Source organism: Eleutherodactylus coqui, chromosome 6 (genome assembly GCF_035609145.1).
Source record: "Eleutherodactylus coqui strain aEleCoq1 chromosome 6, aEleCoq1.hap1, whole genome shotgun sequence".
NCBI classification, from domain to species: Eukaryota; Metazoa; Chordata; class Amphibia; order Anura; family Eleutherodactylidae; genus Eleutherodactylus; species Eleutherodactylus coqui.
Window position 1 is genome coordinate 46,021,049 of NC_089842.1, and position 72,089 is coordinate 46,093,137.

Consider the following 72,089-nt stretch of genomic DNA (forward strand, 5'->3'; position numbering starts at 1 on the left):
CTGCCCTGCCGCTAGCATCTTATCAGAGAGGGTGTTTAGTGCTGCTGGGGGGATCATCACGGATAAGCATACCCGCCTGTCAACTGACAGTGCCGACAGGCTTACACTTATTAAGATGAACAAAGGCTGGATTTCCACAGACTTCTCTTCTCCACCGGTGGAAAGCAGCGGAACATAAAGATTCTTTCAACAGGAACAGGAGAACAATGCATCCTCTATCACCCCAAAAAAGTGGAGAAGTTGCTTGGTCTATCCCTCTCTGATTTTCCTCCTCCTCCTTCTAAACCAGAATGTCATCACGCTGAACAGCCAATTTTTCAGAAGGCCAAAAGGCTCTGTTATAACTAATTTTTTCGAAGGGCTGCCTCCAGGCTCTGTTAGCAAATTAAGCAACTACGAGCTCTATCTTTAAAAAATGTTTCTGGGTTTCACCTGCACTGTGGGTAAACCAATTTTTTAGGGGTACTCCTGTACTCTTGGTACACACATATTTGCATGCTTGCCTATACTCAGAGCAAACCAATTTTTCCGTGTTTCATCCAAACTCATAGCAAACAAATTTTTTGGGCTTCTCCTATAGTCACAGCAAACCAATTTTTCAGGACTTCACCTATACTCATAGCAAACCAATTTTTCCCGACTTCGCCTATACTCTTAGTAAATAAATGTTTGAGGTACCTATACTCTTGGTACACCAATTTTTCCGGGAGTCAGCTATACTCTTTGTACTGAAATGTTTCAGGGGTTCGCCTATACTCTTGTTACAGAAAGGTTTCAGGGGTTCACCTGTACTCTTGGTCAACAAATGTTTCACGGGTTCACCTATACTCTTGCTACAGAAAGGTTTCAGGGGTTCGCCTATACTCTTGCTACAGAGAGGTTTCAGGGGTTCACCTATACTCTTGCTACAAAAAGGTTTCAGGCGTTCACCTACAATCGGTGTTCAGCTATCTGACACATACACAGAATGAATTGTCCTGCTTTGCCCACACCAATTTCTTCACGGTTCATGCAGCCTTTGGAGCAATCAAAGGAATCGTAACTGCTTTAATGAGACTTTCACGGGGTCACTGTGTTGGTGTGGTGACAACTTTGGGAACACCTCCTGCCTAAAAGAAATCTTCCATTTTAGAAAGGGTTGCTAAATTTTGCTGATGCTTGGAAGTACCAGCATCCGAGTCCGCTTTATACCCACGATTGTTGAGGGTGTGGGCAGAGGCCAAGGTCCTGGGCGGGGTGCAACTGTGCCTGGTTTGTCCAGTGGAATTTCTTTGTGGTTCATCCAGTCTTTGAAACGATAAAAGGAACCATAGCCGATGGCACATTGGGTGAACCAGGTGGAGGCTGGGACCGAGTTTGACCATGGGCCTGCTCACGTGCTTCCCACACAGAGGATTGTGGGTCCTACCTCGGTCACGGTTTCTCTGGCTTATTATGCCACCTTCTCCTCCTTGGGGTCTGGGGTCAGCGCTGGCCAGCATGTATTTGTTCTTGTGTTATCACAGTTATCGGAGACACTGGTTTGGACCAATCAAAAGAAGCGTAACTGATTTAATGAGACGTTCACAGCAGTACTAGCATCTGAGTCCGTTTTATGGCCACGTTTGTTGTGCCTAGTAATGCGCACAAGGCTTTCGCGAGCATCCCGGCTGTATAACAGGTCAACTCATTGTACACTGCCTGTTTTTGGATGTCTGCTGACGTATAATGCCCTGAGTGGTAAACAGCCAAATTGGTTTAGGTGTGATAAACGCACACATCCCTGGGGGTCTGAGCTGGTCGGCATGTATTATCTCTCATGTTACATCTTACCACAGTTATCCGAGATAGTGGATTGGAGGGTTCACAGGAAGCATTACTGATTTAATGAGACTTTCACAGGGTCACTGTATACCTGTGGTGGCTACTTTTGCAACACCTCCTGCTTCAAACCAATCTTTGGTGTTATTATGCGCTGCTGCATTGTGGAGATGTGTAGAAGTACTGAATCCCCTTTATGTCCACGTTTGCAGCTCCTGACAATTTTTTGACAGAGGTGGCACGGGATTGGAATTATAATCGTACGTTAATTTATCATCAATTCTCATCAGCATTGTGGGCTATCGCCCACAATTTCAAGGAGGGTCGCTTCCAGGCCCTGCCAAACCTCTGCAGTGTGTGTCTGCGGTTCCTCCTCATCCAAGACGCACTAATAAATAGACTTGAGGGTGGTGTGGCTATCAAGCCAGCGTGTGGAATGAGGGCAGCTGAACGCTGCGCAAGGAAAATTTTGTGTGCGCTGGGGACGCAGGCTCGTACGGGGGATTGGACAGCAATGCCAGCATGTAACCCAGGAGAAGAGGCAATGGTGTCACCCACAGGCTGTGATTGTCCTTTGTTGCACTTAGTGTGGTGCTTAGCTAAAATGTGCCAGTGCGTGTGCCTTGCTGATTATGGTTTGTCCCAAGTAAATTGTTGGGGGGGTGACCGCCAGCCTCTTGCCCCCAATTTGGCTTAAAAGTGCGACCTGGGAGCCTCAGATGCACCCATTCATGCTGCCCCTGCCGTTCCCTATCCGTTTCTGTGGTGTTTCCATGACATTCTGATGTTTTCAGGTGATTCACACAACAACCCCTTTGCGGAGCTTCGGTCAGTTTGAAAATGCTCGAATCTCCCATTAACTTCAATGGGGTTCGTTACTCGAAACGAGCTCTCGAGCATTATGAAAAGTTTGACTCAAGCAACGAGCACCCAAGCATTTTGATGCTCACTCATCTCTAGTGACTATATTTTATGGATCTGTTAGTGTAATGTATTTGAGGCCAAAGACCAGCTATGTTACTGATATGGACATGTTTATCTCACTAATGTATATTATTATTGCACCAATCCTTTTATATGCAGTTTAAGAAATAATGTCAAAACTGCTGTTACAGGCGTCTGTCTATACTGTTACTACAGAAATGTTACTGGGGTCTGCCTATACTTCTGCTACAGAAATGTTACTGGGGTCCACCTATACCTTTGCTACTGAAATGTTACTGGTGTTTGTTTGCCTATACTTCTGCTACAGAAATGTTACAGGGGTCTGCCTATACTTTTACAACAGAAATGTTACAGGGGTCTGTCTATACTGTTACTACAGAAATGTTACTGGGGTCTGCCTATACTTCTGATACAGAAATGTTACTGGGGTCTGCCTATACTTTTGCTACAGAAATGTTACTGGGGTCTGCCTATACTTCTGATACAGAAATGTTACAGGGGTCTGTCTATACTGTTACTTCAGAAATGTTACTGGGGTCTGCCTATACATCTGCTACATAAATGTTACTGCGGTCTGCCTATACTTCTGCTACAAAAATGTTACAGGGGTCTGCCTTTACTTTTACTACAGAAATGTTACTGGGGTCTGTCTACACGTTTACTACAGAAATATTACAGGGGTCTGCCTATACCTTTGCTACAGAAATGTTACAGGGGTCTGTCTATACTGTTACTACAGAAATGTTACTGGGGTCTGCCTATACTTCTGATACAGAAATGTTACTGGGGTCAGCCTATACTTCTGCTACAGAAATGTTACAGGAGTCTGCCTATACTTCTGCTACAGAAATGTTACTGGGGTCTGTCTATACTTTTACTACAGAAATGTTACTGGGGTCTGCCTATACTTCTGCTACAGAAATGTTACAGGGGTCTGCCTATACTTCTGCTACAGAAATGTTACTGGGGTCTGTTTATACCTTTACTACAGAAATGTTACTGGGGTCTGCCTATACTTTTACTACAGAAATGTTACTGGGGTCTGTTTATACTTCTGCTACAGAAATGTTACTGGGGTCGGTCTATACTTCTGCTACAGAAATGTTACTGGGGTCTGTCTATACTTTTACTACAGAAATGTTACTGGGGTCTGCCTATACTTCTACTACAGAAATGTTACTGGGGTCCGCCTATATGTTTGCTACTGAAATGTTACTGGTGTTTGTTTGCCTATACGTTTACTACAGAAATGTTGCAGGGGTCTGCCTATACTTCTGCTACAGAAATGTTACTGGGGTTTGCCTATACTTCTGCTACAGAAATGTTACTGGGGTCCGCCTATATGTTTGCTACTGAAATGTTACTGGTGTTTGCTTGCCTATACTTTTGCTACAGAAATGTTACTGGGGTCAGCCTATACTTTCACTAAAGAAATGTTACTGGGGTCTGTTTATACCTTTGCTACAGGAATGTTACAGGGGTCTGTCTGTAATATGGGTACACTAAGTCTTCCCATCGCTGTGTTTTACCTATCTGGCACAAATACACTGACTTACTAGGGCATGAATTGTGGGCTGAGGCCAAGGTCGTTGGCCGGCTGAAACTCTCCCATGGTTGGGCACTCTGATTTCTTCCTGTGTAATACCATCTTTGTGCACTGACAGCATAGGCGAGCCCAAGGAACTCAAAGACTTCCCCTTGCGGTGTTGAGTTATGTGTGTGGGGACACATGGATTTCCCATTGCTATGTAACTCAGGGCACCTTGGGTCACACAAGTTGGAGGCTGGGACCGAGCCTGACCCTGGGCCCACTCACGTACTTCCCACACAGACTATAGCGGGTCCTGGTCATGATTTCTTGGCCTTGTAATGCCACCTCTTCCTCCAGCTTGGGGTCTGGGGATCAGCACTGGGCAACATGTATTTTCTCTCGTGTTACCACAGTTAAACGCAGCACTAGTTTTGGGCAAAACAAGAGGAGCGTTACTGCATTCATGAGACGTTCACAGCTGAACTAGCATCAAAGTCCGCTTTATGCCCACGATTGCTGAGGGTGTGGGCTGAGGTCCTTGGCAGGGTAAAACTTTGCCATGTTCTGGCGCTGTGATTTCTTTATGCGTAATACCATCCTTAAGTTCCTGGGGCTCGCCTATGCTGTGGGTGCACAAAGACTTCCCATTGCGGTGTTTTACCTGTCTGACACAAACCCACTGACTGACTAGGGCAGAAATGTAGGCCGAGGCCCTTAGCAGGGTGAAAGTCTGCCATGTTTGGGCACTGTAATTGCTTCATGTTTAATACTTTCCTTGCGTTTCTTTGGCTCGTCTATGCTGTGAGTGCACAAAGACTTCCCATAGCGGTGTTTTACCTGTCTAACAAAAATACACTGACTGACTAGGGTAGAAATATGGGCCGAGGTCCTTGGCGGGGTGAAACTCTGATTTCTTCTTGTGTAATACCATCTTTGTGCATTAACAGCATAGGCATGCCCAAGGAACTCAAAGACTTTCCGTTGCGGTGTTGAGCTATCTAACACTGACACAGAATTAATTGTGTGGGGACACATGGATTTCCCATTGCAATGCAACCCGCGGCACCTTGGGTCACACAAGATGGAGGCTGAGACCGAGCCTGACCATGGGCCCGCTCACGTGCTTCCCACACAGAGTATTGCTGCATTGTGGAGATGTGTAGAAGTACTGGCACCTGAGTCCCCTTTATGCCCACGTTTGCGGATCCTGACAATTTTGCGATGGAGGTGGCACGGGATTGGAATGATGATCGAATATCAATTTATCATCAATTCTCGACAGCATGGTGGGCTATCGCCCACACTTTCAGAGAGGGTCACTTCCTGGCCCTGCCAAACCTCTGCAGTGTGTGCCTCCGGTTCCTCCTCATCCACTTTGCGCTTATAAATAGACATGAGGGTGGTGTGGCTATGAAGCGAGCTTGTGGCATGAGGGCAGCTGAACGCTGTGCAGGGACACTTTTGTGTGTGCTGTGGACGCAGGATCGTGCAGGGAAGGGGGGGTTGGACAGCAATGCCAGCATGTAACCCAGGAGAAGAGGCAGCAGTGTGACCCGCAGGCATTGATTGTCCTTGGTTGCAGGTAGTGTGGTGCTTAGCTAAGGTGTGCCTTGCTAATGAGGGTTTGTCCGAAGTAAAAATTGTTAGGGGGGGCAGACTCTTGCTCCCATTTTGGCTTAATAGTGGGACCTGGGAGCCTGAGGTGCAGCCATGCATGTTGCCCCTGCCCTTCCCTATCCATTTCTGTGGTGTTTCCATGACTTTCGGATGTTTTCCAGAGTTTCACAAGTCATGACCTATGCGGAGCATCGGTCCCATGCAAAAATGCTCAAGTCGCCCATTGACTTCAATGGGGCTCGTTACTCGAAACGAGCTCTCGAGTATCGCGGAAAGTTCGACTCGAGCAATGAGCACCCGAGCATTTTGGTGCTCGCTCATCTCTAGTTTCTATGTAACTCCTTCTAGATGCTTGAATTTTTGAACAATGAGTGTATATCATATAGTATGTACAGTTCCATTTTATAACTTTAAAATTCAGGAGGCCACTCAATTATTTTCTGATGCACAGAAATAAGCACTGTCCTCTCCTGAGAGTAATTAACATAACTATTGGTGTCTGCTTGTCTCTATATAATGTACCAGTTTCATTTAAATGGACTTTATTTTCTCTACATCTTAAGGTCAGAAAAATGTTATTGTCTTAATAACAAAATGTTTATCATCCATATTTTTTTTTCATGTAGCAAAAGCCATAGGCAAAGTTGTAAACTTTTTGGGACAAGTACCAGTTGATATGCAAAATGAACCTTCTCTTTCGTGTCAGCTATTGTAGTAACTCGGAAGTTTGAACTCCTGAACAAATTATAAATGAAAGCCACATTGGATTTAACTTGTTCAAAAAGCTTTCATCTACATTTATCAGGATATTGACATCATCAAGACATCAATATTATTAGGATATCAACATGTGAGCGCATAATGCCTGACACCTCCACAAATATTCTGCTTTATTAATCTAACACTATTTTTTGTACTTTTTCACCTTTCTTTTTTTACTTAACTGCAGACTTTCTTCTAGTTAAAATACAGGTCCTCCCAAGTCAGAGAGAGCTGCTGGAAGCTGTAAATCACTTACTATGTACAGAACAGGAGCTTCTTCGGTGTGTCAGAAAAATATAACAAGGCTGCCCTCATCAGGTGTCCAAAGAAGCGGCTCGCCATGTCACAGGTAAAGAGCAGTACAGGACATGCTGTACCACCTTGTACTGTAGATAGGCGTGAATAAGTACGCAGTCAGTGTATGCATTTTTACCAGTAAAAAGCCAGTGCTGATTGGCTGGATTTTCTACCAAACTGCACATGCTAGAGATGCAGATTGCCTGATATTCCATGTTAAATCTGGTTTCAAGTAACAAAGGTCCGAAAAAGACCATTGCTTGTTGAAAATGTTGTATCCTGGATCCATTGTATCTTGAGGGACCTCTTACTGTCACAGAACTTGGGCTTTGATTAATGGTATGGATAAAGGAAATCGTACAACAATGGAATTTATATTTATAGGATTTTCCAATGTCCCGGAATTGCAGTATTTCTTATTTGCTTCATTTCTCTGTATCTATAGTATATCTGTAGCCGCTCATATGTTTTTAATTGTCGTCTATAACCTCAGTTCAAGCCTTCATACCCCTATGTACTTTTTTCTCTCTAACTTCTCATTTTTAGAAGAATGTTACATCTCAACAATTACACCCAACATGTTAAAAAATCTTCTATCAAATCATAAAACCATCACTTTCTATGGCTGTGCCGTGCAAATGTACTGTTTTTTGTTATTGGGATCTACAGAGTGCTACTTGCTGGCAGCCATGGCTTATGACCGATATAACGCCATATGTCATCCATTATTATATAATGTCATAATGAGTAGAAATGCTTGTGTTAAGCTTATCGTGTGCTCATGGCTCATTGGTTTGATAGTTGCCATAATACAGACGTCTCTTACATTCTCCTTACCTTTTTGTGGACCCAATAAAATCAACCATTTCTACTGTGACGTTCCACCTGTAATGGCCTTGGCATGTAGTGACACAAAGTTTAATGAAATTGTCACTTTTATAATTGTTCTACTACTGGTTGTAGGTGCTTTCCTATTAACAATTGTTTCTTATACACGGATCATTTGGACAATTATAAAGTACCATTTCACAGCAGGGATTAAGAAAGCTTTCTCCACCTGCACATCTCACCTCATAGTGGTGACTATATTTTATGGATCCGCTAGTTTAATGTATTTAAGGCCTAAGTCAACTTATGGTACAGATATGGACAAATTTATATCACTCATGTATACTGTTATTGCACCATTGTTAAATCCCTTTATTTACAGTTTAAGAAATAGTGATGTGAAATATGCTGTAAGAAAAATGATGTACAACACAAAAATAGGGCAGCCATAAAATATTATATATTTTTTTCTACATTTCCCACCATTCAGTGTATAATCATTTGTAAGTGTGCTTCCCTTCACAACCACAATTATGTTGATGTGTTAATGCTGCTGCATACATTTTCATACCTCATGGTGATTCTATTTCAATAAAAAAAAAATTAAAATGCCAATGGTCCTGGTCTTGATGGTATGATTCCCACTTCAATAGAAAAGGTAAGACAGTAGAGCGGTTATGCTCTGATAATGATAGGTAAGCTCTAGAAATACTGGCTTTCCGAGTCTTGTGGTCATACATAAAAGCTTCAGAATTTGAGTACGGGGAACCCTCTCCTGGCCCACTGAAGATGGAAACTGCCTCATTTGGAGGTGTTTGTAAAACTCTTTATGGGGTAACTGAAATGAGTTATGTAAATCGATAAATAGCTTTAATCTCTGACTTTCAAGAAGATCTCCCATTTTAGAAATACCTCTCACCCATCAGGCATCAAAGTTTGTATCCAGGATTAGTATTTATATTGCTTCTAGAGTTATTTTAGAAGTCCGTAGATGCAGGAGCCCTATTCATAGAGACATCTATTTCCATATAAATAGGGAGGCCGTTATCATAGGAAATGTTAATGTAGATAATTTTTTAGAGTCTGGAAACCCGCAAGAGGTTAGACAGTTTATGGTATCTAGTAATGCTGGATTCAATCTGAACCCAATGTTTCATGTAGTCTGCCAACAACCAACTTTCCAATTGGTTAAGGAGAGTAGCATAGTAATAGTTCTTTATACAAGGGCACCAATCCACCTTGTGAAGGGTAAAGAAATAACACCATGGATGATATCTGTGCTCTTTGACTCTGCCATTTGAAGCGCATTAATAATCTTTGAATTCTACTCAAAAGATATTAGGCACAAGCACTGGGAGGTTCCGAAATAAATATAGGATTTTAGGTAGTAAAAGCATTTTAGCAATCGCTATACACTAGAGATGAGCGAACGTACTCGTTCGAGCTTGATATTCGTGCGAATATTAGGGTGTTCAGGATGCTCGTTACTCGTAACGAGTACCACGCGGTGTTCCGGTTACTTTCAGTTTCCTCTCTGAGACGTTTGCGCGCTTTTCTGGCCAATTGATAGACAGGGAAGGCATTACAACTTCCCCCTGTGACGTTCAAGCCCTATACCACCCCCCTGCTGTGAGTGGCTGGGGCGATCAGATGTCACCCGAGTATATAAATCGGCCCCTCCCGCGGCTCGCCACACATGCCTTGTGACTTAGCTGAGGGAAAGTGCTGCTGCTGGTGCTGCTGTAGGGAGAGCGTTAGGAGTCAGTGTAGGCTTCAAGAACCCCAACGGCCCTTCTCAGGGCCACATCTACTAGTGTGCAGTACTGTGTTAGCACAGTAATTTTTTTTTTTTTGTCCAAAATTGGATCTGCAGAGCATTGCGCCCAGCAATAGGGACAGAAGTGGGGGTTAGGCAGGGAGAGTGTTAGGAGTTAGTGTAGGCTTCAAGAACCCCAACGGTCCTTTCTAGAGCCACTTCTATCCGTGTGCAGTACTGTCCAGGCTGCTGTTAGCAGTGTTGCATTTTTTTTTTTTTTCTCAAAACCGGCTGTGCAGAGCATTGCACCCTCCATTGATACTACAGGGACAGAATTGTGTAGGCAGGGCCAGAAGACATTTATTATTCATTGAATACACGCAGTGGGGTCTTCCCTTTGCTAAAAAGGAAAAAAATTATATTTGGCCTGCCTGTGTCAGTCCTAAGGTCTGCGTGTACGTGTGTGCTGCGTGTACAACGTACAAAAATCAGACGCAACCAGCTACGCTTTACTGCAGCCTAGCGCCATTGTCTTTCCTGACTGGCAAATACCTGCTCTGCTAGAGTTAATAACTCTGCTACACTATAGTTGTGTGACACTTTTTGAGGGCCACACCACAGATATTAAACTTCTTGTTCATTGAATATACGCAGTGGGTGCTTCCCTTTGCTAAAAAGGAAAAGAAATTATATTTGGCCTGCCCGTGTCAGTCCTAAGGTCTGCGTGTACGTGTGTGCTGCGTGTACAACGTACAAAAATCAGACGCAACCAGCTACGCTTTACTGCAGCCTAGCGCCATTGTCTTTCCTGACTGGCAAATACCTGCTCTGCTAGAGTTAATAACTCTGCTACACTATAGTTGTGTGACACTTTTTGAGGGCCACACCACAGATATTAAACTTCTTGTTCATTGAATATACGCAGTGGGTGCTTCCCTTTGCTAAAAAGGAAAAGAAATTATATTTGGCCTGCCTGTGTCAGCCCTAAGGTCTGCGTGTACGTGTGTGCTGCGTGTGCAACGTACAAAAATCAGACGCAACCAGCTACGCTTTACTGCAGCCTAGCGCCATTGTCTTTCCTGACTGGCAAATACCTGCTCTGCTAGAGTTAATAACTCTGCTACACTATAGTTGTGTGACACTTTTTGAGGGCCACACCACAGATATTAAACTTCTTGTTCATTGAATATACGCAGTGGGGTCTTCCCTAAGCTAAAAAGGAAAAAAATTATATTTGGCCTGCCTGTGTCAGTCCTAAGGTCTCCGTGTACGTGTGTGCTGCGTGGACAACGTACAAAAATCAGACGCAACCAGCTACGGCTGAGTGCAGCCTTGCGCCAATTTCTTTCCTGCCTGGGAAATCAAATCACTGGTAATACAGCATGCTGAGGGGTAGGGGTAGGCCTAGAGGATGTGGACGCGGCCGAGGACGCGGAGGGCCAAGTGAGGGTGTGGGCACAGGCCGAGCCAGTGCGGTGGCCAGGGGTAGAGGCAGGGCCAGACCGAATAATCCACCAACTGTTTCCCAAAGCGCCCCCTCGCGCCATGCCACCCTGCAGAGGTCAAGGTGCTCTACGGTGTGGCAGTTTTTCACAGAGACGCCTGAAAACCGACGAACAGTGGTGTGCAACCTTTGTCGCGCCAAGATCAGCTGGGGAGGCACCACCAACAGCATGCGCAGGCATATGATGGCCAAGCACCCCACAAGGTGGGACGATGCCCGTTCAACGCCTCCGGTTTGCACCACTGCCTCTCCCCCTGTGCCCCAACCTGCCACTGAGATCCAACCCCCCTCTGAGGACACAGGCACTACCGTCTCCTGGCCTGCACCCACACCCTCACCTCCGCTGTCCTCGGCCCCATCCAGCAATGGCTCTCAGCGCAGCGTCCAGACGTCGCTAGTGCCACAGTTTGAGCGCAAGCGCAAGTACGACGCCACGCACCCGCACGCTCAAGCGTTAAACGTGCACATTGCAAAATTGATCAGCCTACAGATGCTGCCGTATAGGCTTGTGGAAACGGAGGCTTTCAAAAGCATGATTGCGGCGGCTGCCCCGCGCTACTCGGTTCCCAGTCGCCACTACTTTTCCCGATGTGCCGTCCCAGGCCTGCACGACCACGTCTCCCGCAACATTGTACGCGCCCTCACCAACGCGGTTACTGCCAAGGTCCACTTAACAACGGACACGTGGATAAGCACAGGCGGGCAGGGCCACTATATCTCCCTGACGGCACATTGGGTGAATTTAGTGGAGGCTGGGACAGAGTCAGAGCCTGGGACCGCTCACGTCCTACCCACCCCCAGAATTGCGGGCCACAGCTCAGTGGTGGTATCTGCGGCGGTGTATGCTTCCTCCACTAAAGCACCTTCCTCCTCCTCCTCCTCCAACGCAATCTCTGTCTCGCAATCAAGATGTGTCAGCAGTACGTTGCCAGCAGTCGGTGTCACGCGGCGTGGCAGCACAGCGGTGGGCAAGCGTCAGCAGGCCGTGCTGAAACTACTCAGCTTAGGAGAGAAGAGGCACACGGCCCACGAACTGCTGCAGGGTCTGACAGAGCAGACCGACCACTGGCTTGCGCCGCTGAGCCTCCAACCGGGCATGGTCGTGTGTGACAACGGCCGTAAGCTGGTGGCGGCTCTGCAGCTCGGCAGCCTCACGCACGTGCCATGCCTGGCCCATGTCTTTAATTTGGTGCTTCAGCGCTTTCTGAAAAGCTACCCCCACTTGTCATACCTGCTCGGAAAGGTGCGCCAGCTCTGCGCACATTTCCGCAAATCCCACAAGCACGCTGCCACCCTGCGGACACTGCAACATAGGTTTAATCTGCCAGTGCACCGACTGCTGTGCGACGTGCCCACACAGTGGAACTCTACGCTCCACATGTTGGCCAGACTCTATGAGCAGCGTAGAGCTATAGTGGAATACCAACTTCAACTTGCGCGGCGCAGTGGGAGTCAGCCTCCTCAATTATTTACAGAAGAGTGGCCCTGGTTGGCAGCCATCTGTCAGGTCCTTGGAACATTTGAGGAGTCTACCCAGGTGGTGAGCGGCGATGCTGCAATCATTAGCGTCACCATTCCTCTGCTATGCATCTTGAGAAGTTCCCTGCAAAGCATAAAGGCAGACGCTTTGCGCTCGGAAACAGAGCCGGGGGAAGACAGTATGTCGCTGGATAGTCAGAGCACCCGCCTGTCTATATCTCAGCGCGTTGAGGAGGAGGAGGAGGAGCATGAGGAGGATGAGGAGGAGGGGGAAGAGACAGCTTGGCCCACTGCTGAGGGTACAGATGCTGCTGGGCTGTCATCCTTTCAGCGTGTATGGCCTGAGGAGGAGGAAGAGGAGGAGGAGGAGGATCCTGAAAGTGATCTTCCTAGTGAGGACAGCCATGTGTTGCGTACAGGTACTCTGGCACACATGGCGGACTTCATGTTAGGATGCCTTTCTCGTGACCCTCGCGTTACACGCATTCTGGCCACTACAGATTACTGGGTGTACACATTGCTCGACCCACGGTATAAGGAGAACTTTTCCACTCTGATTCCCGAAGAGGAAAGGGGTTCGAGAGTGATGCTATACCACAGGGCGCTGGTGGACAAACTGATGTTAAACTTCCCATCCGACAGCGCTAGTGGCAGAAGGCGCAGTTCCGAGGGCCAGGTAGCAGGGGAGGCGCAGAGATCAGGCAGCATGTACAGCGCAGGCAGGGGAACATTCTCCAAGGCCTTTGCCAGCATTATGGCTCCCCAGCAAGACTGTGTCACCGCTCCCCAGTCAAGGCTGAGTCGGCGGGAGCACTGTAAAAGGATGGTGAGGGAGTACGTAGCCGATCGCACGATCGTCCTCCGTGACGCCTCTGCCCCCTACAACTACTGGGTGTCGAGGCTGGACACGTGGCCTGAACTCGCGCTGTATGCCCTGGAGGTGCTTGCTTGTCCTGCGGCTAGCGTCTTGTCAGAGAGTGTGTTTAGTGTGGCTGGGGGAATCATCACGGATAAGCGTACCCACCTGTCAACCGACAGTGCCGACAGGCTTACACTCATCAAGATGAACAAAGCCTGGATTTCCCCAGACTTCTCTTCTCCACCAGCGGACAGCAGCGATACCTAAGCAATACGTAGGCTGCACCCGCGGATGGAAGCTACGTTCTCTCTCACCATCCAAAACGGGGACATTTCTGCTTCATCAATCTGTGTCTAATATTCCTCCTCCTCCTCCTCCTGCTCCTCCTCCTGAAACCTCACGTAATCACGCTGAACGGGCAATTTTTCTTAGGGCCACAAGGCTCACTCATATAATTTTTCTAAACAATTTTAATATGTTTCAATGCTCTTAAAAGCGTTGAAACTTTAACTTGAACCAATTTTTCGTTAAACTGGGCTGCCTCCAGGCCTAGTTACCACTTAAGCCACATTAACCAAAGCGATTAATGGGTTTCACCTGCCCTCTTGGTTGGCCATGGCCAATTTTTTGGATGTACATTAGTACTGTTGATACAGCAATTTTTGTGGGCCCTCGCCTACAGTGTAATCAAATGAATTTTTAGCCCACCTGCATTACAGCTGATGTTACATCCGCTGTGTTGGGCAATGCAATGGGATATTTTTATGTACCGCCGGTGGGTTCCAGGGAGTCACCCATGCTGTAGGTGCACACGGAGTTTAACCTACATCTGTCCACTTGTAAAGAACCCCAGTCTGACTGGGGCATGCAGTGTGGGCCGAAGCCCACCTGCATTAAGCACGACATTACTACCTCAGCTGTGTTGGGCAATGCAATGGGATATTTCTATGTACCGCCGGTGGCTTCCTGGCACCCACCCATGCTGTGGGTCCACAGGGAATTATAAATGCATCTGTTTCCACTTGTAAAGAACCCCAGTCTGACTGGGGCATGCAGTGTGGGCCGAAGCCCACCTGCATTAAACATGACATTACTACCTCAGCTGTGATGGGCAATGCAATGGGATATTTTTATGTTCCGCCGGTGGGTTCCAGGGAGCCACCCATGCTGTCGGTCCACAGGGACTTCACAATAGGGAGTTGTACCTGCTTGTGTCTATGAATTAAAAACCGCGGTCTGACTGGGGCATGCAGACACCTTGACAGAATGAATAGTGTGTGGCACATAGGTTCCCCATTGCTATGCCCACGTGTGCAGCTCCTGATGGCGGTGGCACAGGATTCTATTTCTCATTGCTTCTGTACAGCATTGTGGGCTATCGCCCCGCCCCTTTTAAAGAGGGTCGCTGCCTAGCTGTGCCAACCCTCTGCAGTGTGTGCCTGCGGTTCCTCCTCATGGCAGACGCACTTCTAAATAGACATGAGTGTGGCATGGCATGAGGGCAGCTGAAGGCTGCGCAGGGACACTTTGGTGTGCGCTGTGGGGGGGAGGGGGGGCGGTTGGGCAGCATGTAAGCCAGGAGAAGTGGCAGTGGAGTGTCATGCAGGCAGTGATTGTGCTTTGTTGGAGGTAGTGTGGTGCTTAACTAAGGTATGCCATGCTAATGAGGGCTTTTCAGAAGTAAAAGTTTTTGGGAGGGGGGGGGGCCCACTCTTGCCGCTATTGTGGCTTAATAGTGGGACCTGTGAACTTGAGATGCAGCCCAACATGTAGCCCCTCGCCTGCCCTGTCCATTGCTGTGTCGTTCCCATCACTTTCTTGAATTGCCCAGATTTTCACACAAGGAAACCTTAGCGAGCATCGGCGAAATACAAAAATGCTCGGGTCGCCCATTGACTTCAATGGGGTTCGTTATTCGAAACGAACCCTCGAGCATCGCGAAAAGTTCGTTCCGAGTAACGAGCACCCGAGCATTTTGGTGCTCGCTCATCTCTACTATACACCCAATTCAAGGCACTAGTAAACATTAGTAGTTTTTAATGTCCTTTTCTAAGTTTGATAATAAAATGTTGGTGCGCCCACTAGCTGTTGCCTTGTGGGCGCACCACAAGGTGGAGTCAGAAATTTCTCCACTGTCATTGAGCTAAATAAATTCAAGTAGCGATTGTCATGTTTGCGAAGTGTATTTTGGATGTTGTGAAATATAGTTATTCAGTCTCCATATTCTAGTGGGTGGGTTGTTGAATTATTCCTGAAGCAACATCATTGTCTCAGAACCTCATTTTTGACCATTTCCAGTACCCCATCCCCCCCTAAGTTAGACATTATTCTGCCTGAACCTGTCCTCCATATCACAGAGTTGTCACTTTCTCCATGACGTTTGTGGTATGAACAAGCTCATTATGGGCAGAAGTCAGTTCCTCCATTCTATTTTGCATATGAGATGTATGATTGCTAGAGATGTGCGAGCACTGAAATGCTCAGGTGCTTGGTACTCGAGTCAAACATTTCGTAATGCTCGAGAGCTCGTTCCGAGTAACGAACCCCATTGAAGTCAATGGGGGACTCGAGCATTTTTGCATGGGACCGATACTACGCATGGGGGATGATTTGTGAAACACCTGAAAACATCAGAAAGTGATGGAAACACCACAGAAACAGATAGGGAACAGCAGGGGCAGTGTGCATGGCTGTATCTGAGGCTCCCAGGTCACACTATTAAGCTAAAATGGGGGCAAGAGCCTGGCGGTAACCCCCGCTAACTATAGGGAACAGCACGGGCAGTGTGCATGGCTGTATCTGAGGCTCCCAGGTCACACTATTAAGCTAAAATGGGGGCAAGAGCCTGGCGGTAACCCCCGCTAACTATTTACTTGGGACAGACCCTTATTAGCAAGGCACACGCGCTGGCACATCTTACCCAAGCACCACACTAGCTTCAACCAAGGACAATCACTGCCTCTTCTCTTGGGTTACATGCTGGCATTGCTGTCCAACCTGCTGCACGACCCTGCATCCACAGCGCACACAAAATTTTCCAATGCGCAGCATTCATCTGCCCTCCTGCTACACATTCGCTTCATAGCCACACCACCCTCATGTTGATTTATAAGTGCATCTGTGATGAGGAGGAACCGGAGACACACACTGCAGATGTTGCTTTCATCGCTCCAAAGACTGGATAAACCACAAAGAAGATCCGCAGGCCAAACCTGCTGCAGTTGCATCCCCCCCAGGATTTCGGCCTCTACCCACACCCTCAGTAATCGTGGGCATAAAGCGGATACAGATGCTAGTACAGCTGTGAACGTCTCATTAAATCAGTTACAGTTGTTTTTATCGCTCCAAAGACTGAATGAACAACAAAGAAGTTCCACAGGCCAAACCTGGCGCAGTTGCATCCCCCCCTAGGACTTCGGCCTCTGCCCACACCCTCAGTAATCATGGGCATAATGCGGACTCGGATGCTAGTACAACTGTAAATGTCTCATTAAATCAGTTACGGTTGTTTTCATCCTTCCAAAAACTGGATGAACCACAAAGAAGTTCCCCAGGCCAAAGCGGACTTGGATGATAGTACAGCTGTGAATGTCTCCTTAATTCAGTAACGCTTCTTTTGATTGGTCTAAACCAGTGTCTCAGATAACTGTGGAAACACTAGAGCAAATACATGTCGACCAACGCTAATCCCCAGACCCCGAGCAGGAGGAGTAGGTGGCGCTCTGCACCCTACCCAAGTCAGTCAGTGTATTTTTGCCAGACAGGTAAAACAATGCAATGGGAAGTCTTTCTGCACCCACAGCAGAGGGGGCCCATGAAACTCAAAGACAGTATTACACAGGAAGAAATCAGAGTGCCCAAACATGGCAGACTTTCACCCCGCCAAGGACCTCGGCATCGGCCTACATTTCTGCCCAATTCATTCTTTGTATGTGTCAGATAGCTGAACAACGCAATGGGAAAGCATTTGTGCACCGACAGTATAGGCGGACCCCTGAAAGTTTTCTGTTGCAAGAGTATAGGCAAACCCCTCAAACTATTTAGTAGCAAGTGTATAGGCGAACCCCAGTAACATTTATGTAGCAAGAGTATAGGCGAACCCCTCAAACCTTTTAGTAGCAAGTGTATAGGCGAACCCCAGTAACATTGATGTAGCAAGAGTAAAGGCGGGCCCCAGTAACATTTCTGTAGCAAGAGTATGAGTGAACACCTCAAACCTTCAAGTAGCAAGAGTATAGGTAAACCCCTCAAAGCTTTCAGTAGCAAGTGTATAGCCGGAACCCAGTAATATTTATGCAGCAAGAGTATAGGAGAACCCATGAAACCTTTTAGCAGCAAGTGTATAGGAGAACCCCAGTGACATTGATGTAGCAAGAGTATAGGCGAACCCCTGTAACATTTATGTAGCAGGAGTATAGGCAAACCCCTATAATATTTCTGTGGCAAGAGTATAGGCGAACCCCTTAAACCTTTCAGTAGCAAGTGTATCTGCGGACCCCAGTAACATTTATATAGCAAGAGTATATGCGGACCCTTTAACTCTTTTAGTAGCAAGAGTATAGGCGAACCTCAGTAACATTTATGTAGCAAGAGTATAGACGGACCCCTGCAACATTTCTGTAGCAAGAGTATAGGCGAACCCCTCAAACCTTTTAGTAGCAAGTGTGTAGGCGAACCCCAGTAACATTGATGTAGCAAGAGTATAGGTGGACCCCTTGTGACATTTATGTAGCAAGAGTATAGGCGGACCCCTGTAACATTTCTGTCGCAAGAGTATAGGCAAACCCCTCAAACCTTTCAGTAGCAAGTGTATAGGCGGACCGCAGTAACATTTATGTAGCAAGTGTATAGGCGAACCCCAGTAACATTGATGTGGCAAGAGTATAGGCGGACCCCTGTATCATTTCAATGGCAAGAGTAGAGGCGAACCCCTGGAACCCAGGGACAGTATTAAGCAGGAAGAAAAGTGAGTGCCCAAACATTGCAAACTTTCACCCCGCCAAAGACCTCGGCCTTGGCCCACATTTCAGCTCAATTCATTTTTTGTATGTGTCAGATAGCTGAACAACGCAAGGGGGAAGCCTTTGTGCACCCACAGTATAGGCGAGCCCCTGGAACCAAGGGGCAGTATTAAACAGGAAGAAAAGAGAATGCCCAAAAATGGCAGAGATTCACCCCACCAAGGACCTCGGCCTCGGACCACATTTCTGCCCAATTCATTCTTTGTATGTGTCACATAGCTGAACAACGCGATGGGAAAGGCTTTGTGCACCCACAGCATAGGCGAGCCCCTGAAACTCAAAGACGATATTACAAATAAAGAAATCAGAGTGCCCAAACATGGCAGAGTTTCACCCCGCCCTGGACCTTGGCCCACACTTCTGCCCTAGTCAGTCAGTGTATTTGTGCCAGATAGGTAAAGCAACGCAATTGGAAAGCTGTCTGCACTCTATTCAAGTCAGTCAGTGTATTTCTCAAAGATAGGTAAAACACCGCAATGGGAAATCTTTGTGCACCCACAGCATAGGCGAGCCCATGAACCTCAAAGACGATATTACACATAAAGAAATCAGAGTGCCCACACATGGCAGAGTTTCACCCCGCCAAGGACCTCGGCCTCGACCCACACCCTCAGTAATCGTGGGCATAAAGTGGACTTGGATGCTAGTACAGCTGTGAATGTCTCATTAAATCAGTTATGGTTGCTTTCATTGCTCCAAAGACTGCATGAACCACCAAGAAGTAGCACAGGCCAAACCTGGCACAGTTGATTCTTTCCCCTCCCAGGACCTCGCCCTTTGCCCACACCCTCAATAATCGTGGGCCTAAAGTGATCTCGGATGCCAGTGCAGCTGTGAACGTATCATTAATTCAGTAACGCTCCTTTTGTTTGGCCCAAACACATGTCTCAGATAACTGTGGTAACACAAAAGCAAATAGATGCTGCCCAGTGCTGCTCCCCTGACCCCAAGCAGGAGGAGGAAGTGGCATAATAAGGCCGAGAAACCATGACCGAGGTAGGACCTGCAATACTCTGTGTGGGAAGTATGTAAGCGGGCCCTGGGTAAGGCTCGGTCCCAGCCTCCACCTTGTGTGACCCAAGGTGCCGAGAGCTACATAGCTATGGGAAATCCATTTGTCCCCACACACTTCCTTCTGTGTATGTGTCAGGCAGCTGAACACTGCTATGGGGGACCTTTGTGCACCCACAGTATAGGTGGACCCCTGAAACTTTTCTGTTGCAAGAGTATAGGCGAACCCCTCAAACCTTTTAGTAGCAAGTGTATAGGTGAACCCCAGTAATATTTATGTAGCAAGAGTATAGGCGGGCACCTGCAACATTTCTGTAGCAAGAGTATAATCGAACCCCTGTAACATTTCTGTAGCAAGAGTATAGGCGAACCCCTCAAAGCTTTCAGTAGCAAGTGTATAGGCGGACCGCAGTAACATTTATGTTGCAAAAGTATAGGCGGACCCCTGTAACATTACTGTAGCAAGAGTAGGAGCAAAGCCCTCAAACTTTTTAGTAGAAAGTGTATAGGCGAACCCCAGTAACATTGATGTAGCAAGAGTGTAGGCGGACCCCTGTAACATTTCTGTAGCAAGAGTATAGGTGAACCCCTCAAAGCTTTCAGTAGCAAGTGTATAGGCAGATCCCAGTAACATTTATGTAGCAAGAGTATAGGCGGACCTCAGTAATATTTCTGTAGCAAGAGTGTAAGCGAACCCCTCAAAGCTTTCAGTAGCAAGTGTATAGGCAGATCCCAGTAACATTTATGTAGCAAGAGTATAAGCGGACCCCAGTAACATTTCTGTAGCAAGAGTGTAAGCGAACCCCTCAAAACTTTTAGTAGCAAGTGTATATGCGAAACCCAGTAACATTGATGTAGCAAGAGTATAGGCGGACCACTGTAACATTTCTGCAGCAAGAGTATAGGCAAACCCTACAGGGACAGTATTAAACAGGAAGAAAAGAGAGTGCCCAAACATGGCAGAGTTTCACCCCACCAAGGACCTAGGCCTCAGCCCACATTTTTGCTCAATTCATTCTTTGTATGTGTCAGATAGCTGAACAACGCAATGGGGAAGCCTTTGTGCACCCACAGTATAGGCGTGTCTATGCAACCCAGGCACAGTATTAAACAGGAAGAAAAGAGAGTGTTCAAACATGGCAGAGTTTCACCCCACCAAGTTCCACAGCCTCGGCCCACATTTCTGCTCAATTCATTCTTTGTATGTGTTAGATAGCTAAACAACGCAATGGGGAAGCCTTTGTGCACCCACAGTATAGGTGAGCCCATGAAACTCAAAGACAGTATTACACATAAAGAAATCAGAGTGCCTAAACATTGCAGAGTTTCAACCCACCCAGGACCTCGGCCCACACTTCTGGCCTAGTCAGTCAGTGTATTTGTGCCAGATAGGTAAAACACCACAATGGGAAAGCCTTTCCTCACCAACAGCGTAGGCGACCCCCTGGAACTCAGGGACAATATTAAACAGGAAGAAAAGAGAGTGCCCAAACATGGCAAAGTTTCACCCCGGGACCTCGGCCTCAGCCAACATTTGTGCCAAATTCATTCTTTGTATGTGTCACATAGCTGAAAAATCAATGGGAAAGCCTTTGTGCACCCACAGCATGGGCGAGCCAATGAAACTCAAAGACATATTACACATAAAGAAATCATAACATTTATGTAGCAAGTGTATGGGCAAACCACTGTAACATTTCTGTAGCAAGAGTATAGGCGAACCCTAGTAACATTTCTGTAGCAAGAGTATGAGCGAAACCCTCAAACCTTTTAGTAGCAAGTGTATAGGCGAACCCCAGTAACATTTATGTAGCAAGAGTATAGGCGGACCCCAGTAACATTTCTGTAGCAAGAGTGTAGGCGAACCCCTGAAACATTGGTGTACCAAGATTATAGTGGAACACCTGAATAAATTTGATTACCAAGAGTGTAGGCGAAGGCCAGAAAAATTAGTTAGATAACAGTATATGCAAGGGCCTGAATAAGTGGTGTACCAAGAGTAGAAGTGTACCCCTAAAAAATTGCTCAACCGCGGGGGCAGGTGAAACCCATAAACATTTTTTAAAGATACAGCTCACTGTTGCTTAATTTGTAACAGAGCCTGTAGGTTGCCATCCGAAAAAATTGGTTTCAGTTAAAGCCTTTGTGCACCCACAGTATAGGCGAGACCATGAAACTCAAAGACGGTATTACACATAAGAAATCAGAGTGCCTAAACATGGCAGAGTTTCAACCCACCCAGGACCTCGGCCCACACTTCTGGCCTAGTCAGTCAGTGTATTTGTGCCAGATAGGTAAAACACCACAATGGGAAAGCCTTTCCTCACCAACAGCGTAGGCGACCCCCTGGAACTCAGGGACAATATTAAACAGGAAGAAAAGAGAGTGCCCAAACATGGCAAAGTTTCACCCTACCCGGGACCTCGGCCTCAGCCAACATTTGTGCCAAATTCATTCTTTGTATGTGTCACATAGCTGAAAAATCAATGGGAAAGCCTTTGTGCACCCACAGCATGGGCGAGCCAATGAAACTCAAAGACATATTACACATAAAGAAATCATAACATTTATGTAGCAAGAGTATGAGCGAAACCCTCAAACCTTTTAGTAGCAAGTGTATAGGCGAACCCCAGTAACATTTATGTAGCAAGAGTATAGGCGGACCCCAGTAACATTTCTGTAGCAAGAGTGTAAGCGAACCCCTCAAAACTTTTAGTAGCAAGTGTATATGCGAAACCCAGTAACATTGATGTAGCAAGAGTATAGGCGGACCACTGTAACATTTCTGCAGCAAGAGTATAGGCGAACCCTACAGGGACAGTTTTAAACAGGAAGAAAAGAGAGTGACCAAACATGGCAGAGTTTCACCCCACCAAGGACCTAGGCCTCAGCCCACATTTTTGCTCAATTCATTCTTTGTATGTGTCAGATAGCTGAACAACGCAATGGGGAAGCCTTTGTGCACCCACAGTATAGGCGTGTCTATGCAACCCAGGCACAGTATTAAACAGGAAGAAAAGAGAGTGTTCAAACATGGCAGAGTTTCACCCCACCAAGTTCCACAGCCTCGGCCCACATTTCTGCTCAATTCATTCTTTGTATGTGTTAGATAGCTAAACAACGCAATGGGGAAGCCTTTGTGCACCCACAGTATAGGTGAGCCCATGAAACTCAAAGACAGTATTACACATAAAGAAATCAGAGTGCCTAAACATTGCAGAGTTTCAACCCACCCAGGACCTCGGCCCACACTTCTGGCCTAGTCAGTCAGTGTATTTGTGCCAGATAGGCAAAACACCACAATGGGAAAGCCTTTCCTCACCAACAGCGTAGGCGACCCCCTGGAACTCAGGGACAATATTAAACAGGAAGAAAAGAGAGTGCCCAAACATGGCAAAGTTTCACCCCGGGACCTCGGCCTCAGCCAACATTTGTGCCAAATTCATTCTTTGTATGTGTCACATAGCTGAAAAATCAATGGGAAAGCCTTTGTGCACCCACAGCATGGGCGAGCCAATGAAACTCAAAGACATATTACACATAAAGAAATCATAACATTTATGTAGCAAGTGTATGGGCAAACCACTGTAACATTTCTGTAGCAAGAGTATAGGCGAACCCTAGTAACATTTCTGTAGCAAGAGTATGAGCGAAACCCTCAAACCTTTTAGTAGCAAGTGTATAGGCGAACCCCAGTAACATTTATGTTGCAAGAGTATAGGCGGACCCCAGTAACATTTCTGTAGCAAGAGTGTAGGCGAACCCCTGAAACATTGGTGTACCAAGATTATAGTGGAACACCTGAATAAATTTGATTACCAAGAGTGTAGGCGAAGGCCAGAAAAATTAGTTAGATAACAGTATATGCAAGGGCCTGAAAAATTGGTGTACCAAGAGTAGAAGTGTACCCCTAAAAAATTGCTCAACCGCGGGGGCAGGTGAAACCCATAAACATTTTTTAAAGATACAGCTCACTGTTGCTTAATTTGTAACAGAGCCTGTAGGTTGCCATCCGAAAAAATTGTTTTCAGTTAAAGCCTTTGTGCACCCACAGTATAGGCGAGACCATGAAACTCAAAGACGGTATTACACATAAGAAATCAGAGTGCCTAAACATGGCAGAGTTTCAACCCACCCAGGACCTCGGCCTACACTTCTGGCCTAGTCAGTCAGTGTATTTGTGCCAGATAGGTAAAACACCACGATGGGAAGCCTTTCCTCACCAACAGCATAGGCGAACCCCTGGAACCCAGGAACAGTATTAAACAGGAAGAAAAGAGAGTGCCCAAACATGGCAGAGTTTCACCCTGCCCAGGACCCCGGCCTTAGCCCACATTTCTGCCCAATTCATTCTTTGTATGTGTCACATAGCTGAAAAACGCAATGGGAAAGCCTTTGTGCACCCACAGCATGGGCGAGCCAATGAAACTCAAAGACATATTACACATAAAGAAATCATAACATTTATGTAGCAAGAGTATGGGCAGACCCCTGTAACATTTCTGTAGCAAGAGTATAGGTGAACCCCTCAAACATTTGAGTAGCAAGTGTATAGGTTGACCCCAATAATATTTCTGTAGCAAGCGTATAGGCGGACCCCAGTAACATTTCTGTAGCAAGAGTATGAGCGAAACCCTCAAGCCTTTTAGTAGCAAGTGTATAGGCGAACCCTTAGTACCATTTATGTAGCAAGAGTATAGGCGGACCCTTGTAACATTTCTGTAGCAAAATTATAGGCGGACCCCTGTAACATTTCTGTAGCAAGAGTATAGGCGAACCCCTCAAACCTTTTAGTAGCAAGTGTATAGGCGAACCCCTGTAACATTTATGTAGCAAGAGTATAGGCGGACCCCTCAAACCTTTTAGTAGCAACGGTATAGGCGAACCCCAGTAACATTTCTGTAGCAATAGTATAGGCGGACCCTTGTAACATTTCTGTAGCAAGAGTATAGGCGAACCCCTCAAACCTTTTAGTAGCAAGTGTATAGGCGAACCCCTGTAACATTTATGTAGCAAGAGTATAGGCGGACCCCTCAAACCTTTTAGTAGCAACGGTATAGGCGAACCCCAGTAACATTTCTGTAGCAATAGTATAGGCGAACCCCAGTAACATTTATGTAGCAAGAGTATAGGCGGACCCCAGTAACATTTCTGTAGCAAGAGTGTAGGCGAACCCCTGAAACATTGGTGTACCAAGATTATAGTGGAACACCTGAAAAAATTTAGTTACCAAGAGTGTAGGCGAAGGCTGGAAAAACTAGTCACATAACAGTATAGGCAAGGGCCTGAAAAATTGGTGTACCAAGAGTACAAGTGTACACCTGAAAAATTGCCCAACCGCGAGGGCAGGTAAAATCCATAAACATATTTTAAAGAAACAGCTCGCTGTTGCTTAATTTGTAACAGAGCGTGTAGGCAGCCCTCTGAAAAAATTTGTTTCAGTTAAAGTATAAAAACTTTTGAAACTTTTTTAAAAATTGTAAAAAAAACTTTTAAACAGAGCCTTTTGGGCAGTTCACGTGATGACAAGCTGTTTTAGGAGGAAGAGTTGGAGGAGAAGGAGGAGGAGGAGGAATATTATCAGAGAGTGATTGACAAAGCTAATTTCCCCTTTTTTTGTTGTGATAGAGGATGCATGTTGCTCCTGTTGCAGCAAAAAGAATCATTGGGTTCCGCTGCTCTCCGCCGGTGGAGAAGAGAAGTCTGGGGAAATCCAGCCCTTGTTCATCTTTATGCGTGTAAGCATGTCGGCACTGTCAGTTGACAGGCAGGTACGCTTATCCGTGATGATTCCCCCAGCTGCACTAAACACCATCTCTGACAAGACGCTAGCGGCAGGACAGGCCAGCACCTCCAGGGCCTACCGCACAAGTTCGTGCCACGTGTCCAGATTTGACACCCAATAGTTGTATGCAGCAGAGGCATCACGGAGGACGGTGGTATGATCGGCTACGTACTCCCTCACCATCTTTTTACAGTGCTCTCTCCGACTTAGCCTTGACTGGGGAGTGGTGACACAGTCTTGCTGGGGAGCCATAAAGCTGGCAAAGGCCTTGGAGAGTGTTCCCCTGCCTGCGCTTGACATGCTGCCTGATCCCCGCTCCTTCCCTGCTACTTGGCCCTCCAAACTGCGCCTTCTGCCACTAGCACTGTCAGATGGGAACTTTAGCATCACTTTTTCCACCAGGGCCCTGTGGTATTGCATCACTATTGTACCCCTTTCCTCTTCGGGAATGAGAGTGGAAAGGTTCTCCTTATACCGTGGGTCAAGAAGGGTGTACGCCCAGTAGTCCATGTTGGCTAGAATGCGTCTAACGCGAGGGTCACGAGAAAGGCAGCCTAACATGAAGTCAGCCATGTGTGCCAGGGTACCAGTACGCAACACATCGCTGTTCTCACTAGGAGGATGACCTTCAGGAGACTCCTTCTCCTCCTCTTCAGCCGATACACGCTGAACAGATGAGAGGCAAGCAGCATGGGTACCCTCTGCAGTGTGGTCAGCAGTCTCTCCCCCCCATCTTCCTCCAAAACGGGCTGAGATATAGACATGAGGGTTGTCTGGCTATCAAGCGACATACTGTCATCCCCCATCTCCTGTTCCATCCACAAAGCATCTGCGTTTATGCTTAGCAGCGAACTTCTAGGCAGGCAAAGCAGCGGGATGGTAACGATAATGATGGATGCATTGCCGCTCACCATTTGGGTAGGCTCCTCAAAGTTTCCGAGGACCTGGCAGATGTCTGCCATCCATGCCCACTCCTCAGAAAAGAATTGCGGAGGCTGACTACCACTCCGCCGCCCATGTTGCAGCTGGTATTCCACTATTGCTCTACGATGCTCTTACAGCCTGGCCAACATGTGGAGCGTAGAATTCCAGCGTGTGGGCACTTCGCACAGCAGTCGGTGCTCTGCGAGCTGAAACCAATGTTGCAGGGTCCTCAGGGTGGCAGCGCCTGTGGTGGACTTGCGAAAATGTGTGCAGACGTGGCGTACCTTGCCGAGCAGGTCAGACAAGTGGGGGTAGTTTTTCAGAAACTGCTGAACCACCAGATTGAAGACGTGGGCCAGGCATGGCACGTGTGTGAGGCTGCTGAGCTGCAGAGCCACCACCAGCTTACGGCCGTTGTCGCACACGACCATGCCCGGTTGGAGGCTCAGCGGCGAAATCCAGAGGCCGGTCTGATTTGTCAGACCCTGCAACAGCTTGGGGACCGGTTGCCCCTTGTCACCTAAGCGGATTAGTTTCAGCACGGCTTGCTGACGCTTGTTCACCGCTGTGCTGCCGCGTGCTACCGACCACTAGCGACATGCTCACACTTCTTAATTGAGAGGTGGAGGTGGCGAAGGAGGAGGAGGGAGGTGGTTTGGAAGAGGTGGCATAAAACGCTGCAGATACCAACACAGAAGTAGGACCCGCTATTCTGGGTGTGGGTAGGATGTGAGCGGTCCCAGGCTCTGACTCGGTCCCAGTCTCTACCAAGTTCACCCAATGTGCCGTCAGGGAGATACAGTGGCCCTGCCCACCAGTACTTGTCCACGTGTCCATTGTTAAGTGGACCTTCCCAGTAACCACGTTGGTGAGGGCATGATTTATGTTGCGGGAGACGTGCTGCAGTAACCCGGAGGCGGTGAATGGCCTTCGTCCCACTTTGTGGGGTGCTTGGCCATCATAGGCCTGTGCATGCTGGTGGTGGTGAGGCTGGTAGTGGTGGCTCCCCGGCTAATCTTGGTGTGACACAGGTTGCACACCACAGTTCGTCGGTCGTCTGCGCTTACTAAAAAACATCCACACCTTTGAACACCTAGCCCTCTGCACAGAGGCTTGCCGCGAAGGGGTGCTTTGGGAAACAGTTGGGGGATTCTTCGTTCTCTGGCCCTGCCTCTACCCCTGGCCACTCCTGGAGTCTTCCAACCTGTCCTGCTGCTGCACTTGCCTCCCCCTCTGAAGCCTTGTCCTCAGTAGGCTTAGCAAGCCAGGTGGGGTCAGTCACCTTATCAACCAGCAGCTCTACCTCCAAATCCTCTGTGTGCTCGTCCCTCGGACTTACTGCCCTTACTACTACCTCCCTGACAGACAACTGTGTCTCATCATCCTCATCCACAAAAAGCTCTTGAGACAGTTGCCAGAAGTCCCCAGCCTCATCACTCAGACTCCGGGAACTTTCCAAAGGTTGGGCATCGGTCACGACAAACTCCTCAGGTGAGAGAGGAACAACTCTGTTTGTAATAAAGGTCTACCAGGCTGACCCGCAAATTGTGATATGAAGCTGGGTAGCCTAGAAACTTGCCTCTCTCCGAAGGCAGGTGAGTATCATTTTTTTTACACAATTTTTCAGGGTTTTCCAGATAATGACAACTCAAAAATATGTTTAGGACATCCTGCAGCCACATGTGTTGCCTCTTACAAGAGGCATTTTCCAGTAGTGCCTCCACAACATTGCCAGTAATAATAAATTATTCTTTTGCTCTAATATTGTAATCATTTATATCAGAGTTACAATAACCCATACAAAGTTTCATTCTATTCTGACAACTCCTTCTAGGTACCTGAATTTTTCTTGAACAATGAGTGTATATCATATAGTATGTACAGTTCTAATTTATAACTTAAAAACTCAGGGGGCCACTCAATTATTTTCTGATGCACAGAAATAACCACTACTATCATTGTCCTCTTCTGAGAATAATTAACATTATTAAACACAATTATTGGTGTCTGCTTGTCTCTATATAACGTACCAGTTTCATTTAAATGGATTTTATTCTCTCTGCATGCCAAGGCCAGGAAATGTTATTGTCTAAATCAAAGAAAGTTGATCATCCATATTTTTCTTCATGTAGCAAAAGCAATTAGCAAAGTTGTAAACTTGTTGTGACAAATGCCAGTTGACAGGCAATATATACATTGTCTTTTATGTCAGCCATGGTAGTAACTCCTAAGACTGAACTCTTGAGCACATTATAAATGAAAGCCACATTAGATTTAACTTGTCCGAAGAGTTTCTATCTACAATCATCAGGATATTGACATCAACATGGGAGCTCATAGAGCCTAACACCTCCACAAAAATACTGCTTTATTAACTTTACAATATTTAATGTACCTTTTCACCTTTTTTCATAGCTACTGAGTCAGAAAGAGCTGCTGAAAACTGTAAATTACTTACTATGTATAGGACAGGAGCTTCTTCAGTGTGCCAGAAAAATATAACAGAGCTGCCCTCACCTGATGTCCAAAGAAGCCATTCGTAAAGAGCAGTACAGGACATGTAATACCGTACTTTACTGTAGAGAGGTGTGACTAAATAGGCAATCAGAGTATGCATTTCAGTAGTAAAATGGTTTTAACAGTGAAATGCCTATGCTGATTTGGCTGGATTTTCTATCAGACTGCACATGCCAGATATCCGGATTGCCTAACATTGTATGCTGAATCTGGTTTTAAGTAAGAAAGGTCCAAAAAAGACCTTTGCTTGTTGAAAATTTTGTAACCTGGGTCCATTGTATCTTAAAGGGGTTGTCCCGCGCCGAAACAGGTTTTTTTTTTTTCAACCCCCCCCCCCCCCCCCCGTTCGGCGCGAGACAACCCCGATGCAGGGGTTAAAAAAGAACACCGGAGAGTGCTTACCTGAATCCCCGCGCTCCGGTGACTTCTTACTTACCTGCTGAAGATGGCCGTCGGGATCTTCACCCTCGGTGGACCGCAGGGCTTCTGTGCGGTCCATTGCCGATTCCAGCCTCCTGATTGGCTGGAATCGGCACGTGACGGGGCGGAGCTACACGGAGCTACACGGAGCCCCATTGAGGAAAGAAGAAGACCCGGACTGCGCAAGCGCGGCTAATTTGGCCATTAGACGGCGAAAATTAGTCGGCTCCATGGAAACGAGGACGCTAGCAACGGAGCAGGTAAGTGAAAAACTTCTTATAACTTCTGTATGGCTCATAATTAATGCACAATGTACATTACAAAGTGCATTAATATGGCCATACAGAAGTGTATAGACCCACTTGCTGCCGCGGGACAACCCCTTTAAGGGACCTCTTACTGTCATAGAATCCGGGCTTTAATTAGTGGTATGGATAAAGGAAACCGTACAACAATGGAATTTATTTTTATATCATTTTCCAATGTCCCGGAATTGCAGTATTTCTTATTTACTTCATTTCTTTGTATCTATTGTATATCTGTAGCCGCACATATGTTTCTAATTGTCGTCTATAACCTCAGTTCAAACCTTCATACCCCTATGTACTTTTTTCTTGCCAACTTCTCATTTTTAGAAGAATGTTACATCTCAACGATTACACCTAACATGTTAAAAAATCTCCTATCAAATCATAAAACCATCCCTTTCCTTGGCTGTGCCGTGCAAATGTACTGTTTTGTGTTATTGGTATCTACAGAGTGCTACTTGCTGGCAGCCATGGCTTATGACCGATATAACGCCATATGTCATCCATTATTATATAACGTGATTATGAGTAGAAATGCTTGTCTTGAGCTTATAGTGAGCTCAGGGCTCATTGGTTTGATGGTTGCCATAATACAGACGTCTCTTACATTCTCCTTACCTTTTTGCGGACCCAATAAAATCAACCATTTCTACTGTGACGTTCCACCTGTAATGGCCTTGGCATGTAGTGACACACAGTTTAATGAAATTGTCACTTTTATATTTGTCCTACTACTGGTTGTAGGTGCTTTCCTATTAACAATTGTTTCATATACACGGATCATTTGGACAATTATAAAGTACCATTCCACAGCAGGGATTAAGAAAGCTTTCTCCACCTCCACATCTCACCTCATAGTGGTGACTATATTTTATGGATCCGCTAGTATAATGTATTTGAGGCCTAAGTCAACTTATGGTACAGATATGGACAAGTTTTTATCTTTCATGTATACTGTTATTGCACCATTGTTAAATCCCTTTATTTGCAGTTTAAGAAATAATGAAGTGAAATATGCTATAAGAAAAATGATGCATGACATAAAAATAAGTTAGCCATAATTTTTTTTTTCTCGTTTCACACCATTCCCAGTGTATAATCGTTTGTAAGTGTGCTTCCCTTCAAAACCATAATTATGTTGATGTGTAAATGTTGCTGCATATATTTTCATACTTGACCTCATGGTGATTATACTTCAATTAAAAATGCCAATGGTTCTGGTTAAAGGTTTCCTGAATGTCCGATTCCCATTTCAATAGAAAAGGTAAGACAGTTGAGCGGTTATTCTCTGATAATGCTAGATAAGCTCTGGAAATACAGTCTTTTCGAGTCTTGTGGTAATACATAAAAGCTTCATACTTCAGTACGGGGAACCCTCTACCGGCCCAATGAAGATAAGAAATGCCTCACCTAGAGGTATTTTTAAAACTTTTTATAGGGTAATGGAAATAAGTTATGTAAGTCGATAAATAGCTTTAATCTCTGACTTTCAAGATTTCCCATTTTAGAAAAACCTCTCTCCCACCAGGCATCAAAGTTTGTATCTGGGATTAGTATTTGTATTGCTACTAGAGTTATTTTAGAAGTCCCTAGAGGCAGAAGCCCTATTGATAGAGACATCTTTTTCCATATAAATAGGGAGGCTGTTATCATAGGAAATACGAATGTAGGGAATTTTTTAGATAGTCTGGAAACCCACAAGAGGTTAGACAGTTTAGGATATCTAGTAACGCTGGATTCAATCTGAACCCAATGTTTCAAGGAGTCTATCAACCACCAACTTTCCAATTGGTTAAGGAGAGTGGCATAGTAATAGTTCTTTATACAAGTGCACCCCAATCGACATTGTGAAGGGTAAAAAAATAACACCATGGATGATATCTGTGCTCTTTGACTCTGCCACTTGAAGCACATTATTAATCTTTAAATTCTACTAAAAAGATTCGGCACAAGCACTGGAGGTTTCTGAAATAAATATAGGATTTTAGGTAGTAATAGCATTTTAGCAATCACTATCCCCCGTCTCCTGTTCCAACTGCAAAGCATCGGCCTTTATGCTTAGCAGCGAACTTCTAGGCAGGCAAAGCAGTGGGATGATAACGATAATGATGGCCGCATTGCCGCTCACCATTTGGGTAGACTCCTCAAAATTTCCGAAGACCTGGCAGATGTCTGCCATCCATGCCCACTCCTCAGAAAAGAATTGCGGAGGCTGACTACCACTCCGCCGCCCATGTTGCAACTGGTATTCCACTATTGCTCTACGCTGCTCGTACAGCCTGGCCAACATGTGCAGCGTTGAATTCCAGCATGTGGGCACTTCGCACAGCAGTCGGTGCTCTGCCAGCTGAAACCGATGTTGCAGGGTCCTCAGGGTGGCAGCGTCCGTGGTGGACTTGCGGAAATGTGCGCAGACGCGGCGCACATTGCCAAACAGGTCAGACATGTAGGGGTAGATGTTCAGAAAGCGCTGAACCTCCAGATTGAAGACGTGGGCCAGGCATGGCACGTGTGTGAGGCTGCCGAGCTGCAGAGCCACCACTGGGTTACGGCCGTTGTCACGCACGACCATGCCCGGTTGGAGGCTCAGCGGTGAAAGCCAGAGGTCGGTCTGCTCTGTCAGACCCTGCAACAGCTCGGGGGCCATGTGCCTCTTGTCCCCTAAGCGGATTAGTTTCAGCACGGCTTGCTGACGCTTGCCCACCACTGTGCTGCCGCGCCGCACGCTACCAACTACTCGCGACGTGCTCACACTTCCTAATTGAGAGGTGGAGGTGGCGAAGGAGGAGGAGGGAGGGGATTTGGAGCAGGTGGCATAAAACGCTGCAGATACCAGCACCGAGGTAGGACCTGCTATTCTGTGTGTGGGTAGGACGTGAGCGGTCCTAGGCTCTGACTCTGTCCCAGCCTCCACCAAGTTCACCCAATGAACCGTCTGGGAGATATAGTGTCCCTGCCCACCAGTACTTGTCCACGTGTCCGTGGTTCAGTAGACCTTCCCAGTAACCACGTTGGTGAGGGCACGATTTATGTTGTGGGAGACGTGCTGCAGTGACCCAGAGGCGGTGAATGGCTTCCGTCCCACCTTGTGGGGTGCTTGGCCATCATATGCCTGCGCATGCTAGTGGTGCTGAGGCTGGTAGTGGCGGCTCCCCGGCTAATCTTGGTGCGACACAGGTTGCACACCACAGTTCGTCGGTCGTCCGCGCTAACTAAAAAACATCCACACCTTTGAACACCTAGCCCTCTGCACAGAGGCTTGCCGTGAGGGGGTGCTTTGGGAAACAGTTGGGGGATTCTTCGCTCTGGCCTTGCCTCTACCCCTGGCCACTCCACTTCCTCTTCCAACCTGTCCTGCTGCTGCACTTGCCTCCCCCTCTGAAGCCTTGTCCTCAGTAGGCTTAGCAAACCAGGTGGGGTCAGTCACTTCATCGTCCAACAGCTCTTCCTCCGAATCCGCCGTGCGCGCCTCCCTCGGACTTATTGCCCTTACTACTACCTTACTGACAGACAACTGTGTCTCATCATCCTCATCCACAAAAAGCTCTTGAGACAGTTGCCGGAAGTCCCCAGCCTCATCACCTGGACTCCGGGAACTTTCCAAAGGTTGAGCATCGGTCACGACAAACTCCTCAGGTGAGAGAGGAACAGTTTTTTTCCCACTCAGTGCAGGGACCTGAGAACAGTTTCTGGGAGTCTGCCTGCTCAGAATATGTCATTTTCATGAAGTGAGGAGGCTGGGAGAAAGGAGGAGCAGCAGCCAGAGGATTCAGAGCTGCAGTCCCTAGGCCATGAGTTGTGGACTGCGTAGAAGACTGGGTGGTTGATACATTGCTGGAAGCGTTTTATGCCATCCTCAACAGGACCTGTTCGCACTGCTCTGTTTGTAATAAAGGTCTACCAGGCGGACCCGCAAATTGTGATATCAAGTTAGGGAGCCTAGAAACTTGCCTCTCTCCTAATCCCTCAGCAGCTGGCTGTGATTCAACCCGCCCAGGACCTCAGCATGTGCCCACACTTTCACTTGGACGCCTGCGTCCTCCACCCTTACCCCTACTCCTCATCATGGAGGATTAAGGATAGAGCAGGGCTCAAATAAATTACCCCACTGTACACACTGACAACTGGGCCTTAATTCACCGCACACAGAGACTTGTAGATAGCGGAGGCTCTATGCTGTGACTTGAAAAAATTAACCCGCTGTTTTGCGCTGATACCTAAGGGTAATTTACCGCTCACAGAGACTTGTAGATAAGAGAGGCTGTATGGAGTTGGAGAAGACTATAAAGCCAGTGGATAGTGCTGGTAACTGCGGCTATCTCAACCCCCACAAGAAAAAGGGTATTGTGAGATGCTCTGCACAGTGGCAGAGCTGAAATAATTTGCAGTGGTCCAGGAAATATTACAGTAGTGTTTCGAGGTGCGACCTCTGTCTAATGCACTGCAGACATAGAACGGTATAACTGAGATAGTTTGCAGTGGCCTAGGAATTATTACAGTACAATTTTGCAGTGAGACCTCGGTCTAATGCACTGCAGACTGAGAATGCTTTAGCTGTAATGCTCTGCAAAGGGATAAATGCTTTAAAAAACAAATTGGTGCACTACTGCTCCCAGCCAGCCACAACTGTAATGCACACGATGAGGAGTAGCCCTAAGAAGGACACTCTGCACAGTGGATAGTGCTGATAACTGCGGCTACTTCACCCAACACATAGAATGGTATCTGTGAAATGTTGTTCTGCAGTGGGCCAGGAAATATTTGCGTACTATTTAGCGATGAGAGTGAGCCCTCTGCCTAAGGCACTGCACACATAGAACGGTATAGTTACAATAATCTGCAGTGGGCCAGGATATATTTGCGTACTATTTAGTGATGAGAATGAGCCCTCTGCCTAAGGCACTGCACACATAGAACGGTATAGCTGCAATAATCTGCATTGGGCCAGGAAATATTTTTGTACTATTTAGCAATGAGAGTGAGCCCTCTGCCTAAGGCACTGCACACATGGAACAGTATAGCTGCAATAATATGGGTGGACCAGGAAATATTTGCATACTATTTAGCGATGAGAGTGAGCCCTCTGCCTAAGGCACTGCACACATAGGACAGTATAGCTGCAATGATCTGCAGTGTCCCAGGAAATATTAGAGTACTGTTTAGCGGTGAGACCTTTGCCTAATGCACTGCACACATAGAACGGTGCACTACTGCTCCCAGCCAGCCAAAACTGTAATGCTCACGATAAGAAGTAGCCCTAAGAAGGACCATTGGAGTTCTTGAAAACTGGATCCTACTCTAACACTTTCCCTATATAAGCAGCTTTTTCCCTCAACTCTGCCTAATGCACTGCAGACTGAGAATGCTATAGCTGTAATGCTTTGCAGAGGAATAGATGCTTAAAAAGAAATTGGTGCACTACTGCTCCCAGCCAGCCACAACTTTAATGCACACGATGAGGAGTAGCCCTAAGAAGGACTGTTGGGGTTTTTGAAGACAGGATCCTACTCTAACACTTTCCCTGTATAAGCATCAGCACTTTCCCTAACCACTGCCAGCAGGCGTCTGAGGCGAGCCACAGGCGGAACCACATTTAGGTACTCGGCGATCACCTGATTGGCCCAGCCACTCACTGCTGTTGGCGGGCAGAGGGCTGGCACGTCACAGCAGAAAGTGGTAATGCCTTCCCCACGTTTATTGGCTAGAAAATGGTGCTAAACATGCGGGGAAGGAAATGCAATTGACTTGAGTACCACGTGATGTTCGTCTCGAGTAACGAGCATCTCAAGTACCCTAATACTTGAACGAGCATGAAGCTCGGACGAGTGTGCTCGCTCATCTCTAATGATTACTGATTGATGCGATTTCTATCGGCAAAGAGGAGAAAGCTGGGTGGATGTCTGTCTTGATGGACAGTTTAAGATTTATTACAGGGATCGCATCGTAGCTTTTATAACAGAAGCCATTGATGTGTACTGTGTAGTTGCACGCTGCGGTGAGGGATTGCCCATTGAGAGTTCACCCTGGCCTCCCCAGATTGTGGAGTAGAGGGAAAGTAAGGGAAACAGTGCCTCCATGGAGTCTGAAAATTCTACAGTAATGGTTCCCTTGTGAGCATTGGCTGAAGCTTCTCCTAGTGGTGTTAGAGTGGGTAATGGGCTGCTGACTTGTGAATTAAGTAATCCATGATCCACAGGAAACAGTGCTGCATTGCTTGCTCCCAGTGAACGCCTGGCCGAGCTCTTCAGCAAATCTTCCAGCAACCCTTTTCGGGAGCCTTTTTCACTTGGATTGCCTGAGGACGAGGCTGCCTGCTGCTGATGGCTGGCGATATATCTTGTGAAGACTCACTGGCCAGGAAGTGGACCATCACTCCAACGCATTCAGCTGTATTAGAGAGTCCTGGTGCAACTTCAGGAAACAGTAAATGGGTAAGTCAGCCAATTTTGAAAGGATCTCATGCCTTTTTAATGGGATTTTATTATTTTTTGCTAACAAAAAATTTACTGATTTGAAGTGGTGTGTTCTTTTGTAGGATCAGATGATTTGATGTTGGTTTATACAACACAATCTATTTCTCTGCTCTAGCATTTATAGATTATTGATATTCAAGTATAGGCCTACTTTTTCACTTCCTTCTTTATTTTTTAGTAACAGGACTTCCATCATGTTTCTAACATAACAGGAAAGCGCCTCCACGAAGGACGGTAAAACTTTCCACATAGATACTCGCATTTTGTACTATGTAAAAAATTTGAACTTTTTTTCTGTCCTTGGGCATTAATTGTGTTTTCCTGTTTCCCCATGTCTAGAAAGTATAGAAAATGGAAATTATGCTGTAAAACGTTTACTTTTGTGGACAGGACATTCATATGTGGAATTTGCATATCTTTACATTACATCTATGTGATTGTGTTATACATTTGCGTGCTGTGATACATATATACTTTACCTATGTCTGTGGTGAATTTCTCAAGACAAAAGCAAAAAAATACTCTGTACAAGCATCACAGAGAATATGTGAGGCCTACAAGGCAGATTTTGGAATGCCAGTTAGTAATCAGGATAAAACATGAGCAGCATATTTCACCTGCGAGTGTCGTGGATTTCCTTTTTGCGTCCACGGCCTACTCAATTGGGAATGTTCACACCCTTCCAGATTAATTATGAATTCATTATGCGCATAGTAAGATTTCACACTGACACAGGTTCAGCATGTATAAGCTTCCTCAATTCTGCTTTATTGTTGGGCGCGCAGCCTCTTTTAAAGAGTTTAACATATCTGCCCATCTGGGCAGGTCAAAGATTACATAGATACAATGTATTGTTTAATTATTGGATAAGCATCTTGAAATTCTTCCATCCTCCGGTCATCTGTTATTGGCCATCATGTGGTAGCAGGACTAGATGAGTGGGTTGTCTTGGACCCACGTGTGGTTCCTCCGATATGATTGGATATTACAGCTTGAACTATTAATTGCATAAATTTCCCGTGTTATTTGCATAAGTTTCCAGTAAAACTGCTTGGGTTATTATTGTGGTAGCTGCTTCAGACTGCGGTTATTTATGTCTGATTTTACTTCTTCTAGAGTTACTAACTGCTAGCTCTGTTTACAGAGTTTAGTAAGCGGAAAGTTTCATGATATGAGGAAGTAGATATATTGGATACATGAAAGAATATACTGTATATCTATATTCGTAGGAAAACAGACAACAATGGAAAAGTACTGTCATTTGATATACAGAATACTTTACATATAAAAACAGGTTCACTGTCCACTACACCTGTCCACTATCCGAAATATAGATATATTGGATTTCCACTACACGAGAACTGCAAAAGAACCCTAGAAGGTAAAGTAAAATTAAGGTAGTTGTTGCTCACTAGATGTCTTAGTTTTACATTGATTTCATTTTGTTCCTCCTCAGGATGGTACAGAGGACAGAAAAGGGCCATGAGGTTTCCACAAATTTGGAGGGAACCTACTGACCACACAAGCAACTGCATGGTGGACCCTTCAAAATGCCGATCTGGTAAAAATTCACAACCAGTAGTGTATCCAGACATTCCTTCATCAATCGCCCAAGTACCACACAGTTCAGAGTTCCCTGTGCCCTCTCCACTAGCAGCAAAAAACAGTTAAGATCCTATGAAAGTAGCAAATCAGACAGCAAAGTAGACAAAGATGCTGATTTCACCGACACTGCTGCGCACAAAGTGCCATATTTCCCGAATCAACATGACCTTAATGATTTGATTAGAGATCTTGGACTCACAAAATCTAATGCTGAGCTATTGACCTCCAGGCTCAAGCAGTGGAACCTTTTGGTCGAAAGTGTACATGTAACAGACCAGAAGAAACGCCACCACATTTTTACAAGCTTCTTCACCAGTCAAGATGGACCATGTTTCTGCCATGATGTGAGAGATATTTTTGTTAGAATTGGCATCTCATACAGTGAGAATGAGTGGCGCCTTTTCCTTGACAGTTCATGCAAGAGCCTCAAGGCTGTCCTGCTTCATAACAGGAACATGTTACCTTCTCCTCCCCTTGTGCACTCAGTGCATCTCAAAGAGGACTATGAAAATGTGAAGATTTTACTGCACTGACTGAGGTATGATGAGCACTGGTGGGAGCTCATAGGAGATTTTAAAATAGTGGCATTCCTCATGGGTCTCCAAGGTGGTTTTATAAAGTTCCCCTGCTATCTTTGCTTTTGGGACAGTAGGGACACTGATTCACACTACCATAAGTGGGACTGGTCACTGCGAATGGAGTTTCTAGTTGGACATAAAAATATCAAGTTGGAGCCACTTGTGGACACTACAAAGGCAATGCCACCACTGCACATCAAATTGGGGCTTATGAAACCCCAAGTTTGGCAAAGCTCTCAACACTGACTCAACAACCTTCAAACACATAGAAGACCTCTTTCCAAAGCACTCTGAGGCCAAAATCAAGGGCTGTGTTTTCATTGGACCACAGGTAAAAAAGTTTATCAAGTGCACTGAATTGCCAAAGAAGCTGACCAGAAAAGAAAATGCAGCTTGAAACAGCTTTGTGGCAGTAGTTAAAGGTTTCCTTGGGAATCACAAGGCCCACAACTATGTGAAGCTGGTTAAAACTCTAGCAAGATGGGTTGCAGGATGTCTCTAAAACTCCATATCCTTGATGCTTACTTGGATCACTCCAAGCAGAACATGGGAGAATACTTGGAGGAGCACGGCGAATGCTTCCACCAAGATATTATGGCCTTTGAACGTCGATACCAAGGACAGTACAATGAGAGCATGATGGAAGGCTACGACAGATGAGCTTGTTTCGAGTAACGAACCCCATTGAAGTCAATGGAAGACTCGAGCATTTTTCAAGATGGCCGATGCTCTGCATTGTTTTCAATGGAGCTGCGACTGCTGCCGGCTGCACCATTGAAAACAATGACCTGCTGGCACCAATGAATTGTTTTTCATGGAAGGGCTTTACATATAAGCCCTTCCCTGAAAAACAATAATTTTAGTGTAAAAAAACCCCAAAAAACTTACCCACTGCCGTGTCCCCCGCGGCGATGAAGAACACGTCTGCCCCATGCGACAGATATTTTCTTCATCCCCGCTAGTTAAAAGAATTCCCTGCTGCTACATCTGCCACATCTGTTACAGATGCAGCAGAGGAATTCTTTAATTCCCTATCACAGCTGTCACACATGACAGCTGCGGTAGAGGATCCCGCTGCCGGCATCCGTCAATGGATTTCAGGGAAGGGCTTTAATATAAGCCTTTCCCTGAAAAAACAGAAAAAAATAGTGTAAAAAATAAAAAAAAAATTGATACTCACTTCCCTTCAGCTGCCAGGTCTCAGCCGCGTCTTCTCTGTGCTGTCCCCGACTCTGTAGTTCTGATCTATCAGCACGCGGGGATTTAAAATTCCTGCCTGCTGAAAGAGCTGATTGTGATTGGCTGAGCACCTCAGTCAATCAAAATCAGCTCTTTCAGCAGGCGGGAATATTAAATCCCCGCGTGCTGACAGATCAGCAGTGTAATAGAGCAGGGGACACGTCTGAGCCCCGGCAACTGAAGGCAGGTGAGTATCAATTTTTTTTCTTACACTATTTTTCAGGGTTTTCCAGGGAAGAGCTTATATTTAAAGCCGTTCCTTGAAAAACCATCAGCTGCGTCTTATTGGCACTGTCCCCGACTCTGTAGCACTGCTGATCTATCAGCACGCGGGGAAATCCCCGCCTGCTAAAAGAGCTGATTGTGAACAGCTGAGGCGCTCAGCCAATCACAATCAGCTCTTTCAGCAGGCGGGCATTTTAAATTCCCGAGTGCTGATAGATCATGACTAAGAGGCCGGGGATAACGCGGAGAAGTTGCGGCTGAGCCCTGCAGCTGAAGGCAGGTGAGTATTAATTTTTTTTTTTACACAATTTTTCAGGGTTTTCCAGATAATGACAACTCAGTCATATGTTTAGGACATCCTGCAGCCACATGTGTTGCCTCTTACAAGAGGCATTTTCCAGTAGTGCCTCCACAACATTGCCAGTAATAATAAATTATTCTTTTGCTCTAATATTGTAATCATTTATATCAGAGTTACAATAACCCATACAAAGTTTCATTCTATTCTGACAACTCCTTCTAGGTACCTGAATTTTTCTTGAACAATGAGTGTATATCATATAGTATGTACAGTTCTAATTTATAACTTAAAAACTCAGGAGGCCACTCAATTATTTTCTGATGCACAGAAATAACCACTACTGTCATCGTCCTCTCCTGAGAGTAATTAACATTAATAAACACAATTATTGGTGTCTGCTTGTCTCTATATAATGTACCAGTTTCATTTAAATGGATTTTATTCTCTCCGCATGCCAGGGCCCGAAAAATGTTATTGTCTAAATCAAAGAAAGTTGATCATCCATATTTTTCTTCATGTAGCAAAAGCAATTAGCAAGGTTGTAAACTTGTTGGGACAAATGCCAGTTGACAGGCAATATATACATTGTATTTTATGTCAGCCATGGTAGTAACTCCTAAGACTGAACTCTTGAGCACATTATAAATGAAAGCCACATTAGATTTAACTTGTAAGAAGAGTTTCTATCTACAATTATCAGGATATTGACATCATCAGGACATCAATGTTATTAGGACATCAACATGGGAGCTCATAAAGCCAAACACCTTCACAAAAATTCTGCTTTATTAACTTTACAATATTTAATGTACATTTTCCCTTTTTTTCTCTTAGCTACTGAGTCAGAAAGAGCTGCTGAAAACTGTAAATTACTTACTATGTATAGGAAGCACAGGAGCTTCTTCAGTGTGCCAGAAAAATATAACAGAGCTGCCCTCACCTGGTGTCCAAAGAAGCCATTCGTAAAGAGCAGTACAGGACATGTAATACCGTACTTTACTGTAAAGAGGTGTGACTAAATAGGCAATCAGTGTATGCATTTCAGTAGTAAAATGGTTTTACCAGTGAAATGCCTATGCTGATTTGGCTGGATTTTCTATCAGACTGCACATGCCACAGATCCGGATTGCCTGACATTGTATGCTGAATCTGGTTTCAAGTAACAAAGGTCCAAAACAGACCATTGTTTGTTGAAAATTTTGTATCCTGGGTCCATTGTATCTTGAGGGACCTCTTACTGTCACAGAATCCGGGCTTTAATTAGTGGTATGGATAAAGGAAACCGTACAACAATGGAATTTATTTTTATATCATTTTCCAATGTCCCGGAATTGCAGTATTTCCTATTTACTTCATTTCTTTGTATCTATAGTATATCTATGGCTGCACATATGTTTCTAATTGTCCTTTATAACCTCAGTTCAAACCTTCATACCCCTATGTACTTTTTTCTCGCCAACTTCTCATTTTTAGAAGAATGTTACATCTCAACGATTACACCCAACATGTTAAAAAATCTCCTATCAGATGACAAAACCATCACTTTCTACGGCTGTGCCGTGCAAATGTACTGTTTTTTGTTATTGGGATCTACAGAGTGCTACTTGCTGGCAGCCATGGCTTATGACCGATATAACGCCATATGTCATCCATTATTATATAATGTGATTATGAGTAGAAATGCTTGTGTTAAGCTTATAGTGAACTCATGGCTCATTGGTTTGATGGCTGCCATAATACAGACGTCTCTTACATTCTCCTTACCTTTCTGTGGACCCAATAAAATCAACCATTTCTACTGTGACATTCCACCTGTAATGGCGTTGGCATGTACTGACACAAAGTTTAATGAAATTGTCACTTTTATAATTGTCCTACTTCTAATTGTAGGTGCTTTCCTATTAACAATTGTTTCATATACACGGATCATTTGGACAATTATAAAGTACCATTCCACAGCAGGGATTAAGAAAGCTTTCTCCACCTGTACATCTCACCTCATAGTGGTGACTATATTTTATGGATCCGCTAGTACAATGTATTTGAGGCCTAAGTCAACCTATGGTACAGATATGGACAAGTTTATATCACTCATGTATACTGTGATTGCACCATTGTTAAATCCCTTTATTTACAGTTTAAGAAATAATGAAGTGAAATATGCTGCAAGAAAAATGATGCATGACATAAAAATAGGTTAGCCATAATTTTTTTTTTCTCATTTCACACCATTCCCAGTGTATAATCTTTGTAAGTGTGCTTCCCTTCATAACCATAATTATGTTGATGTGTAAATGCTGCTGCATACATTTTCATACGTGACCTCGTAGTGATTATACTTCAATTAAAAAAAAAAGGCCAATACATAGTAACATATTTCGTAAGGCCGAATGAAGACAATGTCCATCTAGTCCAGCCTGTCTAGCCTCCTGTTTTGTTGATCCAGAGGAAGGCAAAAAACCCCAAGAGCAGGAGCCAATTAGCCCTTTTGGGGAAAAAATTCCTTCCCAACCCCTAATGGCAATCAGACTGTTCCCTGGATCAACCCCTAATAGTTCCTACCTGCCTGTATACCCGGATTAACAATTTACCTTAGATTTATAACCTATAATATCCTTCCTCTCCAGAAAGACATCAAGTCCCCTTTTAAACTCTTCTATGGATTTTGCCATCACTACGTCCTCAGGCAGAGAGTTCCACAGTCTAACTGCTCTTACAGTAAAGTACCCTTTTCTATGTTGGTGATGAAACCTGCTTTCCTCTAAACGTAGCAGATGCCCTCTTGTAACCGTCGTAGTCCTGAGTATAAACAGATCCTGGGAGAGATCCTTGTATTGTCCTCTAATGTATTTATACATAGTTATTAAAGATGAGCGAACACCAAAATGTTCGGGTTCGCGTAATTCGAAACGAACTTCCCGCGATGTTCGGGTGTTCGTTTCGAATAACGAACCCCATTGAAGTCAATGGGCGACCGGAACATTTTTGTATTTCGCCGATGCTCGCTAAGGTTTTCATGTGTGAAAATCTTGGCAATTCAAGAAAATGATGGGAACGACACAGCAAGTTCTCCTCTGCCACAGCTGTAACAGCTGTGGCAGAGAAGAACGATGTTAGCCCATTGAATTCAATGGAGCCGTCAATACAGCCGACTCCACAGAATGCAATGGGCTGCCGGCGATCGCGGGATGAATTGTCGGAAAGGGGTTAAATATATAAGCCCTTTCCTGCAATTCATCCAGAAATGTGTAAAAATAAAAAATATATATTTAACCCCTTTCCGACAATTCATCCCGCGATCGCCGGCAGCCCATTGCATTCAGTGGAGTCGGCTGTATTGCCGGTTCCATTGAATTCAATGGGCAAACATCGTTCTTCTCTGTCACAGCTGTTACAGCTGTGGCAGAGAAGAAGGATTTGTCTTCTATATGTTCTCAATGGGGTTGGCGCTGCTGCCGCCGGCCCCATTGAGCGCATATAGAAATGATTTCTCAGGGAAGAAAGTTAAAGTAACCCGAACATCCGAACATCGTGTGGTGTTCGTTACGAATAACGAACATCCCGAACACCCTAATATTCGCCCGAGCATCAAGCTCGGACGAGTACGTTCGCTCATCTCTAATAGTTATTTAGTCGCCCCTTAGCCTTCTTTTTTCTAGAGTAAATAGTCCCAATTTGGATAGCCTCTCTGGGTATTCAAGTCCCGTCATTCCATGTATTAGTTTAGTTGCTCTTCTTTGAACCCCCTCCAGTACTATAACATCTTTCCTGAACACCGGTGACCAGAACTGTGCGCAGAATTCCATGTGGGGCCTGACTAGTGCCTTATATAATGGAAGGATAATGTTCTTGTCCTTCGCCCCTGTTCCTCTTTTAATGCACCCCAAGACTTTATTTGCCTTTGCAGCAGCTGACTGGCATTGGTTACTCCAGTTTAGTCTACAATCCACTAGTACCCCCAGGTCTTTTTCCATATCACTTTTCCCTAGCAGTACCCCATTAAGTATATATTGGTAACATCCGTGTTTGCTGCCCATGTGCATAACCTTACATTTATCAACATTGAACTTCATTTGCCAATGGTCCTGGTTAGAGGTTTCCTGAATGTCCGATTCCCACTTCAATAGAAAAGGTAAGACAGTTGAGCGGTTATTCTCTGATAATGATAAGCTCTAGAAATACTGTCTTTCCGAGTCTTGTGGTCGAACATAAAAGCTTCATACTTGAGTACGGGGAACCCTCTACTGGCCCAATGAAGATAAGAAATGCCTCACCTAGAGGTATTTTTAAAACTTTTTATAGGGTAGTGGAAATTAGTTATATAAGTCGATAAATAGCTTTAATCTCTGACTTTCAAGAAGATCTCCCATTTTAGAAAAACCTCTCACCCACCAAGTTTGTATCTGGGATTAGTATTTGTATTGCTACTAGAGTTATTTTAGAAGTCTGCAGAGACAGGAGCCCTATTGATAGAGACATCTTTTTCCATATAAATAGGCAGGCCGTTATCATAGGACATATGAATGTAGGGAATTTTTTAGATAGTCTGGAAACCCATAAGAGGTTAGACAGTTTAGGATATCTAGTAACACTGGATTCAATCTGAACCAATGTTTAAGGAGTCTACCAACCACCAACTTTCCAATTGGTTAAGGAGAGTGGCATAGTAATAGTTCTTTATACAAGTGCACCCCAATCGACATTGTGAAGGGTAAAGAAATAACACCATGGATGATATCTGTGCTCTTTGTCTCTGCCACTTGAAGCACATTATTAATCTTTAAATTCTACTAAAAAGATTGGGCACAAGCATTGGAGGTTTCTGAAATAAATATAGGATTTTAGGTAGTAATAGCATTTTAGCAATCACTATACACCCAATTCAAGACACTAGTAAATGTTAGTAGTTTTAATGTCCTTTTCTAAGTTTGATAATAAAATTTTAAAGTTAGTTGTTCCCAATTGCGATATGGAGAACATCAGTATGATTTCTATGCCTTCTTTGCATCTAATGTAAGAAGCAGAGAGGTTGTTCCATGGTCTGACACTGCAAAACTTATATCAATAAATCAACAAGTGCCATCCACTGCTAATGAATCCCACCTGATCCTTATCAATGAGATTCTTCATGACCTCCAAAAGTCTGTTTGCTAGTATTCTAGCATACAGTTTTATGTCTTTCTTTATTTAACAGGGAAACTGATCTAAAATTAGGAGGGTAACCAGGGTCTTACCAGGTTTGGGTAGCATTATAATGAGTGCTTTCAACTTTCTTGGCGAGTTTCTTGAGCCAATCAGAGGCAGCCCTCACTCACCCATTCATGAATTCATGAATGGGTGTGAGTGAGGGCTGGCCTCTGATTGGTCAGGCTGTGACCATTCAGAGGCATCTTATTCAGCAGGCGGGGATTTTAAATCCCCGGCTGCTGAATACTACTCACAGCTGTTCAGAGCAGTTCAGGAGAACTGCAGCCTGCCGCGCTGAACTCCGTCTGCCGGCACCAGGTGAGTATATATATATTTTTTATTTTTACACATTTCTGGATGAATTGCAGGAAAGGGCTTATATATTTAACCCCTTTCCGACAATTCATCCCGCGATCGCCGGCAGCCCATTGCATTCAGTGGAGTCGGCTGTATTGACGGCTCCATTAAATTCAATGGGCTAACATCGTTCTTCTCTGCCACAGCTGTTACAGCTGTGGCAGAGGAGCACTTGCTGTGTCGTTCCCATCATTTTCTTGAATTGCCAAGATTTTCACACATGAAAACCTTAGCGAGCATCGGCGAAATACAAAAATGTTCGGTCGCCCATTGACTTCAATGGGGTTCGTTATTCGAAACGAACACCCGAACATCGCGGGAAGTTCGTTTCGAATAACGCGAACCCGAACATTTTGGTGTTCGCTCATCTTTAATAATAATCCGCCAGCCCATTGACAATACTCTGGGGATCAAATATTTTGGCATTGTGAATATTTGGTATGTGAACCCTGTTTGATTTTGATTTTGCTTGCTTTGCTAACATAACTCCTGGTCTATTGCCTTTCCAATAATATGTCATCTTCAGTTTCCTCATGGCTAAGTCATGGTCATACGCATTGACTTCATGGAGTTATTGAGTAAGAGATGATATCTCCCAAGCCCTGCTTAATGAATAGTTTGCTTTGTTTACTCTATGTAAGGAATAAAGTTGTGTTTGTAACAACAGTAGTAGGGGAGCTACTAGCTGTCGTCTTGTGGGTGCAGCACAAGGTGGAGTCAGAAATCTCTCCAATGTCATTGAGCTCAAAAAATTCACGGAGTGATTAGTCATGTTTGAGGAGTGTATTTGGAATAATGTAAAATATAGTTATTCAGTCTGCATATTCTAGTAGGTGGGTTGTTGTATTGTTCCTGAAACAACATCATTGCAGGGGCATGATTCCACCAGGAGATTTTGCTGAAGAGGAGACTCTATTTATGAGAACTGTGTCTATCATAGTGAGGTATATCCTACTGTACACCTTGTGGGGGTGGGAGAAGGTGATATAGTCACATTCTGCAGGGTGTTAAATTTGCCAAATATCAAATAACTTATGCTTGTTAAAGAGGGGGACCATTTTGGATGGCTTGTCATTGGGTCTGTCACTAGATGAGTCCATACAGGGTTGAGGGGTTTTATTAAATTCACCTAGGAGTATTAGTGGCCTATACTCGAGTTTATTTTTTATAATTTTAAGAATCTTTTGCATAAATCAGTGTTTTCTGGAGTTATGAGCATGCACAGAAGCAATGGTGTATACTTTAATAGAGCAGATTAAAATAACAAATCAGCCACTTTCATAGCTGATCTTCTTTTCCAAGGAGAATGTCAAAGTGTCCCTAATAGCAATAGAGACACCACATCTTTTGTGCATTGCAGGGGAAGAGAAAATATAGGGGAATCACTTATGTGTTAATCTAAAGAATTGCTCCTTGTTTAAATGTGTTTCTTGGACCCCCATAATGTCTGCATTAGTTGTGCGAACCCCCTTCCACATCATTGATCTCTTAAAAGGCGAGTTTAGCCCTTTAGCATTCATTGAGACAATGTTAAGTACCATTATGAGGCCAGACACATCATGCCTTGAGTAGGGGTGCACCTGTGGGCCCCAGGACGAAGAACACCCACTCCAGATGGCCCCTGGATCCACTTCCCCACCAGTGCAACCAGAAAGTGACCTGAGTTGAGTGTGGTTTGGACCAGTTTGATGGGGATTTTAGGAGAGGAGTTACAAAGGGAACATCAAGTCTTAGAACAGAGACTAAGAACATCAGTGAGAACCATATCATAAAATATCATTAAATGGTATCCATAATACCAAAATCCTAGAAGGAACAGAATTGAATGATTGTCAGTAAACATGTACCTACATTAGCTTAGAAATTGGAATAAAATACATTCGTAATGAAGTTTAACCTTGATGTAGAGGTAAAGGCATTCTTTCCAGCTGGAGCGATTAATTAGGTGGTGGGCCTTTACAGCGACATTTGCCAGAGTGTCCATCCATCCCCCTCAAAGCTCTGAGGGGTTTCTTTTCACTGGTGCTCCCTGTGGAGAGAGATGCCAGTTTCTACAAAACAGTCTGGCTTCCTCCAGTGTTTGAGCTACAAACTTTGTGCAATTTTTCATGATAATGAGGTTTACTGGCTAGCTCCACTTGCATACAATACCATACTCTCTCCTCCCATGAGTGTTACAGTAGACAAGTCTGCATAAATAGATATATTTTAGGATTGATCTGGAGGTGTGGTGGAGATCCTTGCCGCTTCCAAAATTTTTTTTTCCTTTATGTGATAGAAGTATAGATGGAGAATGACATCTCCCAGTATGGAAGTGGGAAGAGATTTGGGCTTTGGGAGCTTGTATGCCTGGTCAATGGTTAGGGTGAGTAAAGTAGCCGCAGGCAATAAGGTGGCAAAGTAGTCAACAATGAATTCTTTCAGACCCTCATTTGACCATTTCCAGTACCTCATCCCCCCTAAGCTAGACATTATTCTGTCTGAACTTGTCTTCCATATCACAGAGTTGTATCTTCCTCCATGAAGTTTGTGTTATCAACAAGCTCATTATGGGTGGAAGTCAGCTCCTCCATTCTATTTTTAATATGAGATGTGCGATTGCTGTGATTTCTATTTGCAAAGTAATAATAATAATCTTTATTTGTACAGCGCTAACATATTCCACAGCGCTTTGAGGCATGGGATAAATACAAACAATTCAACAATTACAATGTGAGATACAATCAGTTTGAGAGAGCAAAGAGCAAAGAGGAGAAGGCTGGGTGGATGCCTGTCTTGATGGACAGTTTAGGATTTGTTACCAGGGATCGAATTATAGATTTTGTAACAGGAGTCATTGATGTGCACTGTGTAGTTGCATGATACTGTGAGGGATTGCCCATTGAGAGTTCACCCCGGCCTCCCCTAGATTGTGGAGTAGGGAAAGTGAGAGAAACAGTGCCTTCATGGAGTCTGAAAATTCTACAGTAAGGGTTTCCTTGTGAGCATTGGCTGAAGCTTCTCCTTGTGGTGTAAGAGTGGGTAATCGGCTGCTGACTTTTGAATTAAGTAATCCATGATCCGCAGGTATCAGCGCTGCATTACTCGCTCCAAGCGAATGCCTGCGCGAGCTCTTCAGCAAATCTTCCGGCAAATCACCTGAGGAGGAGTCCACCAGGTGCTAATGGCCAGTGCCATCTTGTGAAGACTCATAGAGATGAGCGAGCATACTCGTCCGAGCTTGATGCTCGTTCGAGTATTAGGGTGCTCGAGATGCTCGTTACTCGAGACGAGCACCACGTGGTACTCGTCTCGATTAAACGAGCACTGACCATTGAATTCAATGGAGCCGACAATGCTGCCGGCTCAATTGAAAGCAATGGGCTGCCGGCGATCGCGGGATGAATTGTCGGGAAGGGCTTAAATATGTAAGCCCTTCCCTGCAATTCATCCAGAAATGTGTAAAAATAAAAAAAATATATACTCACCTTGTCCCGGCAGAACGATGTTAGCCCATTGAATTCAATGGAGCCGGCAATACTCACCTGGTCCCGGCAGATGGAGTTCAGCGCAGCCGGCGGCAGTCCTCCTGAACTGCTCTGAACAGCTGTGAGTAGTATCACAGCCTGACCAATCAGAGGCAGATCTCACTCACACACCCATTCATGAATTCATGAATGGGTGAGTGACTGCTGCCTCTCATTGGCTCAGCGCAGGGACCAATCTGATTGAACTCCGTCTGCCGGGACCAGGTGAGTATATATATATTTTTTATTTTTACACATTTCTGGATGAATTGCAGGGAAGGGCTTATATATTTAAGCCCTTCCCGAAAATTCATCCCACGATCGCCGGCAGCCCATTGCTTTCAATGGAGCCAGCTGTATTGCCGGCTCCATTGAATTCAATGGGCCAACATCGTTCTGCCGTGACAAGGTGAGTATATATTTTTTTTATTTTTACACATTTCTGGATGAATTGCAGGGAAGGGTTTATATATTTAATTTATATTCATCCTGTGGCAGAGGAGAACGATCTTTATGCTGACAGTGCGGGGGGGTCTCACTCTTGCCACTATTGTGGCTTAATAGTGGGACCTGGGAACTTGAGATGCAGCCCAACATGTAGCCCCTCGCCTGCCCTATCCGTTTCTGTGTCGTTCCCATCACTTTCTTGAATTTCCTAGGTTTTCACAAATGAAAACCTTAGCGAGCATCGACGATATACAAGAATGCTCGAGTCGCCCATTGACTTCAATGGGGTTCGTTACTCGAAACGAACTCTCGAGCATCACTGAAAGTTCGACTCGAGTAACGAGCACCCGAGCATTTTGGTGCTCGCTCATCTCTAAAGACTCACTACCTGGGAAGAGCTTTGTTAATTTCAGCGGACCATCGCTCCAGCGCATTCAGCTGTAACAGAGGGTCTGGATGTAATTTCAGGAAACAGTAAATGGTTGAGTTAATGCCAATTGGTGCCAGTTTTAAGTTGAAGGATCTGGCAGTGCAGGATTACAGGTCTTCCTCCATGCACTGCTATCCACGCCCCATTAGTATTAATTTTTCCACATTGTTTATCCAGTGGTCAGCCACTTTTTAGAGTTCTTTATGCCTTTTCAATGTGATTTTATTTTTTGCTAACAAAGACATTGAATAAACTGATTTGTAGGTTTAGATAACTTGATGTTTATACAACATAATTATTTATTTGCTCTATTATTTATAGGTTATTGATATTCAAGAATAGGCCTACTTTTTCATTTCCTTCTTTAACTTTTAGTATGAGTTATTCAAGACCTTCCTCACTTTCTGACAGCAGGGTTGTATCATTTTCATATCTGAGATTGTAGATATTTCTTCCGCCAATCTTGACTTCGATGTTGGATTAGTCTAAATTGCATTGCCTCAAAGAGATGATATAGCCCGTTGCTCTCAATGACCTTAGGGGATTGGTCAAAGTCAGGAGAACATCATCCACAAATAGGCCAATTTTATGTTGTATAAGTCCCATCAAGAAACTTTTAACCTCTGGGGATGTTCTGATCAGCTCTGCCATAGGTTCCATGACCATTGTGAACAGCAGTGGTTAGAGTGGACAGCCCTGCCTGGTCCCATTGGTTATATTAAATAGTGTGGATAGAGTACCATCAATTAAAACCCTGGCAAAAGGGGCAATATGCAATGCTTGGATTGCCCTCAAGAAGTTGACGCTAATTCCAAACTTCCACATGGTGGCAAAAGCAAACTCCTAATGAAGTCTATTGAATGCCTTTCGAGGGGAGGCAAGGAGGAGAGAAGGCATCCGACCTCATTCCTGAGATTAAGTTAATTGTTCTTCTTGTGCTGTCAGCAGCTTGCCTCCCCTTGGTAAATCCCACCTTCTCATTGTGAATTATTTTGGGCAGAAACTTAAGCAGTCTCATGGCAAGAATTTCTGAATACATTTTTGTGTCTGTATTGAGGAGTGAAAGTCACCTGAAATTAGCCAGAGAATCTCGTGATTTACCTACTTTGGGTATTGTGAGAATGGTAGCTTGAAGCATCTCAGCTGGTAGGGTACTCTTGGATATGGCCTCATTGAAAGTTGTCATGAGATATGGGGCTAGAACATGTACAAACGTTTTGTAGTATTCAATCGAGTAGCCATCTGGGCCAGGAGATTTCAAGTTCTTCAAAAGTTTAATAGTATTCTCCACCTCCATAATAGTGATGCGGCAATCCAGTGCTTCTTGTTGTTCACTGAGGTGGGAAGGTCTGTTTTTTTGTAGGAAATCATTAATTATAGCAGAATTTGGTTGGGTGTGGATGGGTCATCCTTTAGGTTATATAATTTGGCATAGAAAGCCCTAAATTGTTCGGTTATGTCTTGTAGGTGGGTTAATTTGGTTGAGGGGGTCATCTGATTTGAGAATATATGACATTTTCGCTTTTTATATGCCTTTTTTGTTAACCTGGAAATTAATTTTTAGGGCTTGTCATAATAGGAATAGAAGTTGGCACATGTAAATTCAGAGTTTTTGTTATATTCTTCTCATTGCCATTATTTTCATTTTATTATTCTCTGATGTAAACTCTGATGGATCGCTTTTAGAGATGAGCGAGCACCAAAATGCTCGGGTGCTCGTTGCTCGAGTCGAACGTTCCGCGATGCTCGAGGGTTCGTTTCGAGTAACAAACCACATTGAAGTCAATGGGCGACCATTTTTGTATGGGACCGATGCTCGCTAAGGTTTTCATTTGTGCAAATCTTCAAAACCTACGAAAGTGATGGACACGACACAGATACAGATAGGGCAGGCAAGGGACAACATGCTGGGCTATTAAGCCACAATAGCGGCAAGAGTGAGTTCCCCCCCCTAACAATTTTTACTTCGGACAAACCCTCATTAGCAAGGCACACCTTAGCTAAGCACCACACTACCTCCAACCAAGCACAAGCACTGCCTGCGGGACACACCGCTGCCTCTTCTCCTGGGTTACATGCTGCCCACCCCCCCCCCCACCCCCCCTGCACAACCCTGCGTCTGCAGCGCACACAAAAGTGTTCCTGCGCAGCCTTCAGCTGCCTTTATGCCACATGCTGGCCGCATAGCCACACCACCCTCATGTGTATTTATAAGTGCGTCTGCCATGAGGAGGAACCAGAGGCACACACTTTAAAAGGGGCGGGGCGATAGCCCACAATGCTGTAGAGAATCAATGAGAAATTGACGTTCAATCTTCATTCCAATCCTGTGCCACCTCCGTCAGGAACTGCAAACGTGGGCATGAGTTACATAGCTATGGGAAATCCATGTGCCCACACAGTATTCTTTCTGTCTAGGTGTCGCATAGCTCAATCGACACTGCAAGGGGAAAGCCATCTGCACTCTGCCCCCTTCCCAAGTCAGTGTCTTTGTGCCAGACAGGTCAAACACCGCGAAGGGAACTAAGTATGCACCAACAGCATAGGTGGGTGCTAGGCAACCCAAGACATGAACAATAAATAAATCAGAGCGGCCAAACATGGCAGACTTGCACCGCGCCGACGACATAGGCCTTGCCCCACAGCTTCAGCAAGCGTAGGCAGGAAGCAGACTTTCACTGCACCCAGGACATAGGCACCTCAGCAATCGCGGGACTACAGCGGACTCCAATGCTAGCGTAGCTGTGAATGTCTCATTAGTAGAGATGAGCGAACGTGTTCTTCTGAGCTTGATATTCGTGCGAATATTAGGGTGTTCGGTATGTTCGTTATCCGTAACGAACACCATGCGGTGTCCGGGTTACTTAAACTTTCTTCCCTGAGACGTTAGCGCTTTTTTTTGGCCAATATAAAGACAGGGAAGGCATTACAACTTCCCCCTGCAACGTTTAAGCCCTATACCACCCCCCTGCTGTGAGTGGCTGGGGAGATCAGGTGTCCGCCTGATATGAAAGTCTGCCCCTCCCGCGGTTCGCTATGGATGCATTCTATATGCGCTCAATGGGGCCAGCGGCAGCAGCGCTGACCCCATTGAGAACATATAGAAGACAAATCCTTCTTCTCTGGCACAGCTGTAACAGCTGTAGCAGAGAAGAACGATGTTTGCCCATTGAATTCAATGGAGCGGCAATACAGCATGTTCCACTGAATGCAATGGGCTGCCGGCGATCGCAGGATGAATGGTCGGAAAGGGGTTAAATATATAACCCCTTTCCTGCAATTCATCCAGAAATGTGTTACACTAAAAATATATACCGGCGTATAAGGCGACGGGGCGTATAAGACGACCCCCCAACTGTCACCTTATACGCCGGTAATACAGTGGAGCAAAGAATAAAAAGCATTACTTACGTTTTTAGATCATCTGCGGCGCTCCTGCAGGCTGTCACTCCCTCCTGGTCCACGGCAGAGTATTGCTTTCTCCACGAAAGACTTTAAATCCCTGCCTCCAGAAAGACACGTGCCTTCAGCCAATCACAGCCAATGACAATGATGTCATTGAATGGCTGTGATTGGCTGTGTTTCTGGAGGCGGGGATTTCAAGGCTTGAAATCCCCGCCTCCAGAAACACAGCCAATCACAGCCATTCAATGACATCATTGTCATTGGCTGTGATTGGCTGAAGGCACGTGTCTTTCTGGAGGCAGGGATTTAAAGCCTTTCATAGAGAAAGCAATACTCTGCCGTGGACCAGGAGGGAGTGACAGCCTGCAGGAGCGCCGCAGATCATCTAAAAACGTAAGTAATGCTTTTTATTCTTTGCTCCACTGTATTGCCGGCGTATAAGGTGACAGTTGGGGGGTCGTCTTATACGCCCCGTCGCCTTATACGCCGGTATATATTTTTAGTGTAACACATTTCTGGATGAATTGCAGGAAAGGGGTTATATATTTAACCCCTTTCCGACCATTCATCCTGCGATCGCGGGCAGCCCATTGCATTCAGTGGAACATGCTGTATTGCCGCTCCATTGAATTCAATGGGCAAACATCGTTCTTCTCTGCTACAGCTGTTACAGCTGTGCCAGAGGAGGACGATCTTTATGCTGACAGTGGGGGGGGGGCACTCTTGCCGCTATTGTGGCTTAATAGTGGGACCTGTGAACTTGAGATGCAGCCCACCATGTAGCCCCTCGCCTGCCCTATCCGTCACTGTGTCATTCCCATCACTTTCTTGAATTGCCCAGATTTTCACACATGAAAACCTTAGCGAGCATCGGCGAAATATAAAAATGCTCTGGTCGCCCATTGACTTCAATGGGGTTCGTTGTTCGAAACGAACCCTCGAGCATCGCGGGAAGTTCGTTCCGAATAACGAACACCCGAACATTTTGGTGTTCGCTCATCTTTACTCATTAGCACTGTATTGCTCCTCTAGTTTGTCCCAATGCAGTGCCCCGGATAGCTGAGCTAACGTGAGATAAAGTACAGGTTGGCTTCGGCCCACACTCCATGCCCTAGTCAGTATGGCCTTTTTTCATAGCAACAGGCAGGTACAACTCCCCTATGGGAAGTCTGTGTGGACCCACAGCATGGGTGGGTCCCAGGAAGCCACCAACGGTACATAAATAAATCCCATTGCAGTGCCCCGCACAGCTAAGCTAACATTAGATAAAATACAGGTGGGCTTCGGCCCACACTGCATGCCCCAGTCAGACTGGGTTTTTTTAATTTATAGTCACAGGCAGGTACAACTCCCCTATGGGAAGTCTGTGTGGACCCACGGCATGGGTGGGTCCCAGGAAGCCACCGACGGTACATTAATAAATCCTATTGCAGTGCCCCGGATAGCTGAGCTAACGTCAGATAAAATACAGGTTGGCTTCGGCCCACACTGCATGCCCGAGTCAGACTGGGTTTTTTTTAATTATTAGTCACAGGCAGGTACATCTCCGCTCAGGGAAGTCTGTGTGGAGTGGACCCACAGCATGGGTGGGTCCCAGGAAGCCACCAATGGTACATAAATAAATCCCATTGCAGTCCCCCGGATAGCTGAGCTAACGTCAGATAAAATACAGGTGGGCGTCGGCCCACACTGCATGCCCCAGTCAGACGGGTTTTTTTAAAAATAATAGTTAAAGGCAGGTACAACTCCGCTCTGGGAAGTCTGTGTGGACCCACAGCATGGGTGGGTCCCAGGAAGCCACCGACGGTACATAAATAAATCCCATTGCAGTCCCCCGGATAGCTGAGGTAACATCAGATAAAGTACAGGTGGGCTTCGGCCAACACTGCATGCCCTAGTCAGACTGGGTTTTTTTTAAATTAATAGTCACAGGCAGGTACAACTCAGCTATGGGAATTCTGTGTGCACCCACAGAATGGGTGGCTCCCTGGAACCCACCGGCGGTACATAAATAAATCCCATTGCAGTGCCCCGGACAGCTGAGCTGCCGTCAGATAAAATATAGGTGGGCTTCGGCCCACACTGCATGCCCAAATCAGACAGGGTTTTTTTTAAATAATAGACACGGGCAAGTACAACTCCCCTAGGGGAAGTCTGTGTGGAGTGGACCCACAGCATGGGTGGCTCCCTGGAACCCACTGACGGTACATAAAGAAATCCCATTGCAGTGCCCTGGATAGCAAAGCTAACGTCAGATAAAATACAGGTGGGCTTCGGCCCACACTGCATGCCCCAGTCAGACTGGGTTTTTAAATTCATAGTCACAGGCAGGTACAACACCGCTCAGGGAAGTCTGTGTGGAGTGGACCCACAGCATGGGTGGGTCCCAGGAAGCAACCGATGGTACATTAATAAATCCCATTGCAGTGCCCCGGATAGCAGAGCTAACGTCATATAAAATACAGGTGGGCTTCGGCCCACACTGCATACCCCAGTCAGACTGGGTTTTTTTAATTAATAGTCACGGCCAGGTACAACTCCACTCAGGGAAGTCTGTGTGGACCCACAGCATGGGTGGGTCCCAGGAAGCCACCGATGGTACATTAATAAATCCCATTGCAGTGCCCTGGACAGCTGAGCTAACGTCAGATAAAATACAGGTGGGCTTTGGCCCACACTGCATGCCCCAGTCAGACGTTTTTTTGTTTTGGGCCAGATACGTAGAACACCGCGATGTAAAAACTTAGTGCAGCCATACTATGCACAGACCCCTGTAGTATTCCTGTAGCAAAGGTATAAGCTGACCCCACTAACAGTTATGTTGCAGAAGTCTAGGTAGACCCCAGTAACATTTCTGTAGTTACAGTATAGACAGACCCCAGTAATATTTCCGCAGCAGCAGTATAGGCAGAGCCCAGTAACATTTCAGTAGTAACAGTATAGACAGACCCCAAAAACATTTCAGTTGCAGCAGTATAAACAGACCCCAGTAACATTTCAGTAGTAACAGTATAGACAGACCCCCAAAACATTTCAGTTGCAGCAGTATAGACAGACCCCAGTAACATTTCAGTAGCAGCAGTGTAGGCAGACCCCCAAAACATTTCAGTTGCAGCAGTATAAATAGACCCCAGTAACATTTCAGTAGTAACAGTATAGACAGAGCCCAGTAACATTTCATTTGCAGCAGTATAGACATACCCCAGTAACATTTCAGTAGCAGCAGTGTAGGCAGAGCCCAGTAACATTTCAGTAGTAACAGTATAGACATACCCCAGTAACATTTCATTTGCAGCAGTGTAGGATGTGCCCAGTAACATTTTTTAGGAGCAGAGGTATAGGCAGACCGAAGTAACATTTCTGTTGCAGAAGTATAAGCAGACCCCTGTAGCATTACTGTGGCACAAGTATAGGCAGGCTGACCCGGGTGACATTTCTGTAGCAAGAGTGTAGGCCAACCCCTGACACATTGGTGTACCATTAGTGTAGGCGAAGGCCAGAAAAATTACTTGGATTACAGTGTAGGCGAGGGCCCAAAAAATTGCTGTACCAACAGTACAAATGTACCCCAGAAAAATTGCTCAACCCAGAGGGCAAGTGAAACCCATTGATATTTTAGCTTACTGTTGCTAAATTTGTAACAGAGCCTGGAGGCAGCCCTTTTAAAAAAAATGGTTCATGTTGAAGTTTCAATGCTTTAGTTATAAACATAGAAACATTTCAGTAGCAGCAATGTAGGCAGAGCCCAGTAACATTTCAGTAGTAACAGTATAGACAGACAGGAGTAACATTTCAGTTGCAGCAGTATAGACAGATCCCAGTAACATTTCAGTAGCAGCAGTGTAGGCAGAGCCCAGTAACATTTCAGTAGTAACAGTATAGACAGACCCCAGTAACATTTCATTTGCTGCATTATAGACAGACCCCAGTAACATTTCAGTTGCAGCAGTATAGACTGACCCCAGTAACATTTCAGTAGCAGCAGTGTAGGCAGAGCCCAGTAACATTTCATTAGGAACAGTATAGACAGACCCTGAAAATATTTCAGTTGCAGCAATATAAACAGACCCCAGTAACATTTCAGTAGTAACAGTATAGACAGACCCCAAAAACATTTCAGTTGCAGCAGTATAGACAGACCCCAGTAACATTTCAGTAGCAGCAGTGTAGGCAGAACCCAGTAACATTTCAGTAGTAACAGTATAGACAGACCCCAGTAACATTTCAGTAGCAGCAGTGTAGGCAGAGCCCAGTAACATTTTAGTAGTGACAGTATAGACAGACCCCAGGAACATTTCATTTGCAGCATTTCTGTAGCAAGAGTGTAGGCCAACCCCTGACACATTGGTGTACCATGAGTGTAGGCGAAGGCCAGAAAAATTACTTGGATTACAGTGTAGGCGAGGGCCCAAAAAATTGCTGTTCCAACAGTTTAAATGTACCCCAGAACAATTGCTCAACCCAGAGGGCAGGTGAAACCCATTGATATTTTAGCTTACTGAAATATTGTTTGACAAAAGTTATATGAGCCTTTTGGGCCGCAGAAAAATTGGCACTTCAGCGTAATGACAGGATGTTTCAGGAGGAGGAGCAGGAGGAGGAGGACTAATATCATACACAGATTGACAAGGGCAAATGTCCCTTTTTTTACGATGATAGAGAACAATGCTTGCATCCGCGGTTGCAGCGAATAGAATCTTTAGGTAACGCTGCTCTCCGCTGGTGGAGAAGAGAAGTCTGGGGAAATCCAGGCTTTGTTCATCTTTATGAGTGTAAGCATGTTGGCACTGTCGGTTGACAGGCAGGTACGCTTATCAGTGATGATTCCCCCAGCTGCACTAAACACCCTCTTTGACAAGATGCTAGCGTCAGGGCAGGCCAGCACCTCCAGGGCGTACAGCGCAAGTTCGTGCCACGTGTCCAGATTTGAGACGCAATAGTTGTATGGAGCAGAGGGATCACGTAGGATGGTGGTACGGTTGGCTATGTACTCCCTCACCATCTTTTTACATTGCTCCCTCCGACTCAGCCTTGACTGGGGAGTGGTGACACAGTCTTGCTGGGGAGCTATAAAACTGGCAAAGGCCTTGGAGAGTGTTACCCTGCCTGTGCTGGACATGCTGCCTGATCCCTGCTACTTGGCCCTCGGAACTGTGTCTTCTACCACTAGCGCTGTCAGATGGAAACTTTAGCATCACGTTTTCCACCAGGGCCCTGTGGTATTGCATCACTCTCGTACCCCTTTCATCTTCGGGAATGACAGTGGAAAGGTTCTCCTTATACCGTGGGTCTAGAAGGGTGTACACCTAGTAATCCGTGTTGGCCAGAATGCGTTTAACGCGAGGGTCACGGGAAAGGCAGCCTAACATTAAGTCAGCCATGTGTGCCAAGGTCCCAGAACGCAACACATCGCTGTCCTCACTAGGGGGATGACTTTCAGGATCCTCCTCCTCTTCAGCCGATACACGCTGAACAGATGAGAGGCAAGCAGCATGGGTACCCTCTGCAGTGTGGCCACCAGTCTCTGCACAAACAGAACAGTATAGCTAAAATGGCCTGCACAGTCCTAGATGCTTTAAAAAAAATTGGTGCACTACTGTTCCCAGCCAGCCACAACTATAATGCACACGGTGAGAAGTAGCCCTAAAAAGGACCGTTAAGGTTCTTGTACAGAGGATCACAACTGTAAAACTTTCCTTATATAAGCAGCTCTGTCCCTAAACTCTCCCTAATGCACTGCACACACAGAACAGTATAGCTGAAATGGCCTGCACAGCCCTAGATGCTTAAAAAAAAAATTGGTGCACTACTGCTCTCAGCCAGCCACAACTGTAATGCACACCATGAGAAGTAGCCCTAAGAAGGACCATTGGGGTTCTTGAAGACAGGATCCGACTGTAACATTTTCCCTATATCAGCAGCAGCACTTTCCCTAACCTCTGCCAGCATGCGTCTGAGGCGAGCCGTGGGCGGGACCAGTTTAATTACTCGCCGGTCACCTGATTGGCCCAGCCACTCACTGCTGTTGGCGGGCAGAGGGCTGGCACATCACAGCACAAAGTGGTAATGCCTTCCCCGCATGTTTATTGGCTAGAAAATGGCGCTAAACATGCGGGGAAGGGAAATGCAATTGACTCGAGTACCGCGTGGTGTTCATCTCGAATAACGAGCATCTCGACTATCCCAATACTTGAACGAGCATCAAGCTCGGATGAGTGTGCTCGCTCATCTCTACTCAGAACCATTACTATATGAATTTCTTGGCTCACTTGAAATTGTCATACTGCATATATGTCTCTCAATTAATGTACCTATGATTGAAATCTCTAAAAGGATGCCACATTGAAAAGAAAGTCTTTCCTTACTTAGAGACCAATAGTTATAAGGTCTTTCTGCACTTCATCTAGAAAGGCATTCTACCTATACAGAGAAGATAGGTTTCCAAGTACACTGATTGCAGAGCGGTTATCTCATAGTTATTAATAATTTTTGAGATGCATCCAATCTATTGGAAAGTATGTTTAGATGTTTTTTTTAGTTACCCTATTGGTGTTTTTAACATATAAATAAAGATTATTTTTAGTTAGTACAATCTGTGAAGATAATCCTCTGCTGGGCTTTTTTGAAGGGCTTTCACCTGTGCCTGAATCTGTTCAAGGAGACTATTGATATTTGCCTGTTTATGTTTTTTTTTAGGTTGGGCACCCAGTTTTATTACAGTTCCTCTAAGAACTTCTTTGTGGGCATTCCAGGTAGAGCTAGTACTAACTTCGGGGCTTGTGCTTAATTTAAAATATTCCCTCAATGATTCACTTATTAAAAGTTTATTTTCTGGAAATTTGAATAAGGAGACATTGTTTCACCACATTTTTGTATTTCCCCAAGTGCCTCCCAAAGCAAGTTTTAAGTAAATCGGGGAATGGTCAGACCACTTATCTGTGCCTATCTCTGAGGAAAGGACTATAAGCAAAGTCCATCTATCAACTAAATAGAGATATATACATTAGAATGACTTGTATCGCGGGGAGAAAAGGTGTACTCCCCAGATGAAGAGTTGAGGCATCTAAACGTATCATACAATGAATGATTCCTTATGGAGCCAAGGAAACAGTATGTGGGGGGTTCTGTGTTTATTCTTTGAATCTATTGTTCTGTCTGGTATTATGTTAAAGTCCTCACATACCACTAAACCTCCCTTCTGGGGCTTCTTAATTTTCTTAATACTTTTATTTAGAAAGGAATTTTGGGCACTATTAGGGGCATATATATTCACTAGAGTAAAGGTTCTTTCATTTAAAGTACCATTGAGAATTAGATATCTGCCCCTTGAGTCTGAAATATGAAATGAGATTCTCAAAGCACAATTGTTAACAATCCCTAAAAGAAGGAAGAATGAGAAGCATTTAAAGAGACCAGGATGGATGAACACAGAACTTGCACACATGTTAAAAACAAGGAAAAATATGTTTATCAAATGAAAAGAGGGGGGAATATCCAAAGAACTATGTAGTGCTGTCTGCAGAAACTGTAAGGCAAGTGTCAGAAAAGCTAAAGATAATAATGAATTGAGACTTGCAAGAGAGGCCAAAAGCAATAAAAAAGGATTTGGGGGTATATCAAAAGCAAAAGAAAAGTCAAAGATGCTATTGGATGCTTACAAGATGAAAATGATGAATTGGTTAGGAATGATGTTGAGAAGGCCAAATTTTAATTTCCTATTTTGTATCTGTTTTCTCTCACTAAGTAGATGGAACATCAACTGATCTTCGCTGTGCTATTGGGGGAATAAAAGCATACAGGCTATCTGTAAGCAGAGAGATGGTGAGGGAACACTTAGCTAACTTAAATGAATTCAAGTCTCAAGGTCCAGATGAATTACATCGTAGTATACTAAAGGAAGCATCAGAGGTAATTCCTGAACCACTCGCCATGATCTTTGAAAATTCCTGGAGAACAGGAGAAGTCCCAGAATATTGGAAAAGGGCAAATGTCACAACTGGCTGAGTGATTGTACTCAAAGAGTGGTCATAAATGGCTGCACATCCAAGTGTGAGAATGTATCAAGTGGGGTACCGCAGGGCTTTGTCCTAAGCTCAGTGTTGTTCAACATTTTCATAAATGATCTAGAGGAGGGAATTGATGGGAAACTGATCAAATTTGCTGATGACAGAAAGCTAGGAGGGATAGCTAACACGAGGGAAGAGAGCGAGAGTATAGAAAGATATAGAAAGACTTGTACAGTGAGTAGCGACTAACAGAATGGTATTTAACAAGGAAAAATGCAAAGTCCAAATTTGGGCAAGAAAAATGAAGAAAGCACATACAGAATGGGAGGAATTAAGCAGCAGCACATGTGAAAAAGACTTGTGAAACACAATTCTGGGATGTATTAAGAGAAGCATAGAGTCTATATCACGTGAGGTAATTATTCCCCTCTATTCTTCCTCAGTCAGACCTCATCTTGAATACTGCGTCCAGTTCTGGGCACGCCACTTTAAAAAAGACAAAGACAAACTGGAGCAAGTTCAGAGAAGAGTTACCAAGATGTTAAGTGGTCTGCAAATCATGTCCTATGAAGAATGGTTAAAGGATCTGGGAATGTTTAGCTTTCAAAAAAAAAGGTGGAGAGGAGACCTGATAGCGGTCTACAAATATCTGAAGGGTTGTCACAGTGCAGAGGGATCAGCCCTTTTCTCATTTGCACAAGGAAAGACTAGAAGCAATAGGATGAAACTGAAAGGGAGGAGATACAAATTAGATATTAGAAAACTTTCTGACAGTGAGGGTCACCAATCAGCGGAACAGGTTACCATGGGAGGTGGTGAGTTCTCCTTTAATGGAAGTTTTCAAACAAAGGCTGGACAAATATCTGTCTGGGATGATTAGGTAAATCCTGCACTGAGCAGGGGGTTGGACCCGATAACCCTGGAGGTCCCTTCCAACTCTACCGTTCTATGATTCTATGAAATAACTGTGCTTATAAGAGATAACATTATAACAATAACATAGGTAAAGATATATTTGCCAGAACTCTCGCCAATCTCAGGTCTTCTTTAAAGGACTTTAGTCGACTGCTGGCGAAAATCTGGAAGAAATGACAATTTATGAAAACACACAATGGTGCAGGAATTAATATCTGCATACTTCGGGGAGCAACAAATAAATGTTCACCTGACATAGATTAGCCTTCTTTGTAGGTTGCATATGAAAGTCCAACAGCACACAGATAAGTGAAATACCTCAGGAAATAAGTGGTAGCCAACGGAAGCTTCTTTAAGAGGGGGACATTTGGGACCAGTTCTTGGAAATTTTCTCAGATCTCAATGCTCTAGTGGGTGTATGCTTTTCAACTATAGGTTACCCCCATATTGAGGTTATTATCTCTGTGGACAAGCAATTTTGTAGAAAAGCCCTATCTATAGGGAATTTAAGCCGTACGTAGAGCCATTGTAATAGGAGAGAAGGCCCTTTTTGAATGGTGGCAGGAGACAAGTCTGCAAACAGGTATATGTTGGAGTATGGCTTAGGTAGAGCTTTCATTGTTCATGCTGCATGCATCAATGCTTCCTTAACATGGAAGAAATGGATCCTTGCTATTACATCTTACGGAACTTTATAAACTTGGGCTTGGGAATCCAGTGGGCTCTGTCTATAATTAGCTTCTGGTCTGAGGTATTTGGGATTATTGAGGACATAAATTTAGTTAGGAAGCTTTTCAATTCCGCTGTGGCTACATTCTTTTGGATTCCTCAGAACTTAATGTTATTGCGCCGACTTCTGGCCTCGAGGTCGCCCATTTTATTTTTAATGAAAAATATTTTGTCCCACAAAGCATAGTGAGAGTCAATTAATTTGTTCTAAGAAGAGGTTAGTTCTTCCATTTTGCTCTCTACATGGTCTATACTATCTCCCAGCTCTTGTAGCGAAGAGTTAAATATTTTAGACATGTGGCTGATGTCACTCTGTATGGAGCCCCTTAAAGCCAAGACCATATTTTTTATATAGTCTTCTGAAGCCAGCTGGCTTAAAGAAGGGAAGTCTGCAATGAGGTCTTCTGCTGATGTGTAGGAGGTTTGAGGGGGGAGGCAAGATGAAAGCCTGGATTTTTGTTTCTCAGTACTACCTGAGGGGGATGGAGGGGTGACAGGAGGGAACATGCTCAGACGCCATATTGGAGGCACCAGCAGTGCTGGATTGTCCTCCTCCCGTGGTCTCACTCACCCCTGCAGGCTGGGATTCCTCCATTCTGCGTCCCGGCTGAGTTACAGCGGTGACAGCTAAGCTGGCCACTCCGTCGGTGAGGTGCAGAGAGCTAAGATCTGCTTCTTCCCTCTCAGCAGAGCTGTCAGGGGAGGGAGTCCCGAATGTTCCTGCAGCCTGTTCTCAGCCAGTGCCGCATGCCAAGAAAAAAATCAAAGACCCGTTCTGGGGAAGCTCTGGATGGTCTCCTCTTCATTATGACAAGATCCAGGGAGGATGGTAGATCAATAGAACACCTATTCTGCTGCTGAGAAGCTATGAAGTAGCTTGAAAATGCTAGAACCGAGAGGTGCTCAGGGAGATGCGTCCGTCTCGGTCTGCAGTCAGGCCACACCCCTCAACTAAACATATTTTTTCACACAATGTGTGATTCCATGAACAAAAATGCGAGATGTCATATTTTCGTGTGTATTAAACACATTAAAAGCCCATTGAAATCAATGGGCATATGTAAATACGCACAAAATATGCAGGAAACCTACGTATATGCTGTGTATTTATTGAAAAATCAATCAGATTTTGAGTATTTTTTCACATGCGTTAATACCCTGCATAATTGCGTGCATAAAAAGACTACCAATAGACAGGAAAGTGCAGCGCTCTAGCCTGTGAATATGCTGTTATTTATGGTCTGAAATATGCATACGCCTATGTGAATGCACCCTACGAATGATAAGCAAATAGATTAAAACTATGCTTTTCCTTCTTATGATATTATTAGAGATGAGCGAGCATACTCGTCCGAGCTTGATGCTCGTTCGAGTATTAGGGTGCTCGAGATGCTCGTTACTCGAGACGAGCACCACGCGGTACTCGTCTCGATTAAACGAGCACTGACCATTGAATTCAATGGAGCCCGCAATACAGCCGGCTCCATTGAAAGCAATGGTCTGCCAGTGAGCGCGGGATGAATTGTCGGGAAGGGCTTAAATATATAAGCCCTTCCCGACAATTCATTCCGCGATCGCCGGCAGCCCATTGCTTTCAATGGAGCCAGCTGTATTGCCGGCTCCATTGAATTCAATGGGCTAACATCGTTAAGATCGATCTTTATGCTGACAGTGCGGGGGGGGGGGGTCTCACTCTTGCCACTATTGTGGCTTAATAGTCGGACCTGGGAACTTGAGATGCAGCCCAACATGTAGCCCCTTCTGCCCTATCCGTTTCTGTGTCGTTCCCATCACTTTCTTGAATTTCGTAGGTTTTCACAAATGAAAACCTTAGCGAGCATCGGCGATATACAAAAGTGCTCGAGTCGCCCATTGACTTCAATGGGGTTCGTTACTCGAAACGAACTCTAGAGCATCACTGAAAGTTCGACTCGAGTAACGAGCACCCGAGCATTTTGGTGCTCGCTCATCTCTAGATATTATCAACTTAGTAATATGTTTTCATAAATCTTTTTATAAAAGATTTGTTCAAGTTGTTCAAGAAAATGCAGTAAATATAGTACATCTTGACTTTAGTGAAGCAAAAGCATCTCCTATCATTCTTACTGAAAAATGACCAAATATGGGATTGACAAGACAACTGTTAGGTAGATTCACAACTGGCTGAGTGATCGTACTCAATGAATGGTCATGAATGGCTACATATCCAGCTGCAAGAATGTCTCAAGTGGGGTACCACAAGGCTTTGTCCTGGACCCAATGTTGTTCAACATTTTTATAAATGACTAGCTTAACCGTCGCGCGTTGCTGCAAAGACAGACATACATACATACATTTGTTTTTATATATTTAGATAACAACCAATCACAGCGCAGCTTTCAAGTTACCTCAGCGGTATAATATATAACAACCAATAACAGCGCAGCTTTCATGTTACCTCAGTGGTATAATATATAACAACCAATCGCAGCGCAGCTTTCATGTAACCTCAGTAGTATAAGAAGCAGCAACCAATCACAGCACAGCTTTCATGTTGCCTCAGCAGTATAATATGTAGCAACCAATCACAGCACAGCTTTCATGTTACCTCAGCAGTATAAGAAATAGCAACCAATCACAGCACAGCTTTCATTTTACCTCAGCATTCTCAATATCCAGCAATTGTCAAGCGAAATGTTTGGCGGATGCATCATTTTGTAGTTGAACACGCATCCCGTTGCTCATAATGCCTTTTGCTTTCGTGCTTCAGATGGAAATCAAATGATCTTTGTCTGGGGGGCATAACTGTCGATAATGCTCACACGTGCGCCACCTATCGTAGGATAGATGTACTATGCCAGTAATCGTCCCAGGAGTGTACTCAACAACTTCCCAAAGTTTCATGGCGATTGGATGAATGGTGTAGTAATGCATAAAGGACAGGCAGACAGACATACATTCATTTATATATATATAGATGACATTGGGAAGTGAAAGAATTAGATTCCATACGTAAAATTTGGACGCTAATTCTTTTGCGCTTAGAATTAAATAATCAAGTTGGGACCCATTAACTTTTCCTATTTATGACATATTCGATGCTCATGCCAAATTTCATGTTTCTATGACATCGCAAAGTGAGAAAATTAGATTCCGTACGTAAAATTTGGACGCTAATTTTTGGCGCTTAGAATTGAATAATCGAGTTGGGACCCATTAACTTTTCCTATTTATGACATAATCAATGCTCGTGTCAAATTTCAAGTTTCTATGACATCGCGAAGTGAGAAAATTAGATTCCGTACGTAAAATTTGGACGCTAATTATTTGGCGCTTAGAATTGAATAATCGAGTTGGGACCCATTAACTTTTCCTATTTATGACATAATCAATGCTCGTGCCAAATTTCCAGTTTCTATGACATTGGGAAGTGATGGAATTAGATTCCGTACGTGAAATTTGGACGCTAATTCTTTTGCGCTTAGAATTGAATAATCGAGTTGGGACCCATTAACTTTTCCTATTTATGACATAATCAATGCTCGTGCCAAATTTCAAGTTTCTATGACATCGCGAAGTGAGAAAATTAGATTCCGTACGTAAAATTTGGACGCTAATTATTTGGCGCTTAGAATTGAATAATCGAGTTGGGACCCATTAACTTTTCCTATTTATGACATAATCAATGCTCGTGCCAAATTTCAAGTTTCTATGACATTGGGAAGTGATGGAATTAGATTCCGTACGTGAAATTTGGACGCTAATTCTTTTGCGCTTAGAATTGAATAATCGAGTTGGGACCCATTAACTTTTCCTATTTATGACATAATCAATGCTCGTGGCAAATTTCAAGTCTCTATGACATTGGGAAGTGAGAGAATTGGTGGCAATCATGGAAATCAAACGATCTACGAGGGGGGGGGGCGTAACTGTCGACGCTCGCACGCGCGCCATTTATTATACGATAGTTGTACTATGCCTATAATCTTCCCAGGAGTGTACTCAACAACTTCCCAAAGTTTCATGGCGATCGGATGAATGGTGTAGTAGCGCATAAAGGACAAACAGACAGACACGCAGACAGACACGCATACATTCAATTTTATATATATAGATCTAGATGAGGGAATTAAGGGAAACTGATCAGGTTTGCTGACAACACAAAGCCTGAAGGGATGGCTAATACTAGGGAAGAGAGAGAGAATTCAAAAAGATCTGGACAAGCTTGAACAGTGGGCAGCGACTAACAGAATGGTATTTAACAAGTAGAAATGCAAAGTACTACATCTGAGCAAGAAAAATGAAAAAGCACATACAGAATGGGAAGAATTAAGCAGCAGCACATGTGAAAAAGACTTGTGAAACACAAGGAAAGACTAGAAGCAATGGGATGAAACTGAAAGGGAGGTGACAAAGATATGATAGTAGAAAAAATTTTCTGACAGTAAGAGTTATCAATGAGTGGAACAGGTTGCCAACGGGAGGTGGTGAGTTCTTCTTCAATGGAAGTCTTCAAACAGAAGCTGGGCAGACATCTGTTTTGGATGTAATTCTTGCATTGGGAAGGGCAAGGGCATAACTATAGAGAATGCAGGGAATGTGGTGGCACCCGGGCCCAGGAGCCTTAGAGGGCCCATAAGGCCTCCCTTCTTCATATAGGGAGCCGAATACTATGAATAAAGCATTATAGTTGGGGGCCCTATTACAGGTTTTGCATGGGGGCCCAGAAGCTTCAAGTTATGCCTCTGGAGAAGGGGGTCAAAACAGATGACCCTGGATGTCCTTTCCAATTCTACGAGTCTATAATTATATGTGTTGGACCAACTGGGATGCCAACTTTGACAGCCTATGAGTTTGCACGATCTAGAAGCTCAGTTACAGCAAATGTGGAACCATATGCTGCAGAATAGCATACAGAACCTGCATGCCTTCCTTCTGTATCATCTTGCATCCAAGCTAGAGGCGGCCATCGAATGTTCAATTTTTCCACTATAAATCAACCTTTTGCTCTGATATTGTAATCATTTATATCAAAGTTGCAATCACACATATCAAGTTTTGTTTGAATCTGACAACTTCTTCAAGGTGCCTGATTTTTTTGACAATGGGTGTATATAATATAGAATGTACAGTTCTAATTTATAATTTCAAAACTCAGGAGGCGAGGCAATTAATTTTCGTCTGCACAGAAATAAACACTTCTGTCATTGTCCTCTCCTGAGAATAATTAACATTGGTAAACACAATTATTGTTGTCTGCTTGTCTCTATATAATGTACCAGTTTCATTTAATTGGATTTTATTCTCTCTGTATGTCAAAGTCAGAAGAATATTATACTCTAGATAAACAAAGGTTTATCATCATTATTTTTCTTTATGTAGCAAAGGCAATGAGAGAAGTTTTAAAGTTTTTAAGACAAATACCAATTGGCAGGTAATTGGACTTTTTTTGGGATCAAGCGAACCACAATACATGGATTGAAGTCCAATTCTGATAATTATCATATGACTAGAATCCCATGTTTATAGGAGCGCTGATCTGATCTCTGTACATCTATCAATTGGCAGGTAAAATATACATTCTCGTTCATGTCAGCCATGGTAATGACTACGAAGACTGAACTCTTGACCACATTATAAATGAAAGCCGCATTGGATTTAACTTGTCCAAAGAGTTTCTAGCTACAATCATCAGGACGTCAATATTATTAGGACATCAACATGGGAGCGCATAAAGCCTGATACCTCCAAAAATATTCTGCTTTATTAATTTAACACTATTTTATGTACTTTTTCACCTTTTTTTTTAGTTAATTACAGACTTTCTCTAGATAAAACACATCAACAAAACATCAACATTATTATGACATCCACACAAGAGCCCATAAAGCCTGACACCTCCATAAGTATTCTGCTTTATTAATCTAACACTATTTTATCCACGTTTTCACTTTTTTTTTTTTTTGCTAATCTGTATTGCTTAGTTGGGATACAACACAGGTCCTCCCAAGGCAGAAAGCTGCTGGAAGCTGTAAATTACTTTCTATGTTTTGTATCTTGAGTGACCTCTTATTGCCACGGAACATAATTAATGGTATGGATAAAGGAAACCGTACAACAATGGAATTTATTTTTATAGGATTTTCTGTTATTCCGGAATTGCAATATTTCCTATTTACTTCATTTCTTTGTATCTATTGTATATCTGTAGCCGCACATATGTTTTTAATTGTCGTCTATAACCTCAGTTCAAACCTTCATACCCCTATGTACTTTTTTCTCGCCAACTTCTCATTTTTAGAAGAATGTTACATTTCAACGATTACACCCAACATGTTAAAAAATCTCCTATCAGATGACAAGACCATCACTTTCTACGGCTGTGCCGTGCAAATGTACTGTTTTTTGTTATTGGGATCTACAGAGTGCTACTTGCTGGCAGCCATGGCTTATGACCGATATAACGCCATATGTCATCCACTATTATATAATGTGGTTATGAGTAGAAATGCTTGTGTTAAGCTTATCATGTGCTCATGGCTCATTGGTTTCATGGCTCCCATAATACAAACATCTCTTACGTTCTCCTTACCTTATTGCGGACCCAATAAAATCAACCTTTTCTACTGTGACCTTCCACCTGTAATGGCCTTGGCATGTACTGACACAAAGTTTAATGAAATTGTCACTTTTATAATTGTCCTGTTCCTGATTGTAGGTGCTTTCCTATTAACAATTGTTTCATATACACGGATCATTTGGACAATTATAAAGTACCATTCCATAGCAGGGATTAAGAAAGCTTTCTCCACCTGCACCTCTCACCTCATAGTGGTGACTATGTTTTATGGATCTGTTAGTGCAATGTATCTGAGGCCAAAGACAAGCTATGGTACAGATATGGACAAGTTTCTGTCACTAATGTATACTGTTATTGCACCATTGTTAAATCCTTTTATATACTGTTTAAGAAATAATGATGTGAAAGTTGCTGTTAAAAAAATGATGAAAATAGCTTAGGTGAAATACAATAAATTGTAATGATAAATAATAAAATAATAATGAATAATATTTTTTTTCCTGATTTTATACTATACAATGAATGGTAAAAAAGATTTCCAGTCTTCTTTTTAATAACAATTATTTTGCATATAGACATGATAATGGTTTGTGTATACAGCCCTTGGCCACACCTACTGTATGTGTCTCTATGCTTGCAGACTACAAACAAACCACGTGTAGTCTGATGTAACAGTCATCTGTTACTCTACTGCACACTTGTCAAACTCAAAGCCACCACGTTATTTTATGTGGTCCATGATGAATATATGCAACCTTATTCATCCACACTGAACAAAATGTCCCGGAACTTAATGTTCTTCCATCCAGCCCTGTATGTTAATCGGATATTCTGAATACTGAATCTAGATAGATTTTTAGGTTGAACGCGGTTATACCCAGAGGTTTGAATGAAAATATTAGCTTCACTTTTTTTTTAAATTGTTTTGTCTAATTGTCGTAATTTTATTTGTATTTTATTATCTTTAGTTTTAGCCTTTTTCTTCTATTTGCATTTTTCTTGTCTATTTTTTTTCCTCCTCAAAGGGGGTTCTTGTAGCTTGGAAAAGTATATCTTACTAATCATACCTTATTGATTTCCTAGATAATTCCAAACAGATATTATATTTTGGGATGCAGTCTCGATTAAGTAGATTCTTGGTGAGGTGTTTTTCTTTCTGTCTATTGCATATGAGACTTTTATACATGTTAGTTAATGAATATGATGTATTATTGGTAAATACATGGTGGTTTATATATATATATATATATATATATATATATATATATATCTTAGGAATGCAGTGTCAGAATGACCTGCAGAGACTGCTAGACAGACATTCTGATACCTGCAAAAAGAAACCTGAGGGTTAACACCCTGGGTGTGGTGGAAGGTAAGGATCAGTACCTTTCACACTCATGGCAAATGATAGCTCAAAGTAGCTAAAGGGCTGCTAGCCTGAGGTCCTGTGTGGTCCCGTTTGGAGCTCATTATTCAGTCTGACAGAGGAGGACACCCTCCAGACATCCCGGGGGTGGAAGGGGGGGTTAGTGACGGGGAGACTGTGGGTTGAAAACTCTGGACATTGCATGAACTGCATACATTTGCTGTGATGTGAATAAATGCTGGAAGGCACCAGATGCTTAAAAAAGTCACGTCTTCTGGAGCATTTCTACCCATGTGGTGCCCATTTCCTGATATTGAGGTCATCAATCCACAGGCAAGTAAACCCCCTTGCCACTATATATATATATATATATATATATATATATATATATATATATATATATATATATATTAGTGGAGGTGCACTACAGAGAATGGCCTGTAGGGGGCAACAGACAGGTAGTCTGGTGCCTGAGACAAGGGGAAAACACCCACGGGCGTGGTCAGTAAGTAGGATAAAGGTGTTTGTTTCTGCTAGTCAGGGGCGAAGTGGGCTGCAAGCCAGAGACAGGTACGGTGAGAGGGACCTGGGCTGAGAGCCCGAGACAGGTCCACTGAGAGGGACCTGGGCTGTGAGAGCCCAAGACATGGACTGTGAGCAAGAGGTCTAGAGAGAGACCTGAACACTAAATGAGACTGTTCATGTGTCTCAGGAAGGTTGGGTGAAACCTTCCTGAGGAAAAACAGAGTGAGTCCTGAGCTGAAGAGATGGATGAAGCTGCCCTGGAGAGTGGGTGAACAAGACAGTTGGACTGTTATTGAAACCCCTGCTTAAAAGCACATTTAAGTTTACTTGCATAAAGTGCTGTGCTGAAGCAAGCTGCTATTGCTGTGAAGTTGAAAATAAATGGCAATTTGGAGTTTCACCCATTGGTGTCTACCTATGATGTGAGCGAATGATCACATCACTGTTCACATTGGGGAGTACACATGTTCACTTTCTCTATTTATTTCTTCCTTGCATTTTGTTTGCTTTTGTACCGTTTGTTTGTGGTACTGTGCCTTGGGGTCAAACTGGATTCAGACAGACCTCTCCTTTACCTCCCATATCCAATCTTTTGCCCCATCTGCCTTCCAGCTTTTAACGCTCACCTCCTTCCTTGGCCCATCACAACTCTTATACTCCCCCACTCACAGAGACAGCAACACTCTCCACCTAATTTCCCTCCACCTCTGCGCTCCCCCCCCCCCCACTTCACTAACTACACCCTCCCATTCTCTGACCACAATCCCCTCTCCTTCTTCATTAGGCATCCTAACATCTCCCCAGACCCTCCCACATATCGCACTTCTAGGAATCTCCAGACTTTCTATACCCAGCAGTTTGCCGAGACCTTA

General features: G+C 44.4%; 4 protein-coding genes across 4 annotated transcripts; all 4 read left to right on the forward strand.

The window, feature by feature from the left end:
• The first annotated feature begins 7,293 nt into the window (after positions 1–7,293).
• Positions 7,294–8,232, forward strand: LOC136633560 (olfactory receptor 10A3-like). Its single transcript, XM_066609322.1, has one exon. It carries the CDS (start codon positions 7,294–7,296, stop codon positions 8,230–8,232), a length of 939 nt encoding a protein of 312 aa, XP_066465419.1.
• Positions 8,233–29,486: 21,254 nt separating this feature from the next.
• Positions 29,487–30,419, forward strand: LOC136633561 (olfactory receptor 10A3-like). Its single transcript, XM_066609323.1, has one exon. It carries the CDS (start codon positions 29,487–29,489, stop codon positions 30,417–30,419), a length of 933 nt encoding a protein of 310 aa, XP_066465420.1.
• A 10,634-nt stretch (positions 30,420–41,053) lies between these two features.
• LOC136572067 (olfactory receptor 10A3-like) lies at positions 41,054–45,490 on the forward strand (the record flags this gene model as incomplete). Its single annotated transcript, XM_066572682.1, has 2 exons — positions 41,054–41,950; positions 45,476–45,490. Coding segments are annotated over exons 1-2 (912 nt in total), but the record flags the coding sequence as incomplete, so codon positions are not given.
• Positions 45,491–68,842: 23,352 nt separating this feature from the next.
• On the forward strand, positions 68,843–69,766 carry LOC136633562 (olfactory receptor 5A2-like). The gene has a single exon (XM_066609324.1). The coding sequence runs from the start codon at positions 68,843–68,845 to the stop codon at positions 69,764–69,766; it is 924 nt and encodes a 307-aa protein (XP_066465421.1).
• The last annotated feature ends 2,323 nt before the right edge of the window (positions 69,767–72,089 follow it).

Coding starts and splice junctions, on each gene's coding strand:
- LOC136633560 (XM_066609322.1), top strand. CDS start 7,294: ATGGATAAAGGAAATCGTACAACAATGGAATTTATATTTATAGGATTT.
- LOC136633561 (XM_066609323.1), top strand. CDS start 29,487: ATGGATAAAGGAAACCGTACAACAATGGAATTTATTTTTATATCATTT.
- LOC136633562 (XM_066609324.1), top strand. CDS start 68,843: ATGGATAAAGGAAACCGTACAACAATGGAATTTATTTTTATAGGATTT.